This window comes from Martes martes (assembly GCF_963455335.1).
Source record: "Martes martes genome assembly, chromosome: 5".
Taxonomy (NCBI): domain Eukaryota; kingdom Metazoa; phylum Chordata; class Mammalia; order Carnivora; family Mustelidae; genus Martes; species Martes martes.
This window is the reverse complement of record NC_137892.1, coordinates 74,771,821-74,843,909: the sequence shown is the minus strand read 5'-3', so window position 1 is coordinate 74,843,909 and position 72,089 is coordinate 74,771,821.

Genomic DNA, 72,089 nt, shown 5'->3' with positions numbered 1-72,089 from the left:
ATTTCTTTGGTGTTGGTTGTGATCTCTCCTCTTTCATTCATGATTTTATTTATTTGCGTTCTTTCTCTTTTCCTTTTGATAAGTCTGGCCAGGGGCTTATCAATCTTATTAATTCTTTCAAAGAACCAGCTCCTAGTTTTGTTGATTTGTTCTATTGTTTTTTTAGTTTCTATTTCATTGATTTCTGCTCTGATCTTTATGATTTCTCTTCTCCTGCTGGGTTTAGGCTTTCTTTGTTGTTCTCTCTCCAGCTCCTTTAGGTGTAGGGTTAGGTTGTGTATTTGAGACCTTTCTTGTTTCTTGAGAAAGGCTTGCACCACTATATATTTTCCTCTCAGGACTGCCTTTGTTGTGTCCCACAGATTTTGAACCGTTGTGTTTTCATTATCATTTGTTTCCATGAATTTTTTCAATTCTTCTTTAATTTCCTGGTTGACCCATTCCTTTTTTAGAAGGATGCTGTTTAGTCTCCATGTATTTGCGTTCTTTCCAAATTTCCTCTTGTGATTGAGTTCTAGCTTCAGAGCATTGTGGTCTATAAACATGCAGGGAATGATCTCAGTCTTTTGGTACCGACTGAGACCTGATTTATGACCCAGGATGTGGTCTATTCTGGAGAATGTTCCATGTGCACTAGAGAAGAATGTATATTCAGTTGCTTTGGGATGGAATGTTCTGAATATATCTGTGATGTCCATCTGGTCCAGTGTGTCATTTAAGGCCTTTATTTCCTTGTTGATCTTTTGCTTAGATGATCTGTCCATTTCAGTGAGGGGAGTGTTAAAGTCCCCTGCTATTATTGTATTACTGTCGATGTATTTCTTTGATTTTGTTATTACTTGGTTTATATAGTTGGCTGCTCCCATGTTAGGGGCATAGATATTTAAGATTGTTAGGTCTTCTTGTTGGACAGACCCTTTGAGTATGATATAGTGTCCTTCCTCATCTCTTATTATAGTCTTTGGCTTAAAATCTAATTGATCTGATGTAAGGATTGCCACCCCAGCTTTCTTCTGATGTCCATTAGCATGGTACATTGTTTTTTACCCCCTCACTTTAAATCTGGAGGTGTCTTCGGGTCTAAAATGAGTTTCTTGTAGGCAGCATATTGATGGGTTTTGTTTTTTTATCCATTCTGATACCCTGTGTCTTTTGATTGGGGCATTGAGCCCATTCACATTCAGGGTAACTATGGAGAGATATGAATTTAGTGCCATTGTATTGCCTGTAAGGTGACTGTTACTGTATATTGTCTCTGTTTCTTTCTGATCTACTACTTTTAGGGTCTCTCTTTGCTTAGAGGACCCCTTTCAATATTTCCTGTAGAGCTGGTTTGGTGTTTGCAAATTCTTTCAGCTTTTGTTTGTCCTGGAAGCTCTTTATCTCTCCTATTTTCAATGATAGCCTAGCCGGATATAGTATTCTTGGCTGCATGTTCTTCTCGTTTAGTGCTCTGAATATATCATGCCAGTTCTTTCTGGCCTGCCAGGTCTCTGTGGATAGGTCCGCTGCCAATCTAATGTTTTTACCCTTGTACGTTACAGACTTCTTTTCCCGGGCTGCTTTCAGGATTTTCTCTTTGTCGCTAAGACTTGTAAATTTTACTATCAGGTGACGAAGTGTGGACCTATTTTTATTGATTTTGAGGGGTGTTCTTAGCATCTCCTGGATTTTGATGCTTGTTCCCTTTGCCATATTAGGGAAATTCTCTCCAATAATTGTCTCCAATATACCTTCTGCTCCCCTCTCTCTTTCTTCTTCTTCTGGAATCCCAATTATTCTAATGTTGTGTCGTCTTATGGTGTCGCTTATCTCTCGAATTCTCTCCTCGTGGTCCAGTATTTGTTTGTCTCTCTTTTGCTCAGCTTCTTTATTCTCTGTCATTTGGTCTTCTATGTCACTAATTCTTTCTTCTGCCTCATTTATCCTAGCAGTGAGAGCTTCCATTTTTGATTGCACCTCATGAATAGCTTTTTTGATTTCAACTTGGTTAGATTTTAGTTCTTTTATTTCTCCAGAAAGGGCTTTTATCTCTCTGGAGAGGGTTTCTCTAATATCTTCTATGCCTTTTTCGAGCCCGGCTAGAACCTTGAGAATTGTCATTCTGAACTCTAGATCTGTCATGTTACCAATGTCCGTATTGATTAGGTCTCCAGCCTTCGGTACGGCCTCTTGTTCTTTTTTTTGAGGTGAGTTTTTCCGCCTTGTCATTTTGTCCAGATAAGATTTGCTTTGTCCTGCTGTGGAATTCCGCAGTTCTTGGTGAGTGAAGTTGGTTTTGGATGGGTTTCTTGTTGATCTTCTGGGGGAGGGGCCTGTTGTAGTGATTCTCAAGTGTCTTTGCCGCAGGCGGAATTGCACCGCCCTTGCCAGGGGCCAGGCTAAGTAATCCGCTCGGGTTTGCTTTCGGGAGCTTTTGTTCCCTGAGCACTTTCCGTAGAGTTCCGGAGGACGGGAATGAAGATGGCGGCCTCCCAATCTCTCGGCCCGGAGGAGCCGAGAGCTTGGGGTTCTGCTCCTCAGTGCGCTCTCAGAGCAAAGCGCCCAACCGCCCCGTCTCCCTGGCCTGCGGTCGCGCCTTGAGGAAAGCAGTCAATTGCTGGAGCTGGAGAAAAGCGCCGGGTCGCTTCCGTCTCCGTGGCCTCCGGCCGCGCTCCGAGCCCACCCAGCCTGCGACCGGCACAAGGTAACTCCGGGCTTAGAGCTCACTCCTCGGCTTTGTCGCTGTAGCCGGCTTCCCCGCTCTAATACCTGCGAGCTCGGCGGCACTCAGACACCCCCAGTACTTCTGTGACCCCGCGGGACCTGGTGTTATGCTGACCCCACCTGGGTTTCCCCCCTGGTTTAGCCTCTGGAGCGATGTCTCCCAGTGGGGCAGACTTTTTAAAAGTTCTGATTTTGTGCTCTGCTGCTCTGCCGCTTGCCAGGAGCCGACCCCTTCCCCCAGGGTCTATCTTCCCGTCGCTTTAGATTCACTTCTCCGCAGGTCCTACCTTTGAGAAAGTGATCAATTTTCTGTTTCTAGAATTGTTGCTCTTCTCTTCGATTTCCCGTTGGATTTGTAGGTGTTCACAATGGTTAGATAAGGTATCTAGCTGATCTCCTGCTACCCGATGTCGGTGTCGTCTCAGCCTGCTACTTCTCCACCATCTTGACTCCTCCCAGTTTGTTCAGCTTTTTACTTGTTAGGGCAGAGTGACAACTTCTGAGCTCTTTATAAGCTGGACTGGAAACCAGAAGTCTTATGTTGCCCTTTCCATGTCAGCTTTATTCTTATGTATTTAATACTTTCTGTTGCTATTCTTTTCTACCATTACATATTCTAACTAGTGATGTTTTTTACATGAAAGCCATTGTTTGCTGTATATTATTTCTTTTCCAGACATCTTACTAAATTGTCTTACTGTTTATAGTAGTTTTTCACTAGATTCTATTGGTTTTCCAGGTATGCTGTCATGCCAGTTTGCTACACTGCACAACAAGACTACAGTAGTGGTGATAGGCCGTGGGGTAGTGAAACACAATGGTCCTGTGTGTTCGTGTCACCTGGAGGAGAGGTAATTCTCCTTCCCCTTCCCCTTTACAATTTTTATGCATCTCATTTGTTTGTCTTACCTAATTGTATTGGTTAGTTCTTCCAGAACAATGTAAAAATGACAGTGGAATTATTTGCTGTGTTTACCTTGTTCTTGACTTAATCGGGGACAGTGCCACTATTGTTTCCTTTTAAGCATAATCATGTTTAAGATATCTTGTGTTCTATTTATTTTAATTTTTAAAAACTCAGATGTAGGAGAGAATATTGAGTACATGTGATATTTGAGACCAGAGGTGGCACCATGATTACAAGAAAGGCAACTGAATATATAGAAAAAGAAAAGTAATTTCTGAGTTAAACCTCAGAAAACACCTGTAATTAAAAGTGGAGGGAGAAAGGAAGTGAAGAAGCAATGAGAGGAGAGTGCAGGCTGGGATAAAATTGCATGATGGTGTTTTGAAAACTTGTCAGAATTCTTTATAGAAAGAAATGCAAGCACTTATGCTTGAATGGAAGGCCCAGTGACCAGTAGAATAACAAAATCCGGATAGTGCTTCTTTGGTTTGGAAGAATAATGTGTATTGGTTTTGTAGAATTGCTATAGAAGTTATAAATGATGTATGAAATCAAAAAATATCTCTGTGTGCTGCAACATTGCATTCAGAGGCAATCAGATAGGTCTATTGAGCTCAGAGCCCAAGATGAAGTAAAATGAAGCCCTTTCCTCCATATTCAGAAACATTGAACTATTTCTGGTTTTCCTAATGTTTCACAAAATTGAAAATTGAATCTGTTACTCTAGAGAGACACCTCATATCAATTCTCTGTTAGCTGCATTAAAAAAAAAAAGTGATTCTTGGTTGTGCAAACTTTCCTTAAAAATATTCTGCATAATGCATATTTCAGTGATGCTCTTTGAAGAAATGGTCAGTTCATTAAATTGGAAAGTATAGATGGAGGCACTGGAATAATTGCATCACAAGTGAGATCTTGAATATGTTAGACATGCAGAAACACGTAAAATACAATATTAAGGAAAGAATCCAGGGAATCGCTTAGTTTACTTTGAGACTGTTCCTATGACTGGTTTTCTATTTTCCTTCTTTATCTAATATTTATCTACCTAGGGAGTTTATTAATTATCTGGAGATACATTTTTGACAGGTAACATAGGGCCTTACTGTATGAACTCATTCTTGTACCCAATTATGGAACTGTTGGTAGGTCCACAGAAGTTGAATTGCAAGAGTCTATTCTCATGAGGATTTTTGTTTTGGTGGAAGGAGAGAGGACAGACACAGAAAGACACAGAGCCAGTGGAAGAGAAGGAGCATGGAGTGCATGGAAGGGATTGTTCATATATATCAGCCCACCCCCAACAATTTCTACCTGAACTTTAGGAAGAAAGGCTGCCTGAATAAGCTCTTTGTATAAAACATTTTTTTGAGATTCTGGGACACAGACATCATGGATTTGCTGCCCAGAAGGGTGAGGAGATAGAGTGAGTGCTTTACCCTAGTTGCTAAGAGAGAGTTCTGGAGACATTTCCTTGAGTTCTAATCCCAGCTCCATAAATTTCTGGAAAATGTGACCTTAGACAAATTAGTTCACTAAGCCTCAGTTTCCCAGCTGTATTATTTTTCTGTGGCTGCCATAGCAAATTTTTATAAACCTGGCAAACAGAATTTTACTATCCCATAGTTCTGGAGGCCAGAATTCCAAAATAAAGGGGTAGGTGTGACTATGCTTCCTTAGGCTCTGGGGATAATTTGTTATTTGACTCTTTTAGCTTCTGGTGGTTACTGGAATTTTCTAGAATTTCTTGGTTTGTGGTTACATCATTCCAAGCTCTACTTGTCTTTACATTCCTTTCCTTTGTCTCTGTCTCTCTTGTGTGAAATCTCCCTCTGCCTCTCTCTTACAGTAAATACTTATGATTGGATTTAGAACACATGTAGATAATCTAGGATAATCTCCCCATGTCAAGAACCTTGACTTAATCACATCTGCAAAGAGTCTTTTCCTTTATAAGGTAACATTTGCAAGTTCCCGGAATTAGGACCTAAAATTTTTGAGTGGTCATTGTTCATTGTACTACAGCTCATTATAAAATGTAATGTAAATGTAATTTACAGTATAAAATGTAATATAAATGTAAATGCCTATCTCCTGGTCTTGTAACAATGAAGGAGCAAATACAGATAACATATTTAGCATAATTCCTGAAATACTATCAGTAAATGTTAGATATTCTTCTCACTAAACTCTAAGCTCTTTGGAAGCAGTTACCATGTCCATCTTCACAAACCATTGTAGCCCTAGTGACCAGCGCAGTGCTAATCAAAAATAAACATTTGTTGGAAAAAGCGGAATAAAAAGGAGCATTGTCCCCAAATTTGTTTGCTCAAAATGTGTCGTGGGTATACTGAGGAATCTGGAGAGTACAGCAGTACTTAGGAGAGTTGGTATTTGCAGCCTTGGGGTCATTGGGAGATAATACCTGTGGGAGGAATATGAGTGTTATCAAGTGGGACCACATGGCTGATAGTGGCAAGGAGGCTATCTCCAAGTGTCTGGGAATGAGAGAGAGCAGTGTTCATAGATACCCTGGGCAGTCTCAGACAAATTAGGGTGAATGGTCACCCTAGGTAGAGGTCCCAAGTTGCTCCTTTACAGAGATGTGGGTGTATTCCCTCTTATCTCAGGATATATCTGGCCATGGATGGGGAGACTAGAGCCCAGAATCAGACTTACCTACAAACTCAGGGAATTATCCTAGCTGAAGATGCAAATACAATAATCAGTTTAGGAAGCACATCTAGCATTCAGATGTGTAGCAACATTTCCCAGATAAGCAGACCATCTATGATGAGAGACCAAGATAGTGTTATTAAGCTGGAAAAGGCAAACAGAAAACAGAAATGGGGAATCCAGATAGTTGTCAATATATACAGACAGGTTATACACTCAAGAAAAAGGTGCATGTTATGATTTCAATCTTCTTAATTTACTGAAGCTTGTTTTATGGACTAAAATGTGATCTCTTCTGGAGAATGTTCTATGTGTACTTGAGAAGAACACGAACTGTCTTATTTTTTGATGGAATGTTTTGTATATATCTGTAAAGTCCATCTGGACTAAAGTGTTTTTCAAAGCCATTGTTTTCTTATTGATTTTCTGTCTGGGCGATCTATCCATTGATGTAAGTGGAGTGTTAAGATCCCCTACTATTATTTTATTACCATCGATTTCTCCATTCATATCCCCTAATATTTACTTTATGTATTAGGTGCTCCAGCATTGGGTATGTAGGTGCTTACAATTGTTTTATCCTCTTGTTGGATTGATCCATTTACACTATGTGATGCCCTCTTTTTTGTTTCTTGTTTACACTCTTTGTTTTAAAGTCTATTTTACCTGGTGTAAGTATTGCTACTCTGACTTTTTTTCACTTCCACTTGCATGATAAATGTTTTTCTATCCATCCACTTTCAGTCTGTGTGCATCTTTAGGTCTGAGGTCAATCTTTCATAGGCAGCATATAGATGGGTCTTATTCTTTTTATTCCTTCTGCCAATCTATGTCTTTTGATTGGCGCATTTAGACCATTTATATTTAAATGTAATAATTGATAGGTATATACTTATTGCCATTTAAAAAATTTGCTTTCTGGTTGTTTTTGTAGTTCTTCTTTGTTCCCTTTTTCTTTGCTTGCTCTCTTTCTTTATAATTGATGAGTAGCTATAATGGTTTTGTTTGTTTGTTTTTGCTTCCTTTATCTTTATTTTTTGTGTATCTATCATAGCTTTGGTGTTTGTGGTTAGCAGGAGGTTCATGTATAATATGCTAAGTAAATAGCAGTCTGTATTAATTTGATAGTCATTTCAGTTCAAATATATTAAAAAAAAACAGGAACAGAAAAAATCTTTCTTTTTCTTTTTACCTTTCTCTTCCCTTTTTGCTTCCTTCTCCACATCTTATGTATATGTTGTCATGTTTCACATTTTTTTATTCATATTTTTCTTATGTCTAATTATGGCCATTGCTTTTCCACTTAAAGAATCTCTTTAACATTTCTTGTAAGTCTGGTTTATTGGTTCATATAAGTTCCCTTATCTTTTGACTGTCTGGGAAACTCTTTATCTCTCCATCAAATCTGAATGATAACTTTGCTGGGTAGGGTATTCTTGGTTGTAGGTCTCTTCCTTTCAGCCCTGTGAATATATATCATGCCACTCCCATCTGGCTTGCAGAGTTTCTGCTGAAAAGTCAGCCTATAGTAGTATAGTGTTTTCCTTGTGGGGAACTTTTTGTTTCTTGCTGCTTTTAAGATTCTCTCTTGATCTTTAACCTTTGACATTTTAATTATTACGTGCTGTGGTGTGAACTTTATTGGGTTCATATTGTTTGGAACTCTTTTTGCTTCTTGGACTTAGGTGTCTATTTTCCTCCCTAGGTTAGGAAAGTTTTCAGTTACCATTTCTTCACAAGTTTTCTACACATTTCTCTCTGTCTTCTAGGAACTGCATAATGTGAATGTTTATTTGCCTGATGTTGTCCAAAAGATCTCTTAATCTGTCCTCATTAAAGGCAAAATTCTTCTCTTTTTGCTATTCAGCTTGTGTGCTTCCCATTACTCTGCCTTCCTGATCCCTGATATATTCTCATGTGTCCTCTAATCTACTGTTGATTTCCTCTAGCGTATTTTTTATTTCTGTTATTACATTCTTCAATTCTGATCCATTTTAATATTTCCTGTCTCTTTATTGAAAGTCTCACTAAATTTTCCTATTCTTCCATCCCTGTGAGTATCTTTATGATCATTACTTTAAAATTTTTATCAATTGTATTGCTTATCTCTGTTTCATTTAGTTTTTTTTCTGACATTTTTTCTTGTTCTTTCTTTTGGAGCATATTCCTCTGTCTCCCCATTTTGCTTGACTTTCTGTGTTTGTTTCTATGATTTAGAAGAAATCCCTACTTCTCCAAAAGTAGAATGAGTCGTCTTTTGTCTGACGTCCCCTATGTGGATTATGTATGCTTGGTGACTTTTGCTGGCTGGCTGGAGCTGTGGGTGTATATGCTCATCACTCTTTTAAAGGGGAGCATGTCTCCATCTGTTTTGCTCTTCTTTTGCCATTCTTTCCATCTTTGGTTGGTCAGTAGCCGATCAGTCAGCCCTCAGTTTTTCTTCAGGAGGGATTGTTCTATTAATAGGTGTAATTTGGTGTGTCTGTGGAGAAAGTGAGCTGAAAGTCTTCTTACATCACTGTTTTCAACTGGAACTCAGGAATGGAGAGGTTTTTATATAAAGCAGGTGGAGGCTGCAAACAAGTCTAGATGTGTATTGTGATTCTGATGTTCTCTCTTTCATAACTGAGGGCCTCTTGAATGTTTTCTCAGTGCTTATTTATTTGTAGGTGCTGCTTTGTATGTGCATGGATGATCTATCTCTGCATGTTTCTCTTTTAGGACCAATGACTCACTTTTCTTCTGTTTGAGTCTCTTTGTCCCTGTTGCTCTACTTAGCCCTTATCCCCTATTCTATTTTATCACCTCCTTCGTCTGTTTCTGTTATCTAAAAATAATACAAAATGGAAGTTTATTTTGTATTTTTTGCACTTATTGGATACCATTTAATGTTTCTTGTTAATTTGAAAAAGTCCAACAAGTAGAATGTTTGTTTTACTCTGTTTAATAAGAGAGCAACAAAAGAAGATGAATTGCATCACTTTTAAGTTATATGGCCTTCAATTGACTTTTTTCTTGCTCCTGTAGATTAGTGGTTCTTTACTAGAGGGGAAAAAAGATTTTTCTTCTTGATTTAAGTGTTTTATTTCTACATAAAACCTGATGTGCTTTATAGTTATAGTTGCTTTAGCCAATTACCATCTGCATAAAGTGAGGGAGGACAAATATTAACATTTCATTTTACTGAGAACAGATAAAGTAAGTAATGTGTTCCAGATCAAATGGGAACATTAACACCAACATTAGAATTTAGTGCTTTGAATTATGATTTCAAAGTGATTTTTTTAAAAAAAATGCTGAACAAATACCAAAGTACAAAAATTAGCATAACAAATATTCATGAAACTATCACCCATTATCTTTTCATCCTAACACTTCGCAAGTTTGGGCTCTATTTTTCTTTTTGTTTGGAAGAATAAATGTTGCAGATAACAGTTAAAATATATACTCCCCTATACTCCTTAATTTTCTCATATTTCTTCTTCTCTTCCCCAAGGTAACTATTTCTGAATTGAATTTTAATCATTCCCACGTATTCTTCCATACTCCTAATTCATATGTATTAGCTCTTATGCAGTATACAGCACTGTTCTGAAACTGCAAATACTTATGTAGATTGAATAGTAAGTACCATTTTGCAACTGCTTTTAATTGCTCTGATCATATTTTTGATATTTACCTATGTTCTTAATGTACTTTAAGTCCATTTATTATAATTGTACTGTAAAATTTTATATATTTTATGAATATACATGATTTATAAATTCATTTCAGCCTAGAAGTCTTTCCATTAGATTTCATAGCACAATATTTGCATGATTTTGTTATAAATTGTAAGGGGAAGCATTCAATCCATATTATTATACCGGTAAAACTTTCTCTAGTATTTACTTAAGTATTCAGTTATATCAGAGTTTCTGCTTCATTTTAGCAACAAGGACTATTTCATTAAGTGTATCTACCCTGGTATGGATTTTAGGAAGTAAAACTAAAGGTATAGAGTAGAGTTTCATTTGTTGTGACATCATCTAGGTCACATGGTAAAGACTATGAGTTAAAGAAAGGTGTCTATGCTTGAAAATTTTAGTGAAAAATAATGATATATTTAGGATTCTGGGTTATTTACTTTTGTTTTCTTTATTGACCCAAACAGAGGTAATGTTGTACAAGCTCATAACAAAATGGGGGAAAACATGGAGAACAGTTAAGTAAGTTGTGCTACATTTATCCATAAGATGGAATATGATGCAGGTAACAAATTGGCATTTAAAAGACATTTCAATTAACAGAAGGGACAAATGTTAAGGGTAAAAATACATAAGTGAAAATTAGAGACAATACTGTTTTCAAAAATCAAGTTGGAAAAGTCAGTATGGAAAGCATTATGAAATCTACTTTTGGGGCACCTGGGTGGCTCAGTGGTTTAAGCCTCTGCCTTCGGCTCAGGTCTTGATCTCAGGGTCCTGGGATCGAGCCCCGCATCAGGCTCTCTGCTCAACAGGGGACCTGCTTCCCCCTCACCCTCTGCCTGCTTCTCTGCTTTCTCTGCATCTCTGTCAAATAAATAAATAAAATCTTAAAAAAAAAACCCTACTTTCTATTTTTCTACATTTTTTTCTTATGTTCTTAATCTTGGCTGTACATCAAAATTACTTGTAAAAAAAGGATATGGTCACAAATCACCCCCATTTTAAAAATTAGAATCAGTAGAGTTAATGGCTTGGGCTCTATATTTTTGAGGAGCTCCACAGGTAGTTCTGATGTGCAAACATGTGAACTAACTGGTTAAAGTATACATTCACAGCTTGAATGAAAATATGAAATAAAAATAATAAAAACTAGGCAGGATCCCTTTTGGGGGAAAATGAAAGATGTACCATATTCAAGATGAGGGAAGTCAATATAGGAAAGATGCTCATCCTTCCCAAATTAATGTACATAATAAATTCAGTAAAATACCAGCTACATTTATTGGAACTTGGCAGAGTTATTCTGGAAGAATATGGAAGTTTATATGGAAAAATCATCAAGTCAGGCAAAGTAGCAAAGAGAAAAACCCCAAATTACTGTTATTTCATAAACATCAGTGTTTTATGTTGCTCAAGCAGAAATAACACACTTTGAAGTGACTAAGCGCATCTGCAAATTGGAAGGCAAGGGATGACCAACCAGAATGATATTTTGGAAGTTAAAAATACTAAGGTAAATTAGAAACACAAAATTGTGTTAAACAATGAGTTCAGATAAAAAAAAAAACTGAACTGAGATCAAGAGCTCACATGTTTAATACCACTACTGTCAAATTTGCATAGAAATGATTAAAAATAAACAAGGTAAAACTTTTTGTCAAAATTGAAAATTAGATGTATGGATTCTTATTTCATACCATAAACTGGAAGAACAGTACAAAAAAGTGATTAAGAGATACATGTCTTACCACATATTAATATATTATAAAGCAGTATCTCTAAATAATTTACTAGAGCTTAAGGAGAAAGTCAGATCAGAGGATTAGAATAGAAAATCGAGAGGCAGTTCTAAGTATATAAATGCTTATCTTATCATTTAGAAGCAGTGGGCAAAGGATGAATTATTCAATACATGTGTTGAGAACCATGACAAAAACATGTTTAAAAGAGAAACCCCCCCTGCTATCCAACCTCCTTCATTGAACAAAATGTATCCTAGGGGTATCAAGACAGAAAATCCAGGAGGAGATTTGATGCCTTTATGACATTGAATTGGGCCCCACAAAACAGCCTAGTGGTTTTCCTATATTCATCTAACCAGCTTCTTTCCCCCTCTCTCAGACGTTTCTTAACCCTTCCAGGGTCTAATGTCTGTGTCCATTACTCAAATGATGATCTGTCTCTCACAGAAAAAGAGAAGTCACCAGTTGGGTACAACTTACTTATTTATTTATTATTTTTAAAAATATTTATTTATTTATTGTAGGGAGAAAGAGAGAGAGAGCTTGAGCGGGGAGGGACAGACGGAGAGGGAGAGAATCTCAAGCAGAATCTGTGCTGGGCAGGGAGCCAGACTTGGGGCTCAGTCTCAGGCCTATGAGATCATGACCTGAGCTGAAACCAAGAGTCAGACCCTTCACTGACTGAGACACCCTGGCGCCCCCAGTTGGACTATTTAAACTGTTGGAAATAGCAAAAACAAAAACAACCCAAAGCAATAAAACAGAAAACACAGTAGACAAATTATCAGTTTACATATATATACTCCCTTGTTGTTTTTGTTTTTAAGATTTTTAAAAAAAATTATTTGACAGAGAGAGAGGAGAGACATCCCAAGTAGGCAGAGAGGCAGGCAGAGGGGCGGGGGAAGCAGGCTCCCCACTGAGCAGAGACTCCGATGCGGGGCTTGATCCCAGTACCTTGAGATCATGACAGGAGCTGAAGGCAGAGGCTCAACACACTGAGCCACCCAGGTGCCCCCACTCCCATGTTGTTTTACTCTTTTCTTTTGCTTCCATGGAACTGGTATCTCTCTTCACAGGCCAAAGTTTTTTCTACCCTTTGAGTCTCATCTCTTCTATGGTCTGAGGTATTAAATTGTGTTCAACCCTTCCCTCTCTACTCTATCTTCAATATCTTTTTCTCTGTTATTTTTTCCCATCAGCATAAGATGCTTTAGTCACTTCCCTCCTAAGCAAATTATATGTATATGTGTCTCCTGTTTCTCTTCCCATTTACACACTTCAGGGAAAGTATTTTCTCAATGTTTTCCTGTCTCTTTCATGCCTGTGCCCATTTGAATCTCCCCACCCTGCACTTCACCACAAAACTGCTCTCACCTAAAGGTAACTTCTCTTTTCCTAAATCGAATGAACACTTTGTTCTTACAAATTATCATTTTGTTTTCTTTTACTGTAGACTTGTTTTAAGTTTAAAAATGTAACATATGTGGTGTAAAGAGCACCCATTTTTGAGTCTACTGCTCAAAAAAGTTTCAGAAAGTGAATATACCAGAGTGACCACCATTCAGAAAAATTTATAGAACATTACTTGTTGTCTGGAATCCTGCTGTCCATTCCCATTTTCTAGTAGTAACCACTGTTATGTCTTCTCTCACCACATATTACTTTTGCCTATCTATAAAATATGAATCTTAATAATATGCGCTCCCCAGAATCTGGCTTCTTTCATTCAATGTGTGTAAGAGAGTCATCTGTATTATAGGTTTCATTTTTATTGATGAATAAAAATGATTGCATGAAAATCTCACAATTTATTTATCTGTTGTCATATCTGTGGGTTATTTCCAGTTCTTAGCTACTATAAATGAAGCTTCTGTAATGGAACTGAACCTTTGAGAACCCAAGATTAAGCTTTTGTGCCTTTCTCCCTAGGCTCCAGTAGCTCTTTGAATGTGTGTTTCAGTTTCTGCATTCCTAGAAGAAACAGTACAATTTTAAAGATGCAGTAGGTTTAATTCTGTGTTTCGTAAGACTGGTTTACAAAAGAATTTCTTTTCTGTTCAATTGTTCCCTTCCTTTCCTTTTCCAACTTTTTTGTTTCCTGCTGTTTTTCAAAGCATTTCCAACAGGAGTAGAACCCCGTTGTAAAAGAAAGAAAGAAAGAAAGAAAGAAAGAAAGAAAGGGAGAGAAAGAAAAAGAAAGAAAAAGAAGGGCTGTTGGGTAAGACTGGAATTATTAAATATTAAGTAAAAATTCTCCTCTACCATGGATTGCCCGTGATTGTCTCTAATATCAATGTTATAATGTTTTTTTTTGTATTTAATTGAAAATGGACTGAATGAAATTCTGCTAATTCTGTTGTATATGCTCTTCTTGCTTAGTCATGCCGGTTTCTAATACTTTGCCCTTGTACACTTTTGCCTTAGAATTTTTTTTTTTAAGGATTTTGTTTATTTATTTGACAGAGAGAGACACAGCAAGAGAGGGAACACAAGCAGAGGGAGTGGGAGTGGGAGTAGCAGGCTTCCCGCCTGATGTGGGGCTCGATCCTAGGCCCTTGGGATCATGACCTGAGCTGAAGGCAGATGCTTAATGACTGAGCCACCCAGGTGCCCAGGAATTTTTTTCCTATAGATGAGACATAAAATTTTATCAAAATTTTCATATATTCTGTAGAATATATAAAGCAAAAGGAATTATTTTTACTTTTATAACTCTCAAGAGGGAAGACAACCCTCAGAGGATCTGAGTCTAAGCTCTTGTCTTAGAGACTCTTATTAAAAAAACTTTTCTGTTTTACTGCCACATTAGGAGTTACCAAGCATCTGAGGACAATTCCTTACATAGGATTTTGGGGGATCTAAAGGTCTTTGAAAAGGGTCATTGGGGCTCATGTTAGGGGTTGTGGAGGAGGAAGACAGCCCAGCATAACAGAGAGACAGCTTTTTTGAGACTGGGAAGGAGATGGGTTTGGAGGATCCACCAGTGACAGAGATATAAGCCCTGTGTGCTGCAAGGACCCCCACTAGGCCAGTGGCTTAAGGATGGTTCCAGACCCAGTGGACTAGGCTACTGAAGACAAGATCTGAGGCTGAGCCTGTTTGAGTAGAGGGAGTCATGATGAAGGGCTTCTGTGGACAGCTAGGACAGTAGTGTCTGACGGACAGAGGGGAATGAATGCCAGCAGTGGTATCATAGTAGAAGGTGACAAAGACATCCATGTCCCAGTCCCAGAAACCTGTGACTATGATACTTTACATGGAAAAAGGGACTTTATGGATGTGATTGGTAAAAGATCTCCAGATGGGGAGTTAATGCTGGATTTATCTGGGTAGGTCCAGTGCATCACAAGGATCCTAATGAGGGAAAGAAGGAAGCAGGAGAGGCAGTGGCAGAGATGTAAGGATAGAAGTAAAGATAGGAGTGATGAGATTGCTGGCTTTGAAGGCAGAAGAGGGCCATGAGTCAGAGAGTATGGGCAGACTCTAGCAGCTGCAAAAGGCAAGGAAAGGCCTCCTAATGTAATGCAGCCCCATCAGCACCTTGATTTTGGCCCTGGGACCCATTCTGGCCTTCTGACTCCAAACCTGTAAGATAATAAATTTGTGTTGTTTTAATCCACTAAGTTTGTGGTCCTTTATTAGGTAGTAATAAAGTAAAGGTAGTAGGAAATTAATACACTGGTTACAGTGGCCCAAGGGTCAGACTTGTGCCTCATTTTTTGGGTTTCCCAGAGGTTCTTCCGAGTTTGAGTTTGTCCTAAGGAAATAGACCTCTCCCCCACCTCAAACAAAACAAAACGAAACAAAACAAAAACCAAAACAGTAACAACAAAAAATCACACACAACAATAACAGGAGAGATCAAAGATCTTATCATTTTAATGACTGGAGCTTAGAGTCAGATATAATTTTATTAAAGAAAATAAATCGATGTTTTGTGCTATGGTATTGTGGCTCATATATGCCTCTCAGTGTGCGTGATTCCTTTAATTATGACTCAAAACAAGCATCATATGAGTCTCAAAGGGTTAATCCTTGTTTCCTTAAAATTTCTCTATATTACAAGTTTAACTGGTATGTACTGGTAGGAAGTATTTGACTAATTTACAGTAATGAGATCTCTAACAGGTGTAGCCATAATCTTAGGGGCAGAAAGTTCTCTTGCTCTGCTGTATAATTGCTGCAAAGTATTTGCAGTGGGAAACAGAAGTGTAGTTTGCAACACTTATTTGGATTTCAGGGAGAAGAAAGGGGAACTCCTTTCAAGGAAACTTCTGGAAGCTAAAGAGATAACACATAGTTTTCACCATAGCAGAACAAATATTGTTCTTCTTCCTACCAGGAAGAAAGAATAATTCTTTTCCTCTTTGAGGAGTAAGCAGTCCTTGCCTAGTGCAGAGTGGGAAGGTATAGAAGCAGCAAGAGGCAGAGAAAAAGGACAGGAGGCACCAGTAACAAGAATGACAAGAACACATGTTCTGCAGTTTGTTGAGAGCCCTTTGAATTGACTAATTTCAGAGGAAGCCTAGGCCATGAAACAAGTGTGTAGCCAAGGTGCATATTGTGTCTGGAGAAAGTGGCTCAGAGAGAAAGTTTTAGAAGACATTGAGTCAGGAAAAATGAAGACTGTGCTTGGGGAGGCGAAAAAATGACAGTAAGACTTGGACAGAGGGTATATGCCTGATGATAATGACTAAGTGGAAAACCAGACCCATAAGGACAAATCCTAGGAATTTAATTCAGCAGGAAGGTGTCATTAAGCTTTGCAATTATGGGTGACTGCTTTTCCCCATTTTCAAATATTCTGAAAGTGGTCATAAAGTTTTTTTAAAATTAAAATGTTGATTAGGAAAACTATCTTTCAGAATACAGTGCCCTCTAGTCGTCTGCTTCTTTCTTCCCCATCTGCCAGTGGTGTCTTTGGAGCCAGTCTTCTGTCTCCTGAATCTCCCTTTTCCTCATTGTCATATTAGAGACGCTCATTGTAGTAGACTCAGTGCATAGTGTGAGAGCTACAGAAACCTCTCTGTAGACTTTATCAGGAGCTTATTGGGGTGTGTTGCTGAATCTGCCTAGGCATTTGTAGATATCCATGCTGGTCTTCCTGCTTGTAGATCTCTGGTGAAATGGTGGAGTGTTAGGAAGGATGCAGAAGTTGAACAGCAGTGAGGGCCCCTCTCTATGGTTGTTGCCTCCCACCATGCAGAGCAACAGCAGTTGGAGTCCTTCCCGATTGGATGATTTGGGGCTTACAGCTGAGTTTTAGAGGAAATGGTGCAACAGATAAGGTAAATGAACAGATTATTAACTGAGGGGGCTCCTGCTGCCTTTATGTTCCTTACCTTAGTGAATCCCGGCCTACCCCCTCATTTTCTGGAGGAACCCAGTGTCAGACAGGAATTCAAATAGATACTCTTAGGCTTTTTGTTCCCAGAATTCTAGACCGTCCAAGGAAGTAATGATGAAGATTTGGCTTGGTAATGTCTTTTCATCCATGTTCTTTTATTTGGATTCAGTGTCCACATAAAATGTCATTTAGGATTTTGTCCCTATGGATATGGTATGATGATTGGTCTGAGACTTTTGTTTCGTTTTGTTTTGTTTGGCATCCTGTTCAAGGGTGGTTATTATGCTATAGGAGAATAAGGTGAGCCTTCACATACTTACCCATGATGGGGAGGGGGTCCTTCGGCAAAAAAACACATCAAAATTGTGCTAGGCGAGGTCATTTATTTTAAGCAAAAGAGAGAGGTTCATATTTTCTGTAAGTGCCACTTCGAAATATCCAAGTATAGAGCCAGTAATAGAACTTGGAATGGTGATCTTGACCTTATTACAGAGGTAGTATCAGGACAAAGGCCCTGGAGCCAATCACTTGATGAGATGGATGGATTTGAGACTGGCTTAGAGTTGATTTTCTGGGAACTGAGAGGCAACTTGATGGGAAAAGTAGAGGCGGGTTCTTAATCTTTATCTTCTTACTTGCACCTTGTGTCTGCTTAGCTCCTAGCAAGATTCTGACCTTTTTGGTGTGGGGTTGAACCTAGACCCTCTTATGGATGTGTGGTGCTCTGGTAAGTGCTGCAACACTGAAAAACACTGAGCTCCACTCATGACCCTAAGGACAGAGGTCAAGGGGGGTGCTGTGAGACACTTCCCACTGCTCTGTTAGGACCCATGGAGTCTGCCTGTCCACCCCTGCCAAGTTCTGTTATCTTTCCCAAGACAACCCTCAGAGTCGTAGGGAACTGGACTGAGCACATTCTGGGAACCAAATATATGAGAATGACAGTGGATGTTTACTAAATTCCTGAGATGTCAAGGAGAAACTTACACTAATTTTTCTTTTTCTTATTGCTGCCCTTGTCTCAGAGTGTAAGCTTCCAACTTTGATTAAAATGTGCCCTTTCCAACCATCAGTTTATTTGTGCTTTAGTCAAGACAGACAAATCCCTTAGAAGATGTTATCAGGCTGGTGCAGTAAGAACTATTATGGATGTGTGACAGTTTCAAGACAGACGTATGACGCAGCTGATGCGTTGTTGCTCATCATTCAAGAGCATTGGTGCAAGTCTTGAAAAATGAACAGATTCTTCTTAACCTTATTACTTGCATCAGCATTTATAAGCACCCCTTTTTCTTTTTAAGATGGGGCATTCATCTCCACATTTATGTACAAAATGTTTTTCCAGGACTCCTATTACAATTTTGCCAGACATTCATGTGATAAGCCTAAGATATTTCTGAGTACAGTTTTTATTTACAAACGAACTGGTTCTAATCTGTGTAGAACTATGCAGCCTGCATAGGAAGAGCAAAGGACAATGAAAGAGATGACCGGACTCCATTCCCTTCATTTCCACTTATGGATTTGATATCCAACTCCTCACAGTGACCCATGTATTCTGGTATTTTGTTATCCATATTTGTAAATAGGCTAAATGATGCTTCCACTAACAGAGTGGAGTAAAAATGAGTTTTGTTGAAAGTGAGACATCTGGTAATTGCTTTTCATAGATAAACAGCAAAACCAATCCACCACTCATCAAGTTAGTCCTTGAAAGAACAAAGGCTGGTGTTTTAGAATTCCCCTGTTAAAATAGGCAGTGTTTAAAATCACAGATGCTCAGTTTTCAGTGGAATACTTGGGGGCCAATCCAAAGTTCTTTCAAAACATCAATTGAAAAGCGCCAACTTTAATTTTCAGTACTCTTATGAAGTAGTCATCTGGAGAATATATCCTATCAAAAATTACAAAAAATGCTTATTAAAATATATTTTAAAATGGCTAAGCTGATAATGAAGTAAGGAAAATTATAGTAACATAGAAACAATGAGAAAGCATGAGTCTAGGCAGGTTGTAAATATTGTGTCTGGCTTTTGCCTGGGGGCATTTGTCATGATGGGTCACACTTTAGAGGGTCACACTTATGTATGGGTGGATAAAGGCTGGCTCTAAGGAGGGCAGGGGTCAGATCAGAGGCTCTTGAATAAAGTTGATTCTCCCATGAATGTACTAGGAGGAAGCCCACATTACACAGACAGATGGTGGAAATAGCCATTTGTTTTTACCTTAGTTCTGGGTAGAGTTGGGAAAAAGCATCTTTCTAGAAATTGCTAATTTCATTCCCATAGTCATATGAATTTGGGAATAGAAATCATACTCCCTGTGGAACCTGTAGAGAATTTCATCTAGTGTGCTGCTGGATTGGCTGTGCCTCCAGACCCCTGGAAGAAGGAAACATATCTCTGGAGGAAAATATTTTAGACTGACTTCAAAGGATTCTTACAGATAAATTTCTGAAAAACATATGTGCAAAAAAAAAATCACAAAATATATGAAGAGTAAGTCACCATAAGCAAGAGTCCGATGGAAGAAAAAATAACAGAATCAAATTTCCAAGAATGGAATTTTGGAATATTCACATACCAAATACAAAATATATAAAATAATATGGTCTAAGGAAATAAACCACTGAAAGTATGGCAAAGGAACACATGTTTACTGAAAATAATTAGAAATCTTTGAAAAAGAAACAAGAGATAAATTTTTTATATATAAAAATATATATAACATATCAGAAATGTGGTACAAGCTAAACAGCATGTTAGGCATAATTAAAGAGAAATAAACCAGTTAGCAAACTGGAGGATATCCCTGAAGAATTTGCTCAGAATGCAGCATCAAGAAACAAAGAGATGGAACTATTATAGAAAGATTTCATACACGTTGGGATCATATGTTTAATGTAATATCTAGTTTATTGGGTTAAGAGTAAAAATAGAGCTAAATCACTGAACAACAATTTATGAGTCAGGAAGGGGGGTAATAGGAGTAAAAACATTCTGAGGTCCTTGTGTTTTGTTGCAAATATTGGCTTACTTTAGAATTTAGTAAATTAAATATTCACATTAAAATTTTAAGGTAGTCATAAAAGAATGAAAGATTTTGTATCTTCCATTCTAGGATTGAAAAAAAAATAGAATAAGAAATAAGAAATAAGCCTCACTAATTCCTCAGGAAAGCAATATAGAATCAAGAGAAGAAAACAAAGACATAGAAATATTGAGGGAAAGAGAAAACATAAAATAAGGTAGTAAAAATAAAATACTTCAGTTAAATTAAATGTAAGTGGCATAAATACCCTACTTAAGTTACAAATAGTTTCAAACTGGATTAAAAAAAAATCCCAGTTTGCTGTTTGCAAGAGACAGAGTGTCTTGTGCTGTTTATAAGGTCCTAGAAAGAGTAAAAGTAAAGGAATGGAAAAGATATACCAGGAAATATAAAGCAGAGAAGAAAGTTGGTATAACTATATTATAGAAAAAGGTACACTTCATTGTAGAAAGCATTACTAGAAATAAAGAAGTTTATTACATGTTGGTAAAAGTGTCACTTTTTCAGAAAGATATTAGTAATTTCTATTTTGGAAGTACTTGATAACATAGGTTCAAAATATGTAAATTGAATGAAATAGAAAAATCAAACTAAAATATGAGCAGAAACTGACAAGTTTTCATAATGGGAGAATTTGATTTCTCTCTCTCAGTAACTAATAAGTAAAGCAGACAGATATCAGTAAAGATATAGAAGATTTGAAAAACATAATCAACTGTCTTGATCTAATGGTTATCTTTTTTGCTTTTTAAAGTAGTTTTAGGTTCACAGAAAAAAATTATATAGAAGGTACAAAGATATTCCATACACCATTTTTCCCCACAGCTGCATAGCTTCCTCCATTATGAACATCCTTCCCTGTAGTGGTACAAGTGTTATAATTAATGAACCTATAGTGTTAAGTTTTTATTAGTTTTTCCTTTAGTTTTTATTAGTGTCTTTAGTTTTCATTAGCATTTAGTTTTCATTAGTGTTTAGTTTTCATTAGTGTTCCTTCTCAGTGTGTACATTCTCTGGGTTTAGACAACTGTATAATGTCATGTATCCAATTAGTTATTTTCTGAACACTGACTGCTCCCAACATTAGGAGAAGAATATATATATTCATAGATATTTAAAAATACAAATTCTTCCTAGCTCGTGAAGTATTTACAAAAAATGGGCATATTCTAAGCCATAAAATTTCCAAGACATTCCCTCATAGGCAACATTCTCTGACCTCATCTTAGAAGCACTTAGAAGAGGAACTCATGTACTGATGCTACAAAGTAGTCAGTCTTTTTATATCGTTCCCTCCATTTCTTTCTTTCTTCTTCTTCTTTTTTTTAAGACTTTATTTATTTATTTGACAGACAGAGGTCACAAGTAGGCAGAGAGGCAGGCAGAGAGAGAGCAAGGGAAGCAGGCTCCCTGCTGAGCAGGGAGCCCAATGTGGGGCTCGATCCCGGGACGCTGGGATCATGACCTGACCCAAAAGCAGAGGCTTTAACCCATTGAGCCACCCAGGTGCCCCTTTCCCTCCATTTCTTAATACCTGGTTCTATTTAGAAGAAAAGGCATACTCCATTTTTTAAAAAACAGTATGAAATATTAGATCAAAGGAAAGAATGTGTTTATGAGAAGGTGAGGAGAGAAACAGTGCTAGAAATCCTCTCTATGATCCAGGCACATTTATCAGTTTCTGAAGTTCCTAGTGCTACATAGATATTTTGACATTTTGCTGCCTTATGTTGTACAAAACCAAACATGCTAATGTTTTCAAGTTGTTTTTGAATTTTGTTCTTGTTTACATACATTTTGGTGTCTTCCATTGTGAGGAACTTAAAGGGGAGAAGGCACTCGGGTATGAGACAAAATATCTGAATCACCCAAACAGAATAGCCAAAAAGAATGGTTAATGAATTTCTATTATGAGACTTGAAAAGAATTATATTGTTTGAATATATCTTAGAGCAATTCTTAAATGAAGAGTTGTTCAAGATTTTTTTTTTTTTTAACATTCTGCAAGTAACATTCTGCCTTTGCATTGCTCTGCTGATTGATGTAGTCTCCTGAATCTCAAAGCCTTTGGAATTGCATTTTCTATAAGCACTACATATTATGAATCCAATAGATATATTTTTTAACTTCTTAATGTTTTACAGAGATTTCTGATTGTTCAAAAAAATTTCAAAACCTTAAATATAGAAGGTAAAGACAAAATTAGTTATCTTAAAGTTAAATAATTCTCAGTTCTTCAGCTAGAAACAAAAATTGTCTTGCTTTTGTGACATAAACTGTCCAATTGATGTGACATACCTTTAAAATTTTTCACTGTAAAGATTTGAAAAGCTAATTAATTATTATTTTAGTAGAAATCAGTTAACAGGGAATAAAATGACTTCGGTAGAATCTTAGATCTAAAGTAACTTGAACCAATAGAGAATGGAAGAAAATATTCCAAATACAGATTCAGAAAAATATTAAATAAAATCTTATAGTTCTGCATCCAGCATCATTTTAGCTTCTATGAGCCTTATTTAGAAACTAACACATGGTCCTTATGTTATATAAGGAATAACCCAGTATTAAATGGGGTTCATGAGAACAGCAAGACTCAGAGTAAGAGAAGTTAACATGGGTTGGAGAAGTTAGGAAGTTACTCAAAAGAAATAGGGGCCCTTGAAGGACAGTGAGGCCTGTGGGAAAGAGGAGACCAGGGGAAGAAGAACGAAGTCTGGGAAACAGAATGAGTATGATGTATTTTATGTGGAACAGTCAGTAATTTTCTTCAAATTCATTCATTCTCAGAGAGCATCTGATAAAAATTATTTCCTTCTAAAGGAAAGTTACTTCCAAATACATTTGAATTTATATGCAAGGTATATTAGTTTGATATGACAGGTGAGCCATCATAGTTGCAAAGTATCATAAGGATTTTTATGTTGGTCATTGCTTTTTTGATTTTGGAGGTGGGGCACCCAGGTTGAAGATGTCTCATTTGTCTGGTAGTACTTGGATAGTCTTTACTTTTATTAGATATTCCTTGGTAGGTAAATAAAATAAAAAGGTAGTGGCTGCTGGATTTTTTCTTTTCCCAGCTTGGTTTAGAAGATGTAGTAACTGGAGGGCAATTCAAAGATAAAAGCAGCCTTGATGTATGAAATGTCACCCTATTGATCAGCAAGCACTGCTGTTCCTCTTGAGGGTCTAATTTTCATCTGAGCAAGAGCTGATTCATCATAGGAGATATGTTTTTGTCTGAGAGCCAGCAGAGAAAAAAAAAAACTTCATTTTTGTTCTTTTGTTTTTGTTTGTTTGTTTGGTTGGTTGGTTTATCTGAAAAATTTATAAAGGTGAACTATGTGCTTCTGTGTTGTGCTGAGTCCAGGGGTATAAGGCTTCTCAATTCTGCTCCCTAGCTGGATTGCCCTTTTGCTCCTATGTGTTTTACATTTCTAGGATAGTTAATGAGAATTTATTAGTATCCTAGAATTTGATTAATTTTTGTAAATATTTTCTGAATATTCAAAAGTATGTCTGCAGATACTAAGTTTGACATATGCCCCTTTTTAATTCTACGATTATATTTCTCGGTTAAGAACTAACATGGTATATAAGATCTTCTACTTTAATTGGGGCTATTGAATTTATAATTTATCATTGTTTTTCTGATAATTTGGTTTCATATATACCTGTCCTATTATATTCAGCCTTCTGATTTTTTAATGTTTTCTTTTTTCCCTTTTATTTTCCTCTTGTTTAGATTTTGTTTGAAATTTTCTATTTTTACTTGACATTTCTTTTCTTCTAGTGGTTATATTAACTCATACCCCTCTCTCCATATTAAAAATTTGGCATTTTTTTTAGCAACTTGAGTGCCTGCTATGTTCCAGGTAACAAGCTGAGTGCTTTACATATGTTATTTAATATTTGCAGCAGCCCTGTAGATATTAGTATCTCCACTTTTTGATGAGAAAAAGATTCCTTGACATTAACTCTCTTGCTTTAGAGAACAAAGTTTGTAATTGGCTGCATCAGAATTTGAACCCAGGCCTGTTGGCTTCTTCTAGGCACTAACCTCAGTCATCTTCCCACTTTAAAATGTTTTTTCTCTCTGTCTCTTTCTCCATCTTAACTTGTTTCAACTAACATGAGCTATTAGATCTAGATTTTTGTTACTAGCTCCTTTCCTAGGTATGCATTTTTATTTTAGGGTTCATTTACAATTCCATTAAATTTCATAAGAATGTTGGTGGTCCAAATACCTAAACAGAACCTGACATTTTACTGATGACTTTGCATTTCTTTCTGTGTAGTTTTTTTGGGGGGGGGGTGTCCTTGAGAGACACTTTTCTACTTAAAATTTAAAACTTTATTCAAGATCTGTAGAGATATAGTTAATTTTTTTAAAATAATTAAATGTATAAGGGCGCTGAATGCACCCTTTCAGCCTGAAACCTAATGTCTTCCTTTCTTTTTTCTTTCGTATCAGGAATATATTTTTCCATTATTTACTTGCTTCTTACTTCTCATCCAACCCTTCTCTCCTCCTCCAGTACTGTATACCCTGAACAATTTGCATGTTGCTAGTGTTTTTTTCATTTTATTTATCTCTGTAATTTCCCTCTGCATTCTGGGAGAGTTGTCAAACATGTCCTCTAGTTCATTAGCCTGTTTTATTATCACCTAATTAATTTCACTTAACTACTTCCAGTAAAATTTATCTCCTTTGATTTTCATCTGAAAAAATCTTTCCTAAATTATATCACTTATTTTTCATGCATGCAAATATAATAAAAAATATGGGTAAATTACTTTTTGCAAACTTTACAGTATTTGTCACAGTACATTGCAGTTATTTGTTATGATTCCCCAAATTGTTCACTTTCTTTTAAACTACAAAAATGTTTCTATTATCTAGTAATTTTTGTCATTTGTCATCTTCACAGATGCATGTCCTTTATGTCTGGTATTTAAAGTTGAGCTGTGTTCTGTCAGAAATTGTTCCTTTCACTCCTTTCCAGATAAAGGGGAAAGTAGAGGTATATATTTTCTGATGTTTTGATTTTGTCTGTTTTGGAAAAAGGCACAGAAGCACTTCTGTGTCTACACACTTCATTATTCTAGCAGAAAACTTACCTGTTCAACATATATTTATTAAGGGCAGCTCTGTGTTTGACCCTGCTGAATACTGAGGATATGATAATGAATATAATGATGGTCCTTGCTTTTATACCCTTTTCAAGCTCCTGGAGAAGTCTTGTATCAAATAATTACACAAAATCTTAATTACCAGTAATGGTAACAGTTACAAAAACTTACTGGGTTCCTGGTCAATTGGATTGACAGAATGTTGTGAGCATACAGAAGAGTCTAGAGATATAGGAGGAACCTGATCATGCAGGACCATGAGGCCACACTGGGGACACTAAGAATAATCCAAAGCACTGGAAACCCATTGATGAATATGAGGTAGATGAACAATGTATTTAAATTTGTGTTTTAAAGGCCCACTGTAGCTTTCATTGTGGAGGACAGATTGCAGGGGCCAAGTGGACATAGGGAGACTCCTTTAGAATTCTCTTGCATCCATCCAGACAAGATATGATGGTGGCTTGGATCAGGCTTGTAATGGAGATGGAACTAAGAGAACATATTCAGGAAATACTTAGGTGGGATAGTACCATGAAGAGGAATGGATAACTGATACAGTCTCATGTGAAAAAAGGATTTCATTTTCTTATTTGTCACAGTAGCCTAGAGTTATCTGGTAGGACCCTTCTCTGTCTGACATAGTGCCTGCTTAGGAGCTATGACCTCTTTGCATACCATTTACTCCAGGGGGAAATGAGACTAAAGATGGGTTCCTCTACTCACCCTGCTCTTTATGCTGGCATTCTACTTAATGAAGTTCATGGTAGATTCTAAATGTTCTGCCAACTGCTGCTTCTAGGACTCCTGAGGTAATATGGGATTGAGAATACAGATTCTAAGGTCAGATTCTAGGTTCAGTTTTGATTCTGCCACTTACTGTCAGAGTGGTTTGGGGCAAATGGCCCAATTGTTTTTGGCTCACTTTTCTCTACCCGTAAAACAAGGATAATTCTAGTACCTACCTTATTAAAGTGTTGCCAAACTTGAGTTACAATTTACAAAGTACTTAAAAATCACCTGGCACATTATAAATGCTCTAATATTAGTTGCAATTATTAATCTGATTTTGTGGTGACTGGGGATATGCCAGGCATTGTATCTACTCACTTTCTTGGCAATCGTTTGCTTCCATTTTCAATAAATCTTTTTCTAGTATGGTTGTGTATATGCCACAGATTATGTAATTAAATTTTTTTTCTGGCTTATGAGTATTACTCATAAAAAAATTATGTTTTATTCCACTAAAAAAGTATTTGCTCACTTAATTGGGAAATTGGCCTATGACTTCTTATTTCCTACCCCCCCCCCTTAAAACATTTTATTATCCTCTATTACAAAAATTCTTTGCTCACTTAATGAAGAAATTGGGCTAGGACCACTGCCCTTAAACAGAAATTCTCCACTAACTCTTAATGGTTACCAGGTTGTGCCTTTCTGGTATATTCATTCTGGTATACTCCTGATGTAGTGTATCTAAGAAGGTGTACTGTGGACATGAGCAGGAGGCAGATTTGTGACATAATGAATGGTTATAAAGGAAAATGTATCAGTTACGATTCAAACAGAGAAACAGAGCCAGCAGGAGATATGTATCAGAAGATTTATTACATGACATTGTGACTGGCTGATGTGATTGTGAGGGCTGGCTGGGCAAATCTGAAATCCACAAGACAGGACAGCAGGAAAGGTTGCTGGGACTCTCAGCAACCCAAGCAAGGCTGCAGTCCACAAGCAGTATTTCCTCTTCACGAAAACATCAGTTCTAATCTTAAAGTCTATCAGCTGATTGAGTTGGGACTACTCAGATTAATTAAAAATAATTTTCTTTGTTTAAAGTCAACTGATTATTGACTTTTTATCATATCTACAAAATATCTTCTGGAACACTTAGATTGCTGTTTGATTGAATAAAGGGAACATAACCTAGCTAAGCTGATACATAAAACTGAGCATCACAGAAAACAATACGTAAAAGCTCTTCGAAACTAGTTTGTTTCTTTTTTGGAGTTGGGGGAAGAGGTTATGTGGTCTAGGAATACAGTCTTTGAGAAATCAATTTCAAGTGGCTGGAAAAACCTTTTCTAACACTTGAACTTACCATTTGAATTTAAAAAATAACTGATGAGTTCTGCTATTTCAGATGTATGTATGCTGTATTAATTTCTTATCCTCTTCCTCCCACTCTTCCCTTACCCCACACAATTTACTGCCTTCTGAATCAGGTTGACAGAGGCACCCATGAATTTTTGGTTGTGCAAGCTTCTGTATAACTTTGTTTTCCAACTCATTATTTAAAAATGCATAAGCCTATTTACTCTATTCTTTTGTTAACTCTTCTCAAAAACAAACAGCTACAATGCCTTCTCTCTTTTTTGTAATCTTAGATCCCCAAATGGGCTTCTATGTAGTGCTGTCCCACCTCATTCATTACCACCTCATGCAGAGGCTGGTCCGGATTTACTGTTCTTCAGGTATCTCCAGCCAGCAGGAAAGCCAGTCAAGTAAATAATGCTTTAATACTATCTGGGTGGGCTTTGTTGATTCTACAAAAATAAGATGGGGCACATTCTGAGTGAGCCTATCCCTTTTATGTTACTTTAGTTTTTAAATTTTAATTTAGAGTGTTGACTTTCAGTTAGCCTGATCTTCATTAAGTTGAAATCAGCTGGGGGTAAAACCAAAACAACAGAAAAAATCTAGGGGAGTCAGCGACTCACTGATGCCAGTCAGAACAGCATGCCCGGAATGGAGAGGCGTTCCAGGAATAGAGGAAAAAGAGGGCTAAAACAAGTATCAATCAATTGAATGACAGTGGTGTAAGATAAAGGGAAATTTCAGGGAGATGGCAAAAGCCACAAAAGCTAAACAAATGGGGAGCAGACTGTAAAACAAATGATGCGATGTCTGGAAAAATATGACAAAAGGACTTTGAGAAAGGAAAGTTTATTGTCTTCAACTGTGATGTACTGACTTCATTAATGTTATGTTTGGTCAAAAGCTCCTAAGAATTATTTCATCAGGATTATTATTATTATTTTTTAACTTGCCATCATTCTGTTTACCCTCCAGTAACTCAAGTATTTTCCCATTGGTTTCTTTCATTTTTCCGGATATACTTTCAGATAAACTTCAGATATACAAGCCAGAGGTTCTCAAAGTATGGCTCTTGAACTTCTATGTTAGTATCATCTTGTAGAACTTATAGAAATGGAAATTCTCAGGCTGAGTCTCAGAACTATTGGACTAGGAACAGTGGGAGTGGGGCTCAGCAATCTATTTTATCAAGGCCCCCAGAAAACTCTTATGTAAGCTCAAGGTTTTTTTTTTTTTTAAGATTTTATTTATTTTATTTTTTTAAAGATTTTATTTATTTATTTTAGAGATGGAGCATGTGCACATAATCTCAAGGTGGGGAGGGGCAGAGGGAGAGAGAGTCTGAAGTGGACTCTGAGCTCAGCCACACTCAGGGCTCCATCCCACCACTGTGAGATCAGGACCTGAGCCAAAACCAAGAGTCAAATGCTTAACTGACTAAGCCACCTAGGTGCCCCAAGGATTTTATTTATTTTAGAGAGAGGGGGAAAGGAGGGGCAGAGGGAAATGAGGAAAGTCTCAAGTGGAGCCTGACTCAGGGCTTGACCTCATGACACTGAGGTCACGGCCTGAGCCGTGAGAGTCTGACACTAAACCAACTGAGGTACCAGGTGCCCCAATGTAAGCTCAAGCTTAAGGACTACTAGTTAGAATATAAAAGCTGTCTTCAAGGATGCCAACTTTCAGTGTTCCATACCAAACTTTTCATTTCTTGAGTTCCTGTTAGAGAATGCTGAGCCCAGTGCCTAGTCCATTGCTTCTTGTAGGTCTGTTTATTTGCAGTGTCATCTAGACCCACTTGTGGTACATGAATTTCTTTCCTATTCCTGAAGAAATAAACAGAATTTTTATCCTTGTCTTCTAAGCGGAAGTACAAAAAGTTTTCCAAGCGTTTCTAGTTCTTTGTACCTTTGTGCTATCCTTAAAATAAATTCAATTTCTTTCCTGGTCTGAAGCACACATAAAATTCATATATTTAGGGATTTGATATATTGCAAATGGCCCTTGGGTTCATTTCAATTGAATTTATAATCAGGTTCCCTAATACACATATGCTGGAAGTGACTCTCTAAACCTTTTGAAGTGATACACAGCAAATCTTCCTCAAAGGGATCCTCTTACAGAAGTCATGTATATTTGATCATTCTTGTTCACACTGTCCTCTGGTTTTCATGAAACATAAAATAGACTCACCAGTGGTATTGACTTCCTTTCAGTATCCCCTTCCTTCCCTCTGGACAGTTTTAGCTCAGTCTTGTCTTTTTTTTTTTTTCCTTCTGATATCCTGTTTGTAAAACATGTCAGATACACTTCCCGTGTGTATTACAGATTTCTTTCTGTATCCAGTAATGAGGAGAGGATGGGGTAAATTCAGTAGGAAGATAAATTTTTTAGTTGAAAGCTAAGGGATTTCTGATGGCCTTAATTTTCCTTGGGGAAATGAGGTCCTCTGTTGGAGATTGGGATGGGGTGGTGGAGTGACTGGATTAGAGATGTGGAGAAATATGGCCATACAGGTGGTTAAAATATGGACATATTCCTAGCCGTGCTGAGTCCCCATTTGTTCTATTTCTGTGTCCTACCTTTAAGCAGGACCTCCAGACCTTCCCAGGATCCAGGATCTAGAGGATAGCTCTGTCTTGCCCCAGTGTTCCCTGTGACCTCTCTTCTGAGCAGTGGAGAGCCATTTTGTACTGGTAACTAAATATTTTGAAGATTACCGTGATCAAAGATTTTATGAGTTATGAGAGAGGAAAATATTTGACATAGATGATATTTAGAGTGGGACAGTGAAATGACCACAGAAAGGCAGTAGAATTTCTGAAGGTCACATCACTCGTTCAGTGGCTTGTGATCGTTATGAATTTATAGTCTTTATCATTATGGGATTTTCTCAGGTGAAGGCAAGGAGAAAGCAGATAGTTGAGTCCATGAGGAGCTGCGGTTTTAGAAGAAAAGTCCAATAAAAAGATAAAGAGGCAGAAAATAATTCTTATCTCTATTATATCAAGGATATTTGTAAAAAAATAAAATGAACAAAAAGTAGGGTGTTTTTCAATGGAAGCTTAAAGATGTCTAGAGTGCTCTTCCAGGGTTTTTCTCAATCCATGAATTTGTATCTTTCCTTGTCTTTGAGCTACTTCACAACTCTGTAAGTTGTAGAAAACTGATGGTAATGAATATTATCTTTTCCATAAAGAGGCAAACTAATTTTGTTCAGTGGAGTTGTAATTGGTGCTTGTCATGCAGATGTTTATTAGTTTTACATCTTTTAGCTAATTCATTTCAGCATTCTTGATTGCCTACATATATGTTTGTTCTTCAGATTCCCCTTTGAATTGATTTTGTATATCTTACTGGATTCTTCACGAATTATTGAGTTAAATAAAATCTCTGATACACGTTCATTTTATGTTTGCATATGAGTCATGAATATATGTATTATGTAAAATATATCTATGAAATCTATATAGAAAAATTATATAAAATATAGTCATATATATAAGTAGAATAACAAACAGTTTAGGCTTCTTGTGCTACTGGTCAGGCTGACGTTATCTGTCAACAGTTTCGTTCATTCATTCATTCATTGACTTGCTCATTTAGAAGATATTTTCAGAACGCTTAGGTGCTGGGTCCTGAGTTTGGTTTAATGTCTTTATGGACAGCTCATGCCCTGGCCTCTTAAACCCATTCACTGTGCTGGTATCTTCTTAGCATCCATCTCTTGCTAGTGTAGGTTATTTGGTACATTTTACCGTGTGGGTTGTGATGACCATGTACTGTTTTCCTTAATTTTTTTTACAAGAAAGCACTTTTTTTGAGAAATAGCCCAGGAACCATAACCTACGCCTGTTCCCTGAGGGCTGAGTGCCTTTGCCATTCTTCCCTAGAGTGCCCCATCCTGGAATGGGCCATGCCATACATTTATCTATTTACTTTGCCTTCTTAAAAGGGAGAGTGGAGCTGTAGTGGTCAGGGAAGTTTACATGAATAAAATAAGAGTTCTTCCAAGTTTACCAAGACCATGACAGAAAGTGCAGTGAAGTAAGAACAGCTGAGCAGAGAGATTTTTGGGTACTTTCTCAACATTTGCTTTTTTGCCATTTTTCCTCGGAGACCTATTTGCTTCTCCTTGCAGTCTGGCTCCATCCATTTATATTCATTTGAATGTTTGTTTCTCTTTTTCCTTGTTCATTTTCTCTGTAGCCTTTCAGTCATTTCTGACAAGGTGATTTTAGCCTCATTTTCTATTGGTTCTTATTTCATTTTCTTTCAAGAGATGAAAAATTCTACTTTAATGGGAAAGAAAAGTAGAAGTACTTCCCAAAACTTTCAGTCTTGCAGATCGAAGAAAAGATTTGTGGTTCTATATTATGAAAGATGGAAAGACTCTTAAATACAGAATAAAGAGATTTCACTTACATTAAGAGAAAGAAAAAAAAAGACAGAAATGTGCTCTAATGAGAATCATTGTCACCAAAAAAATCTGGATATATTATCTTCAAATTAAAATACTCCAGAAATCTTAAAGTAGGTGTCCCTTGTCCATCTTGTAGTAATAACATTTATCTGATTTGTTCAAACAAATAAAAATGAAATCCTCCTGGGTGTTTCTAATGAAAGCACTGAAAATAAATTGCACTTGAAAATTGTGTTCTTTTACAAATAGAGAAACATATTCTTCAAAGATGTACAACATGCTTTGACTATTTCACCCAAGTGTAAATTGTTTTTTGGAAAAAAATATTAGCTACCCAGAAATGAATTTAAGAAGTGAGTTTCACTGAGAATTTAAAGAATTATTCAGTCAGACCTGTTATGATTTTCCTTTGGTGGCAATTTCATATATATTTATAAGATATATTGAAATTTAAACTCAAGATAATAGGGAATGTATTTAATAAGAAGACTAGCCAGTTTAAAGAGTTTATGGAAAACATGTTTTGAGGAAAACATGTCTTATGTTGTAAAACTTAGAAATTACTTGGGAAGAGTGAGTATTTTTTTTTAAAAGATTTTATTTATTTATTTGACAGAGAGGTCACAAGTAGGCAGAGAGAGAGGGGCTCGATCATAGAGATCATGAGCTGAGCCGAAGGCAGAGGCTCAACCCACTGAGCCACACAGGTGCCCTGGGAAGAATGAGTATTAAAAGAAAAGTCAGTGGCCACTGTCAAACATACCCAAGGACCCCCAGATTGATTTTTCAAGCGCTCAACTGAGATGGGTGGGCCATTACAAATGGCACTGATAAGGCTTCAGCTGAGGGAGTCAATCAATCACACCTTTGTAGTTTTCCTTTTCCTGAAACAGCTTACCTCCTTCCCTATGTGCTCCCTGCAATCTCTGATGATTAGACACATGCCTAGCAAGAATCTCACAGCCATGGATCCCGAGTCAGATTAATTCTGCCTACTTTAAAATGAATGCAGCAATCCTTTCAAGAGAACTAGTTCCCAAGAACTCAAACCCAGCCATTCTGAGCAATCCCTGTTGTCACTGAATTAGCCATTACCCTCTTCCACCTGCTAGTTTAATTGGAAAAAAAATGATTTACTCATGTATCCTTTTCCTTTGGTGACAAATTTTAGATATAAGTAAAGGCTGATTTAAGTATTTAAATAGACAGAGAGTGGTGGGGGTAAGCGGAATTAAGTGTGACAGACACTAAGGAGGAGGATCAATGAAAATTGGTAACAGAAATTTATTTCTCACAGTTCTGGAGGCTGAGAAATCAAAAATCAAGGGACCCATAGATTTGACATCTGGTGAGGGCCTCCTTCTTGACTCTTTTTCCACTATGTCTGCGTGTGGGAGAGGTGCCAAGGAGCTCTCTGGGACCTCTTTTTATAAGAGCACTAATTCCATTCATGAGGCTTCTACCCTCATGACCTCATCACCTTCCAAAGACACCCATCTCCAAATTGTATCCGTTGGGGATTAGTTTTCAACATGAATGTTGGTAGGACACAAACTTTCAGGCTATAGCAGGAGTCTAGTAAGGTTTTGTCCTGATATTGAAGACCAGAACATAATTGCAGAGAGTGGTAAGAAGTTGATGGAAGGGGTGGGAAGGAGAGAATATTAAAGAAGAAACGGTCATGAGAGAAGGAGAGAGAAACAAAGGTAGTCTGGAAGGTAAGGAGGGACAGAATGTCCCCTGCAGTAGGGGGGAAGAAGGGTAAGGTGCCTGGTGTTCTGAATGCTTCATATTTATCTTTTCACTTAATCCTCTCATCGTATATAAAATGCTCAGATCACTGTTGCTATATTGTAATTGGGGAAACTGAGGTTTAGAGATTGTAAATCACATAGCCAATAAATTCTGAGACAGAGTTTAAAGGTTTCTTTGGTTCCAGAGTATGTGCTTATCATCATAGCATTACCATAAAACTGCCAGCATTTAACCATTTTTGACTTATAAAAATATCAGTTTCCTATGATCCAATATAATAGAATTAGTTGAAGTCTGTAAGAAATAAGGTAGGAAGACCTTTGCTTGATGGCCTTTTTACTGCCCAAAAGTCATAGTAACTATCAACAGAGTGTACTCTAGCTACTCCAGGAGGAGAAATTATGTAATAAATTACATTATTTGGCTTATAGCATTCCTAGGGGGACACAGAGCAAAGCCATGAAGCCACACTGCCAGGAGCAAGGCTTTCCCACACTCTGAGGGCTGTTCCAGAAATCTCAAACTCAAGATGACAGAAACTGATCATTTCTTACCCTCAAAGTTCCCCTCTCTGATTTTTCTTAATGGCGTCAAGGGTTACCACTGATGGGGTCCGTGATCAAAGGAGCGAGACTGATACAAAGTGAAGGTCAAGCAAAGCTTTATTTCGCGCCAGCACCGAGAATCAAACCGACCGGCCTGGGCCGTCTCTTACAGAGAGAGCGACCACCCCCAGCTTCACAGACTAGCTTTTATAGAGCAAAGGCCATGTGGTTGAGCCTGGCCAATGAGATTGTCTCCACCTGGCCTGACTCGTCCTTGCATTCTGGGCTTTGTTATCTCCACCTGACCTGACCCGTCCTTGTATTTGGGCTCTGTTATCAGGGACTGGTCGACCATATTTTACTGGTTTCCCAGACTTGCTTTTAAGTAAGTTCCTCTGTGGCGGGGGGAGAGCAGGGTCAGTTTAAGTTTTACTGCACAAACAACAAAATGGTTAATTCACTCACCTGCCCCTCTACCCCGTCTCCAAGTCTTTTAGTTTAATACAAATACCATTTGTTTTCTCATGATTCTGCCAGACCCTTTCCACCCCACAATCCTGCTCATGTAATACTTGTCTCTTTTTCTAGTTTCTTTTCAAATACTCTGTCTTTCAGATGGTCTTTCATAACCTCCACAGGCAGACTCTTCCACCCTGCTTGTGTCCTCTCCTAACACTGCTCTTCAGGATGGTGTGGATCTCATGTGATCTTACTTTAAGGTGTTGGTGTGACCACTTTCTCTCTCCTCCTTTTCTTCCAAAGGTCAGGGCCAGGCTCACTCCCATGGTTTGTGTTTCCTGTGGCGCCCAAAACTGTCATGTATGGCAGGTGTTCAGTACTTGTTTTAAAAGTTCAGCAAACTTTTTGCTCCACAGGCCAAAAGAGTGGTTAGTGACAGTGATTGGTTTGCTACTTAGTCAAAGAAATAATGGCTGAAACAAACAAACAAACAAAAAACAACAAAAAACAAACAAACAAACAAAAACCCAGAAATAATGGTGGGTTTAAGAGTTATAGGAGGAGAGAGGAGTCAAGATGGTGGAGAAGTAGCAGGCTGAGACGACATTGGGTAGCAGGAGATCAGCTAGATAGCTTATCTAACCATTGTGAACACCTTCAAATCCAACGGGAAATCGAAGAAGAGAAGAGCAACAATTCTAGAAACAGAAAATTGATCACTTTCTGAAAGGTAGGACCTGTGGAGAAGTGAATCCAAAGCGACAGGAAGATAGACCCGGGGGGGGGAGGGGCCAGCTCCCGGCAAGCGGCAGAGCAATGGAGCACAAAATTGGGACTTTTAAAAGTCTGCTCCACTGGGAGACATCGCTCCAGAGGCTAAACCGGGGGGAAACCCAGGTGGGGTCAGCATAACACCAGGTCCCGTGGGGTCACAGAAGTACTGGGGGTGTCTGAGTGCCACAGAGCTCGCAGGTATTAGAGCAGGGAAGCTGGCTACAGCGACAAAGCCGAGGAGTGAGCTCTAAGCCTGGGGTTACCTTGTGCTGGTCATAGGCTGGGTGGGCTCGGAGTGAGGCCCGAGGCCACGGAGACGGAAGCGACCCGGCGCTTTTCTCCAGCTCCAGCAATTGACTGCTTTCCTCAAGGCACGAGCGCAGGCCAGGGAGACGGGGCGGTTGGGCGCTTTGATCTGAGAGCGCACTGAGGAGCGGAACCCCAAGCTCTCGGCTCCTCCGGGCCAAGAGATTGGGAGGCCGCCATCTTCATTCCCATCCTCCGGAACTCTATGGAAAGTGCCTAGGGAACAAAAGCTTCCGAAAGCAAACCCGAGCGGATTACTTAGCCCGGCCCCTGGCAAGGGCGGTGCAATTCCACCTGTGGCAAAGACACTTGAGAATCACTACAACAGGCCCCTCCCCCAGAAGATCAACAAGAAACCCATCCAAAACCAACTTCAGTCACCAAGAACAGCAGAATTCCACAGCAGGAGAAAGCAAATCTTATCTGGACAAAATGACAAGGTGGAAAAACTCACCTCAAAAAAAAGAACAAGAGGCTGTACCGAAGGCTGGAGACCTAATCAATACGGACATTGGTAACATGACAGATCAAGAGTTCAGAGTGACAATTCTCAAGGTTCTAGCCGGGCTCGAAAAAGGCATAGAAGATATTAGAGAAACCCTCTCCGGAGAGATAAAAGCCCTTTCTGGAGAAATAAAAGAACTAAAATCTAACCAAGTTGAAATCAAAAAAGCTATTCATGAGGTGCAATCAAAAATGGAAGCTCTCACTGCTAGGATAAATGAGGCAGAAGAAAGAATTAGTGACATAGAAGACCAAATGACAGAGAATAAAGAAGCTGAGCAAAAGAGAGACAAACAAATACTGGACCACGAGGAGAGAATTCGAGAGATAAGCGACACCATAAGACGACACAACATTAGAATAATTGGGATTCCAGAAGAAGAAGAAAGAGAGAGGGGAGCAGAAGGTATATTGGAGACAATTATTGGAGAGAATTTCCCTAATATGGCAAAGGGAACAAACATCAAAATCCAGGAGATGCTAAGAACGCCCCTCAAAATCAATAAAAATAGGTCCACACCTCGTCACCTAATAGTAAAATTTACAAGTCTTAGTGACAAAGAGAAAATCCTGAAAGCAGCCCGGGAAAAGAAGTCTGTGACATACAAGGGTAAAAACATTAGATTGGCAGCGGACCTATCCACAGAGACCTGGCAGGCCAGAAAGAACTGGCATGATATATTCAGAGCACTAAACGAGAAGAAAATGCAGCCAAGAATACTATATCTGGCTAGGCTATCATTGAAAATAGAAGGAGAGATAAAGAGCTTCCAGGACAAACAAAAGCTGAAAGAATTTGCAAACACCAAACCAGCTCTACAGGAAATATTGAAAGGGGTCCTCTAAGCAAAGAGAGACCCTAAAAGTAGTAGATCAGAAAGAAACAGAGACAATATACAGTAACAGTCACCTTACAGGCAATACAATGGCACTAAATTCATATCTCTCCATAGTTACCCTGAATGTGAATGGGCTCAATGCCCCAATCAAAAGACACAGGGTATCAGAATGGATAAAAAAACAAAACCCATCAATATGCTGCCTACAAGAAACTCATTTTAGACCCGAAGACACCTCCAGATTTAAAGTGAGGGGGTAAAAAACAATATACCATGCTAATGGACATCAGAAGAAAGCTGGGGTGGCAATCCTTACATCAGATCAATTAGATTTTAAGCCAAAGACTATAATAAGAGATGAGGAAGGACACTATATCATACTCAAAGGGTCTGTCCAACAAGAAGACCTAACAATCTTAAATATCTATGCCCCTAACATGGGAGCAGCCAACTATATAAACCAATTAATAACAAAATCAAAGAAATACATCGACAGTAATACAATAATAGCAGGAGACTTTAACACTCCCCTCACTGAAATGGACAGATCATCTAAGCAAAAGATCAACAAGGAAATAAAGGCCTTAAATGACACACTGGACCAGATGGACATCACAGATATATTCAGAACATTCCATCCCAAAGCAACTGAATATACATTCTTCTCTAGTGCACATGGAACATTCTCCAGAATAGACCACATCCTGGGTCATAAATCAGGTCTCAATCGGTACCAAAGGATTGAGATCATCCCCTGCATATTTTCAGACCACAATGCTCTGAAGCTAGAACTCAATCACAAGAGGAAATTTGGAAAGAACGCAAATACATGGAGACTAAACAGCATCCTTCTAAAAAAGGAATGGGTCAACCAGGAAATTAAAGAAGAATTGAAAAAATTCATGGAAACAAATGATAATGAAAACATAACGGTTCAAAATCTGTGGGACACAACAAAGGCAGTCCTGAGAGGAAAATATATAGTGGTGCAAGCCTTTCTCAAGAAACAAGAAAGGTCTCAAATACACAACCTAACCCTACACCTAAAGGAGCTGGAGAGAGAACAACAAAGAAAGCCTAAACCCAGCAGGAGAAGAGAAATCATAAAGATCAGAGCAGAAATCAATGAAATAGAAACTAAAAAAACAATAGAACAAATCAACAAAACTAGGAGCTGGTTCTTTGAAAGAATTAATAAGATTGATAAGCCCCTGGCCAGACTTATCAAAAGGAAAAGAGAAAGAACGCAAATAAATAAAATCATGAATGAAAGAGGAGAGATCACAACCAACACCAAAGAAATACAATTATAAGAACATACTATGAGCAACTCTACGCCAACAAATTCGACAATCTGGAAGAAATGGATACATTTCTAGAGACATATAAACTACCACAACTGAACCAGGAAGAAATAGAAAGCCTGAACAGACCCATAACCAGTAAGGAGATTGAAACAGTCATCAAAAATCTCCAAACAAACAAAAGTCCAGAACCAGACGGCTTCCCAGGGGAATTCTACCAAACATTTAAAGAAGAATTAATTCCTATTCTCCTGAAACTGTTCCAAAAAACAGAAATGGAAGGAAAACTTCCAAACTCATTCTATGAGGCCAGCATCACCTTGATCCCAAAACCAGACAAGGATCCCACCAAAAAAGAGAATTACAGACCAATATCTTTGATGAACACAGATGCGAAAATTCTCACCAAAATACTGGCCAATAGGATCCAACAGTACATTAAAAGGATTATTCACCACGACCAAGTGGGATTTATTCCAGGGCTGCAAGTTTGGTTCAACATCCACAAATCCATCAATGTGATACAATACATTAATAAAAGAAAGAGTAAGAACCATATGATACTCTCAATAGATGCTGAAAGAACATTTGACAAAGTGCAGCATCCCTTCCTGATTAAAACTCTTCAAAGTGTAGGGATAGAAGGCACATACCTCAATATTATCAAAGCCATCTATGAAAAACCCACCGCAAATACCATTCTCAATGGAGAAAAACTGAAATCTTTTCCGCTAAGGTCAGGAACACGGCAGGGATGTCCGTTATCACCCCTGCTGTTCAACATAGTACTAGAAGTCCTAGCCTCAGCAATCAGACAACAAAAAGAAATTAAAGGCATCCAAATTGGCAAAGAAGAAGTCAAACTATCACTCTTTGCAGATGATATGATACTATATGTGGAAAACCCAAAAGGCTCCACTCCAAAACTGCTAGAACTTATACAGGAATTCAGTAAAGTGTCAGGATATAAAGTCAATGCACAGAAATCAGTCGCATTTCTTTACACTAAGAACAAGACAGAAGAAAGAGAAATTGAGGAGTCAGTCCCATTTACAATCGCACCCAAAACCATAAGATACCTAGGAATAAATCTAACCAAAGAGGCAAAGAATCTATACTCAGAAAACTATAAAGTACTCACGAAAGAAATTGAAGAAGACACAAAGAAATGGAAAAATATTCCCTGCTCATGGATTGGAAGAACAAATATTGTGAAAATGTCTATTCTACCTAAAGCAATCTACACATTTAATGCAATCCCTATCAAAATCCCATCCATTTCTTTTTAAAGAAATAGAACAAATAATCCTAAAATTTATATGGAACCAGAAAAGACCTTGAATAGCCAAAGGAATATTGAAAAAGAAAGCCAAAGTCGGTGGCATCTCAATTCCAGACTTCAAGCTCTATTACAAAGCTGTCATCATCAAGACAGTATGGTACTGGCACAAAAACAGACATATAGGCCAATGGAACAGAATAGAGAGCCCAGAAATAGACCCTCAACTCTATGGTCAACTAATCTTCGACAACAGGAAAGAATATCCAATGGAAAAAAGACAGCCTCTTCAACAAATGGTGCTGGGAAAATTGGACAGCCACTTGCAGAAAAATGAAATTGGACCATTTCCTTACACCACACACGAAAATAGACTCAAAATGGATGAAGGACCTCAATGTGCGAAAGGAATCTATCAAAATCCTTGAGGAGAATGCAGGCAGCAACCTCTTTGACCTCAACCGCAGCAACTTCTTCCTAGGAACATCGCCAAAGGCAACAGAAGCAAGGGCAAAAATGAACTATTGGGATTTCATCAAGATCAAAAGCTTTTGCACAGCAAAGGAAACAGTTAACAAAACCAAAAGACAACTGACAGAATGGGAGAAGATATTTGCAAACGACATATCAGATAAAGGGCTAGTATCCAAAATCTATAAAGAGCTTATCAAACTCAATACCCAAAGAACAAATAATCCAGTCAAGAAATGGGTAGAGGACATGAACAGACATTTCTGCAAAGAAGACATCCAGATGGCCAACAGACACATGAAAAAATGCTCCACATCACTCGGCATCAGGGAAATACAAATCAAAACCACAATGAGATACCACCTCACACCAGTCAGAATGGCTAAATTTAACAAGTCAAGAAATGACAGATGCTGGCGAGGATGCGGAGAGAGGGGAACCCTCCTACACTGTTGGTGGGAATGCAAGCTGGTGCAACCACTCTGGAAAACAGTGTGGAGGTTCCTCAAAAAACTGAAAATAGAGCTACCCTACGACCCAGCAATTGCACTCCTGGGTATATATCCTAAAGATACAAACGTGGTGCTCCGAAGGGGCACGTGCACCCGAATGTTTATAGCGGCAATGTCCACAATAGCCAAACTGTGGAAAGAGCCTGGATGTCCATCAACAGATGAATGGATAAAGAAGATGTGGTATATATACACAATGGAATACTATGCAGCCATCAAAAGACATGAAATCTTGCCATTTGCGACGACGTGGATGGAACTAGAGGGTATCATGCTTAGCGAAATAAGTCAATCGGAGAAAGACAACTATCATATGATCTCTTTGATATGAGGAAGTGGAGATACAAGGCAGGGGGGTTTGGGGGGAGGTAGGAAAAGAAAAAACGAAAAGATGGGATTGGGAGGGAGACAAACCATAAAAGACTCAATCTCAAGAAACGGACTGAGGGTTGCGGGGGGTAGGGGGGATGGGAGATGGTGGTGGGGAAATGGACATTGGGGAGGGTATGGGCTATGATGAGTGCTGTGAAATGTTTAGACCTGGCAATTCACAGACCTGTACCCCTGGGGATAAAAATACATTATATGTTTATTAAAAAAAATTTAAAATTAAAAAAAAAAGAGTCATAGGAAAAGTTGGTGGAAGGCAAATGGAGGGAAAGCAAGGAAACAGAAAGCCAGTTAAACTATTTAACAACTACTTATTGAGTGTCTGCAGTGTCCACGGCAGTATTCCAGGCCCTCGGTGTACAGCACTGAACAATTAGAGAAGGTTTCTGCTCTTAAGTACTCTGTGTTTTAATGGGGAGATGGGGAGGCAGGTTGTGGCAAATGCTATGAGAAAAGTATATCAGGGTGGGAACCTAGTAGATTGTGGGAATGAGAGGCACAACAGTGTGTAGTCAAGGAGGGTATCTTTTGAGCAGATATATGAGGGGAGTAAAGATTTTCTAGACAAATGAGATTTTACCAGAGGATAAGAGCTGAAGCTTATGCTGGAATGTTTGAGACATGCTTGGCACATTGGAGGAACAGCGAGTAGACCAGTGTGACTGGAGCAGAGCGAGGGGCAAAGAGAATGGTAGGAGACAGGGTCAAAGAGACAATTGACCTAAGAGAGCCACAAAGAACTGCCTTGCACTGTTAGACATACACACTGCTGTGTTATTCCTATAAGAGCAGGCTTTTTGACATCAGTATGATACTTACTCCCCCACATACCCTGTTTCCATAGAGTGGAGTGCTGCCTCCCAGGAGCAGTGTGGAAGTGATACTGTAGCATGGCAGTGGGGACCGTGACAGTCCCTGTGCAATTCCTGGGTAGATAGGGTAGGTCCGGCTTGCTCTGAGCAAGTTTGGATTTGGCCTCAGTACCTCGTGGCATTCTTCAAACCAACTTTATAGAAATCTGATTTCTAAGAAGATTGTACTTGATCTGCCTCGGTCATTTTGGCTATATGTAAGACTTCCAGGGGAACCAGGAAGTAGGGAGAGGCTTACCAGATTCCCTGTAGAGGCATTACCCCAGCAGTCAGTTTTTTGTGTCAGCCTTCCTGTTTCCCATCTCCTTCTCACCTCTCATTGCTGGGTTTTCCAACCTCGGCATTACTGATATTTGTTGTTAGATACTTCTTTGTTGTGAAGGGTGGTCTGCACACTGGGGGGTGTTTAGCAGTATCCCCAGTCTCCAAGGGCAACCCCAGCCCCCAGACATTTGCCAAATGCCTCCTAGGGATCAAAATTGCTAACAGTAGAAACTAGTGCGTTAATGAGCATAGAGACTTTGGGGAATGGAAGAGTCCAGAGAGTAAGCAATGACTTACTTTGTGCTCCATAGTGACACACATAATTACCTTCATTTCTGGGAAATCAGAAATTTTCTGTAGCATACTATTATTTCCCTCCCAAAACTATAGACAGGCCCTTTATTTTTTTATTTTTAAAGTTCCTTTTTTGATTGTTTACAACCTTGTGTCTCAGAAGAATCAATACATTTGAAAATTTCTTCCCCCAAGTGAGAATAAAAAGTCCACACACACACCAAAAAATAAAATAAAATAAATAAAATAAAAAATACAAGACTTGGCTTTTTCCCTTTTACGACCAGGCAGTTTTTCTGTAGTCATGATGGTAAATGACTCGTGCACAGGATGATTTTAACCATCGGGTGTTGATGCATCCGGTCAAATAGCTACCTTTGAGGTATATTCATCCTTCCTCTGTAGGCATTTCAGAGTGCAGAATAGCTTCCCTTTTTATCTTCTTTGCATCTTCAACAGAACATTCTGAATCACCACACGGATGGCCTCCTTCAGGCTTTCCCCAGGTGGAAAGGACAAAACTTTTGGGAAGTGATCTTTGATTTTCAGTGGGTAAAGTATTTGTCCTCCCCATGTCACCCACTTATTGAGAGGGAAAGACATAGACACCCAAGGACCTTGTCACAGCCCAGGCAAACCGAACACATGGAATAGGACCTTCGGGGTGAATGTGTCTTTATACTCACCAGATGTGAGAAGTATACCAGACTCATTTCCCATAAAGCTTATTTTTATGCCACCCCCACCTCATATTATCAATTTATATTTGATAGTATGTCTAACAAATTTCTGAAATGCCAAAATAATAATGAAAACCCCAATAGAAAACCAAGTCTCTTTTGGCATTTAAAAATTTTTTCTGTATTACTAGTTTTCTTCTTCTTTATTTTGCCTATTGGGCTTCATGTAAGTCAGTCAGCAAATAGTGACTTAGTTGCATATTTGCACTGTTAGCACTTACCCTTCTCTTCAATTTTGGAAACGTCTATGTTCTGTAAAACCACTGATGATTTTAGAAGGCAGCTCTCTGTTGAGGAAGGACTTGGGACTCATTATAAAATGTTCTCTAAGAATATTCATTCACTATACTGCTGAGGCCAGACGAAATATTGGGCATCTTCATGGGAGATACTGAGAACAAGATTTATCTTTCTTGCTTCTACAAGTTGTGATACATCCATAGAGGAAATATGGAAATATGTTGTCACTTAACAACGGAGAAGATATTAGAGGTAGAAGAAGCCAGAAAAAAGGCATCTGAAGGGAATGTATATGTCTGGTGTATGTGGTGTGTGTGTGTGTGTGTGTGTGTGTGTGTGTGTGTGTGTTTGCATGCACATACACGACACCCTATGTACGAAGCGTAGGTGTGGGGAAGAGGAGGTTGGGGAACTGGGGAGAGAGTAGTCGATCCTCTGTGAAGGGTATTCCAAATATTAGACCTGCATTTGGGAAACCAATGACAGGGCAGACACCTGATTGACATCACTAAAATCACAAACAACCTAGGTAAGAGAGAGAAGGGCCTATCCAGAAATTACAATTTCCATGTCTAGACATTGATAAGTAGAATGAAATTGTCATGTTTTTCAACCACCAGCTTCTACATTTCTTCAATCCTTCCCTTGAATCACCACTGAAGAGAAAAGTCTGGAAAAGTTCTCTTAGAAAACACAATGCTCTTGGCCTCCAGACTGAATGGTCCTTAAATTTCTGGCTGGGTTGAAAGATAAATGGAAGCCTTCTTGAGTCATTAGCTTTATTGCTGACATCTATAAATAATAATAGTTATTAGTATTAATATAGCAGTTACTGGGCCACATACCCTAATTTAGTACCTGTGGCAACCACATAGGTTAGGTACTCCTCTTGCTCCCATCTTACAAATAGGGACTCTTAGGTACAAAGAGGTCTCCTTGCTCAGTGTCACAGGTTAGTGAATGAAAGAGCTGGCATTTGAATCCAAGGACTGTGGTTTCCACTCTGCAATCTTAACCACCTATAAACTAGTTACTTCCTATCAGAAGAGTTGCAGTGATTCCCATGAAGCAGCAATTTAACCAGAAGGCAATGTGCAAACTGGCCAGGGGTGATCATGACTAAAGGAAGAAGTAATCTAACAACAATTGGATAACATGGAATGGGGATCATCACAAGTATCATTTATGGCTCCAAATATTTAGGAGGATAGAGTCACAAATGTGATGATGGTAGGTGCTCTAAGCTGAGTGTTCATATGTGATTTTATCTGGAAAACTTCATGGGATTTTTACAAATTTGGCATCAACATGAATGGGACTGGAGGAAATTATGCTGAGTGAAATAAGTCAAGCAGAGAGAGTCAATTATCACATGGTTTCACTTCCTTGTGGAGCATAAGGAATAACATGGAGGACCTTAGGAGGAGGAAGAGAAAAATGAAGGGGGTGGAAATCGGAGAGGGAGATGAACCATGAGAGACTATGGACTCTGGGAAACAAACTGAGGTTTTACAGGGGAGAGAGTGGGGGGATGGGTTGGCCTGGTGATGGGTATTAAGGAGGGCATGGATTGCGCGGAGCACTGGGCATGATACGTAAACAATGAATCTTGGAACACTGCATTCAAAAACTAATGACATACTGTATGGTGACTAACATAACATAATAAAAAATAATAAAAAAAATTAAAAAAGAGAAAACTTTATGGCATTTTTACTTTTTCCCCCTAGTGCTCTTTTCAGAAGTTGTGTTTATAAAACCTTTCAGACTCTTAGCTTAAAAGTGCATATACTCTGACAAATAACATTCCTTTTTGAAGTGACAGTTTTAAAGGAGTTTAAAGTGAATGTTTGAGCTGAAGTGTGTCTTGAAAATACCATGACAGACCAGAGGCAGAAATGCTACTAGGTTGGGCGCCTGGGTGGCTCAGTGGATTAAGCCTCTGCCTCAGCTCAGGTCATGGTCTTGGGTCTTGGGATCCAGGCTTGCATTGGGCTCTCTGCTCAGCAGGGAGCCTGCTTCCCTGTCTCTCTCTGCCTGCCTCTCTGCCTACTTGTTATTTCTCTCTTTGTCAAATAAATAAATAAATAAATAGAAAGAAAGAAAAATGCTACTAGGTCAAAACAAGGCTATGGGGATGCTTTAGAGAGAATAGCAGGCACTGAATTTTTAGAGATGAGGGGCATTGTGTTGGCAAGAGAATTTTTCTCGATTTCTCATACTTTCCCTTCCCCAGGTGATTTGAAAGGAAACTGTGAAATATAGGAGCTGACAGTTGAAAATAATGACAGATAATTGAGTCTCAGTGATCAAAACACCCCTGGCCAACTCCGAATGGAGTTTTTCTCTTCAAAGTCTATGTCTAGATAAAAATATGATGTGTTGGTTTAGCCCAATTATTTTCAATCACTTTCATATCGATTCTTGGCATCCTTTCTTCCAATAAACATGGTATGTGTAATACAAAAAACCTAGCTGTTCAAGCTAATGATGAGGTGGCAGTGGAAAGTTCTGGTGGAGTTGCTTCGAGTCCCTTAATTCAGAGACAGTCTATCCCTCCTAAAGGCAACTGAGACATTTCATGTGGAATTGAAAGCTCATTTAATAAACTTCTGCTTTAGCTTGTTGTGAACTTTGGCTAAATGCTGAAATAATAAGGCAAAAGAGACATTATTTACACCCAGCCTCCCAGTTTGAAAAATACACATTTTTAGGTTTTGTCATGCCAGTACCTTTTGAGTACTGTTTTTATTCAAAGTAGGTTAAACTCATGTTCCCTAAAATGTATTGGCAAAGAAATCCATATTGATTTTTCTTGATTCAGTTCCATTTAGCATTTAATGTCTTTCTGTTGTATTCTTTACGGCACCAATAGTTACAGAATTTACAAAGCTTTCCAGATGGCAAAGAACAAATATGCTGCAGTTACTTTGAACTTGAATCTATCCAATAGTTTTTTTTCCACTTGAAGAGATTGAACATATGGTGTTATTTGTAGTAAAACCTAGCATTTTTAGAAAGAATGCCAGTCCTAAGGACCAAATAGGTCAAATGATCTATTGTCTTTATTTATTTATTTTTTTCTTAAATCATTTTTCTCTTTAAGTGCTTTCTCATCTATTGGTCTCTGGGGAAAATTATGAATTCTCTAGTCCACCTTTTGAGTTCTGAAATGAAGGTGTTCTGATATAGATTATTTTATCATTTGACTGACATATGTTTACAACACCTGCTTCTTACTCGGCATTATCTCTGCTCTCATACTGTAATGATGAGCAAACCAGGATAGGTTAAATGTTCTTGCCCTCATGGAGTTTACACTAGATAGGGAGACAAACATATTTATACATTTGCATGATATTAAATTATAAATTTTGACAAATGTTATGAGGGAACATATAGAAAAGAATAAAATTGTGTACTAGAGATAGCTAGTTTTGTTCCCAGAGAAGGTAAAGCCTCTCTGTGGAAATGAGGTTGGCTCCCATAATTTAAAATTGGAGTGTCAGGAGCTGAGAGAATTGAAAGTTAAGTCAAGAAATTTCTCACATGGAACGAAACCTCAAGAACAGAGAAGGTCTTTAGGAGCGACCAGGAATCTGAAAGTCCCCCTGATGTACTTTTCTAATCTCTGGAAGAAGTAATAGAAGTTACTTTTTGAGACAGTGAGGAGTCTAAATGGGTTGTGAATATTTTCTTCCAGCATATAAGAATCATAATGTCACAATAAACCCGTTGATAGGAAATTCCACACAAATGAACTTAGTATTGACATATGCTAGACTCCAGACTGCACACTGATGAAGGTGAAACTGTAGTATCTTTTCTTTTTTCTTTTTTTTTTCCTATACCTTTTGTTCTACCACCTTCACACAGATGACGCTGTGTTTATTTAGATATGGCCTATGGCTCTAAATTCCAATGTGGTCTAGATTCTAATCTGTGATTTTTTTTGAGAAATGATTTTGTTTGAGAAATGACATGTTGGTTGATTCTTGAATTGTAAATTTCTTCCACATTTACCTATGGGCTAGTTCTAAGGATTTGCTTGGATTTGTTAAATTCTGTGAGAGTGGAGCCAAGGCTATGATAAATTTATGTTTTCTATGGACTCCTTTCAAATTGAGCAAATGGATCACAGAAGAGTTAGCATTAGAAAAATCACGAGTGGAAGAGCTGAAGGAACATATTTTTGGCAGAAAACATGAAATATGAAATAAATAAATAAATATGAAATAAAGCAGCCTTTATCTGCTGAAGGTAAAACCTAGACTTTAACTAGTCAAGGTTAAATGCTTTGATGGAACCAAGCAGAGTAAGAAGTGCAAAGAACTAAGGGAAAATATATGTTTTCATATGTATTTTAGGATTTTCATTTTCTGTTGGTCAATAGAAGAGGAATTTAATTTAGAAAAAAAATTAACTTGATAATGTGAATTTTTTTATTATTAAAATTTCAGGCATTTGGACAAATGTAATGATATTAAGGCATTTATATTCTTGAGGTTATATTTTCTGAGTTGTCTTCATACTCTTTTTACATCATTTAACCCTTTAAGTATGCTTAGGATAGGGGGTGAAAACATGTCTCAGGCTGTTGGTAGCATGGGCTTCAGTCCTGACTCATCTAACAGACTTCTACAAAACATGTTTTTAAACCAAGAGTGTTTCTACCTAGTTGTTTTATTGGTTCCAACAGATAGATGGAGTCAGTTTCAGGATTTGAAAAATTAAGCATAACTTTTTTGACTGACTGAGGTTTATAAGAAAAAGTACAAAATGAGATATAATTGGCCTTAGGGCCTCCTTTCATCCCTTTATCAAAGATGGGTCACAATTACAGACAAGGACATTTATTGAACCAAAGTGTTACAGGTTTTTGGTGGAGTGCTGACTTGGGCTTCTGCCTGGCTTGTCATAAAGATATCTGACAGCTTAGTTCAGGATCCATATCCTCTTCCTTTAGCAACAAGGATTCTCCTCTCCCAGAGGTAATTACTCTTCCTTCATTCCTTGTGATCCGGGTAAAACAATCACTCAAGATGCACAAGCGTGCTGTCCACTGTTGAGCTGTGACTCAAGCTAGACCAGTGGAATCCCTCCTGGGAATTTGAGTTTAGGCCAGTGCTCCTTTTCCTGCATCATGAAGACCCCTGTGATTGCAGGTGACTGTGGGCCCTCTCATTAGGAAATGTCATTAACTAGATTTTAAAATCAGCTCAGAAAAGAATGATTGCAGGATGGAAAAGTGTTAGAGTAGCGTCATTTTAAATGTTAGAAATGGAAAGAGACCCTCTCCGAGATGCGACTCCCCAGATCCTCAGGGCTGTCCTAGTTCTTTTCCTTCCTAAGGATTTTATGCAGTTCTTCATTTCCCTCCTGTTGTGATTATGTTAGGTGGACCAACCAGAGTTGGTCTGGTTCTCCTGATGAGAGCCCTAACTAACTAGTATACTTTTGTTATTTCCATTAAGATTGACTTTCTCCGGATGGACCCCTTTGGCTTGCTCTTCTTATGTCTCTGGAGTATATGCCCTCCTGGAAGAGGGTTACGGCAAGGGGCAGACTTGACTTGGATTTAGTATAGTCTTTGGCCAGAAGCACCAAAGGAGTCTCTGGGCCTCCACATAATCCAGGTCTATTCATCCCGACTAGAAGTTCTTTATCAGGACTTGAGGTAAATCCACTTAGCAACAAAAAATGAGCCTTGCTCTTCCTGTCCTCTTTGCATGCATCTTGCTCCTGAAACTGTAGTGGTGCTAGGTAGCAAGTCGAGGTGGAAGAATTCTAACCAAATGTGGTTGAAGATGTCACAAAATAGAACCATGATCTTAAATGATTTTACAAAACTTGATGAGATCAGGAGGGTCTATATTTTCACTTTACATATGCATAAACTACTGCTCAGAGTCTCTGGTATGGATGGGGTCGGGGCAGAACTGAGGCCCCTTTGTCCAGTGCTCTGTCTCCTACATTACTGAGTCCACATCATATATTTTGATTCACTGTGGATTAAGGTTCCGTTTTAGAGATTTTAAAATTAGACTGGCTTCTGGGAAGAAATTGTGTGTTGAGTGTGCTCAGTCTCTGCCCTTACATACTGTGAATAATCCATTTATATTGTTCTAAGTACTTGCTTGCAAATGTTAGCTTGAGCCGTATAAAATGCTGTTTGGAAGGTGAAAAACTGCAGAGTATTTCATATGATTCAGGTCATACTGTTGAGAGACTCATCTCCTCCCTTGCTGCTGTCCCCTAAGCCACACCGGCCTTCTCACTGTCTCATCACATATCATTCCTGCCTCAGGGCCTTTGAACTTTCTCTTGTCTCTGGCTTTATTGTTCTTTCACATCATGACTCCTGTCCTCGCTTTCTCCAGAAATTTTCTGCAAATATTACTTTCTCAACGACGCCTTCATTCACTATGCTGTCTAAAATTTCAGTCCCCTGTCCTAACCAAGTACACATTTTCTAACCCTTTCTCTGCCTTGCCTTTTCTCTTTAAAGCCCAGCACTATGTTATAGACTATGTGTAGCTGTTACTTGTGTGTATTGTGTATCTCTATCTTATAACATAAGTTCCAACTGTGTAGGGGTTTTAGCTTATTTTGGTCATTGCTGTATCTCCAGCATCTAAAATAGTGCCTGACACACAGTGAATGTTCAACAATATATGCTGAATAAATGAGTGTGAAGTAACAGGGAGCTGATGGTATCCATGCGCCCAGATCTTTGAAGACACCACGCTGAGAATTTTCACTCTGTTTTGTGCCGAAAAAGGCATTGTGGAGATCTCTATAGCTATGGCACAGAGAATGAGAGGCCAAGGAGATGAAGTTGTTACCTACTTCTTTCCTGTTCAAACAGGACAACTCAGCTTTTGTCTCTCTTATATGTTAGGTTTCTGGTAAGATTTCATCAGGAAAAATGTTTGTGCAAATCATAACAATTTGAAGCCACTGATTAGGGATAATAGGAAAAAAAAAATGTTTACAGATCATCATGTAGTTGGGAGCCTAAAATACTATGATTATCAGTGTTTCTTCACCACCCTGAAAGGAGAGTGTGGTAAGGGGGCTGTTGTTGGGAGTCAGCAGCAAAAGTCCCAAAGTCAGTGAGCTTCATCTTTCAGATTAAAAAAAAAAAAATGTTCTTAAAATATGAAAGTTTTTTTTATTCTAAGAAATTGTTCAAAAGCCTCTCTCCCTCATTCCCAGGTTTATTAGTTTATATTAACCAGGTGTTGAAAATACTTAGGGGAAAAGGGGCAACAATTAATGTAGTTACTTTTTGCTTGGAAATTGACCTAAGTGCTCCACTAGGCTGGAGTAAGAGAAGTAGGTGAGGAGTAACAGGTCTTAGTCTGCATTCTCCCAAATTCATGTATTTTCAACACATTTCTAAACATATAATGACATGAAAATTGTTAAGGTCACAATATAAAGATTTTAGAAGAATCTATGTGAAGCAAAATGGTGAATCATGCAGAGAAAATAATCAAGAGAGATGTCTGTCTCTATTTATCTTCCCCGTAACCTTCCGCTGGCCCTGGCCCGGCACGCGGCCACCTGAGTCACTTGACAGGCTGTTTTTCCATCTGAGGGAATACTGGCCACAGATGTGCAATCCAGGGTCACACAGCTGAATGCTCGGCAAGGTCAGGATTAGAACACAGATCCCCAAGGGCTGCCTTAATCCCCTGTCTCTCCATCATGCACTGCTTCCCTCCTAAAAGTCCTCCAGAACGATGATGCACATTATATGTCAACATCTGACTGGGCTTCCCTAAAAATGCAAACCTATAAAGCAAACATTAGAAACACTCAGTATTTACAAATTCAAAGGAAATGTGCTAGCCACAATGAACATTAGTTAAATCATTAACTCATAATTCTTAGGAGAATAATTGAGTAATACTTAACTAATATTAACTAATATAATTTAAGTAATACTTAACTAATCCTAAATAATTCTTAAGATAGAAGAAATACCATTTATCATGGAACTGTGAACATGTAAGACTACGGGAGAAAAATTGTTGGGGACAGAAAAAAGACAAGTCTGCATGACAGTGAAGCAGGGTGAACAAAATTCTGATGAGTGACAATGAGAGCCTCCAGGTCAGAAAGAAAGATGGGAAGAGAAGGGCCCAGTGCTTTCATAACATGGAAAATGCAGCTGTTGTAGTGAAATGAGCTTCTCTGAGTATTGCTTTTTTTGCCCTTACATTATTTCTGTTAAACAAATACAGTGGTTTTTAATCCGTTTTGATCAAGCAGGCTTTTGGAAATCTGGCTAAAATTATAGACTATCTTCCCAGAAAAATGTCCAAGGCGCTTTGTTCTTAAAGGCAACACACAAATGGTGTGCAGAAATAGAACTTTCCTCATTTACCTACAATTGCATTTCATCTCCATCTCAAGCCTGCATTCTGCCTGATAGCAGGAGCCTAACCCAGCTCCTGGCAATATGCCATCCCTTCGGTCACTTCTTCATGATTTGGGGTTTAAAATAACAACCACCACAAAATCATCTGCCCCCTTTCTTCCTTCTGGGGTTTAATTCTAACGTCTGGGGCTCTGCTCCTTGTTTTTGATCTGCCTTGAGCAGGTAGCCCCGAGAAACATCCAGCCCGCATTTCGGGGCTCCTGGTCTTCCGTTCCTTCAGCGCTCCCTTTCCTTGCGGAGGAAACTGTGTCCTCTTTCCGCTCCTGTGGCACAGTCCTTGCTGCTGTTCACTGCCATGTCTTTGTGTCCGATCTGATTCTCTCTCTCAGGGTGTGGGAAGGTAGGCCTGCTTTCCTGCTTCTCTGAACTGAGGAGCCTGGGGGCTTGTCCAGGCTCTCTGTGCCTCTCACCGCTGATCACGGCACAGACGTGCAGTTTGTGGCTCTCCCGCTCTGTGGATAATCCTCAAGACGTATTTTCTGTTCCAGTCCCTGGGATGTGGGCAGGTGCAGGACTTTGGACGGTCCCACCCTTCTTCCAATTCCCTTTCCCCATGGCAGTATGGAGGCTCAGGATGGGACAGGAGAAATAACTTGCTCATCAAGTATTCTTTGGGGAATTTAAGAATATGTATATGTATTACCTTATTTAAAGATATAGCAACAGTAAATGAAAAAGTAACAACATTAATTACAATAGGGGATAAGTGGACATGGAGTAAAAGGGATGGGGAGGTGAATGAGACATCCAAGTGTACATTTTTAATAATTTGGGCTTTTAAACTCTATTACCAATTTGTGTATTCAAAAATAAAAGAAAATGAAAAGGGGTTTAAAAAGTCAAACCCTAAAATTGTTTATAACAGAAACAAATATTCCTAACTGTATATCAGATTGATAACATAAACAACAGAAAGGATATTTAATTGGGTATATTTGAACACGTATTTGTTTAGTGGCATATAATCTCAGATAACAGAAGAACTGCAGGGAAATCTTAAGCTATATTTAAATAATCTGCTCTGGCTCATGGTGTTGTTATTATAATTCTAAAACTGTTCTGTGTGTCCTTTACGATAGAATATATGAATCTCTGAATTGATATTGTTGGCAGCCAAGATTTTCCCTAGGAGAAGGGAGTTAGATGTGTAGGTTGAGGGACAATAAAGAAGAACTCTGTGGTATTAAATGTGGATTGGAGATATTAAGATAAATTCATGGTGTTCAAATATCTGTATATAGATATAAGTCTATGTTATATAAATACTAGAGAACTCATGTTCATATTTGAGATAACTAGCAAACCACATGCGTCACTTTTTCAGGACAGACTTAAAAGTCCTGATACCCTAGTGACAGTAAGTATTCCTAGCATCCAGATTTTGGTTGTAAATAAAACTGGAATTTCTTAAAGAAACTGCGGATGTGGGTGAGATTACAAAGTGAGTCTTGAACTTCCTGTGCCAGGAAATAGTGAAGCGTTCAAACCTCAACTGGTTTTTTTTTTTGTCAAGAATACACAATGAATAGTAATGGTAATACATATTAAAAAGTCCATGTTGGGTTGCCTGGATAGTTCAATTAGTTGAGTGTCTGACTCTTGATTTCGGCTCAGGTCATGATCTCAGAGTCCTGGGAATGAGCCCTGCATCAGGCTCTGTGCTCAGTGGGGAGTCTGCTCGAGGATTCTCTCCTTGTGCCCCTCCCTACCGAATAAATAAATAAATCTTGATAATAAAAAGAAAAGTCCTCCTTTCAGAGTAATACCCAGCAATAGAGGGGAAGGAGATGGGGAGAGAAAGGTTGAGAGAGAATAATTTTCTCCTTTTAAATAGGATAAATGCAGAATGAATGCTAAAATCCAATCACCACTTTGTGATTTCCAGCATGATAACATTGACTTAGGCAAGCATCACCAAGAGATGCTGTGGTGTATGGTAGCTGAATTACAGCCACCAAAGATGTTCAGTGTAATCCCAGGAAAGTGTTATCTTAGGTGATAAGAGGATCTTTGCAGATGGGAGTAAGTTTAAGGACCTTGAGGTGGAGAGATTATCCTGGGTTATTGGCTGGGCCCAATATAATCAGCAGGAACCTTGTGAGTGGAAGAGGAAGGCCGGAGACAGAACTAGAGGGATGACAAAGCGAGAGGGACTCCGTCCACAGTTAACTGGCTCTGGAGACAGAGGCAGTGGACCATGAGCCACAGGAAGCAGGCAGAAAGGGGAGTGGTTGGGAGGAGTGAAGCCAGATGCTCATACCTGGTGGCCCTTGGTGAGAGACATGCATGTTCATTGTAGTTTTCTACAGGTCTGACAGTGTTCAAGGTAAATAAAAAAATTTAAAAAGAAAAAAGAAAACCTACCTCCCAAATTAATATAGACCTCGATTTTTGTCATTTTGTGCATAAGAAAGGTGAAAAATAGGAACGTAGACACACACAACAGAGAGTAGCAGGGATGGCGCGAAATGGTGTTCCAGCTGCACATCTGTTGTATGTCTCACTAGGTCAGTGTTTAACCTGTGCTGGGCCCCTGTAGCTTCAGCATCTACTGTAGAAAGTGTGGTCTGCAAGAGTGGCTTTGAGCATCTAGCTTTGCTGGCAGATTGAACATTGCCTCACAAATATTGTTACTTTGCAATGCCAAGTCAGCAGTTTTTATTTTTAAGATATTTAAAAATAAAAGTATTCTTTTTCTATTAAACATGTACATGGAGGGTTTTTAAAAAGGGAAGAGCCACAAACTTAGAATCTTTTTTCTTTTTCTTCTTCTTTTTTTTTTTTCCTGGTAATTCTATGGCACCACTGCTTGTTCTCCCCCATCACACAGGACAATATTGATCCCACGTCTTGTTTCACTAGAAGAACTTCTCCGAGGGTAGAAAATTTGATCTGTTTTCTTCTGTGCTCTATTTTTAGAGTCCAGAGCAGTACATTTTATCTACCATGTGTCAAAGAAGTACTGATTTGTGTTAGGAAAAAAAAAAATCTGTTCTTTCTTCCTGTGTCTCCTTCATTTCTCCACAGAGCACTTCACTTCGGACACCAGATATGTGGACTTTTTCACCACCAAGCACTTCTCTGTGACGCCCGGTGGGTGTCCCTACAATTTAACTCAATGCTGGCACTACCTCCTCAGAAATAGTGTCAAATCCTGCAGGTTAAGGCCTCAGTCCCACAAGACTGCTCCTCCCTTTAGACGCCAATCGCAGTTAGTAGGTCCCTGGGCTATCTGCAACTGCCGTTTGACTCAGCTAGCTGAAGTTGGAAGCTCCCCAAACTTCCTCCCATTTTGGATTCTGTTAACTGCTAGAGCAGGTCACAGAATTCAGGGACGCATTCACTAACATTTATCATTTTGTTAAAGGACTTAGTAAGGGATACAGATAAGAGATACTTAGGGCAGGTCTGGGAGAGTCCCAGGTACAGGAGCCTCTGTCCCCATGGGATCAGAATGCATCATCCTCACAGGTACGTAGATGTGTTCACCTGTCTGGAAGCTCCCCGAGCCCCATGCTCTTGGAAAATTTATGGAGGCTTCAACAGGTTAACATGATCCTTCATTCTATTTCCAGCCCTTCTGCCTTTTTAAAAGAACGGCGAGAGGGAGCGAGGGCTGATAGTTCCAAGCTTCCAATCATGGTGTGGTCTTTCTGGGGACCAACCCCATCCAGGAGCCCTCTAGAGGCTGCCCAGAGTCACCTCTTTAGAACAACAGAAACAAAAACAAAAAACCCTAACACCCAAGACATAATAAGGGTTTTAGGAGCTCTGTGCCAGGACCTGGAGGGAAGAGACCAATATAGATTTTCTCTTACCTCACAGTTTGAACAAAGGCATGGGTCAGAACTGCAACTAAGGAACCATATTAGCTGAAGTGTGGTGTATTATCCATCCACACACACACGTAACACTCTATGTTTTAGAGCCACAGCACGTCTCCCTGAAGTCCATCCTTCAACTGTAAATTAAAACCTTCTCTCTACAGTTCTTCTTTCCCTCTCAGTAATTTTTTAATTGATCTTCTGGTCTTTATTTCTCCATTACTCAACTGTCACTTCTAAATAAGATCCACTAACTTAGCTAAGCGCCTTGTTTTGCTTGCTTGCTTTTTGGGAACACATTTTAAGCTCATAAGGACAGAAACTACTTCTTAGGTATTTCTCGCTACTCCCTTTTCAAACCTGGGACCTGACACAGGGCTCTTTTTTGGCTCTTCCAGTTAATCCATTCCTTCTCCTTTGGGACTGGCAGCCCACTTTCTGGAAAATTATCTCACCTCCATTGTATCAAGAACCGTGGGTGAAACAATGAAGTTGTCCTGCCCTCTCCTAGCCACACTGGAGAGAGGGAATCTGTGAGGGGAAAAAACAAAAAGTTAGCAGCTGGACTGCGGTCTTCCTCAGTATTCCTCAGCATTTCATTAATTGAAAAAAGATAGACCATTGTCAGGCTTCTTATAATATCAAGAAATCTCCTCATTGCTAGTAAATAAGAATCTTTCTAGAGCGGCTGTGAATGGATTGACGATCCACAAATATTCTTGCACACTGTACTTGATTGTCAGGATAATTTATTATATAACCTGTAATTTTTGATTTGCAGCTGCGCAAAAGAAAGGCAGCTGGGTGGCCTCTCTGTCAGTCCCTCAAAGACAGTCAACTGGCAAGACATCTCAGCCGAGGGGCCTTAGACCCCGCAGTTTTTTTTTGTGCTTATGGGATTCACACTCATGTCAGTGCTCATGTCATGACTCGTGTCAGATTATATCCCATGTAGTGGCTAGAGCATCAGAAGATGTGTGTGAGGTGTCCAGTGCTTCCATGAAATGATGTCACTGCTGTATCCTTTCTTAGAGTGATGCTAACTTAGTGTGGGGTCAGCCGGTTGTATCCTATGCATTTGGTTGGCAGTTCTGCAGCATGAGGCCCGGGTACAGTCAGTGACACTTGCTCCTGAGACCCGGAACGTTGCGTTGGTGGCACATGTTCTAAACGGATTTTTAAAGAAAAATTTAGTGCCAGCAGAGCAAAACAAGAGAATAGTCCCTGTTCTCTAGACTTCAGCACTACTTCTGTTCCTATTTCTAAGCTTTCCCATTGATTTTGTTAGTGCATTCTTTCCAGGGACTTACTCTTTACTGAAATTAACCAGAGATGGTTTCTGTTGGTGGCAATCAAAGGATTCTGACTGATAGAGCTATGCCCAAGGTAAGTCCTTGATACATTTTAATTAAATGGTTAGTGTCTCCATTAATTACTGCTGTGTAGTAAGCCACCTCTAAACCTAGAGCTTGAAGCAGCAACCATCTATTTAGCTCACAGTTGTACAGTTCTGCAGATCAGACTGGGTTCAGTTGGATGGTTCTTTTGGTCTCACCTGGATTTTCTCATGTTTTTGTGATGAGGAGCAGGTCATTGGGGCAGCTTTACTTCTGGGTTGGCTGACCATCTATAAAGTTGGCTTGCGCTTGTCAGATGGTGGCAGTGGGGTCTCAGAATGAGATAAATAATGGGTTGAATTATGTTTTCTCCAAACTCCTGTGTTGAGGTCCTAACTCCCAGTACTTCAGATTGTGACTCTGTTTAGAGACAGGATCTTTAAGGAAGCTGATAGGGTGGGCACTAATCTCATCTGACTGATGTTCTTATCAGAAGAGGAAATTTGGACACAGAGACACTCTGGGTGCACATATGCACACACACAGAGGAAAGACCATGTAAAGACACAGCAAGAGGACGGCTCTCTGTGAACCAAGGAGACAGGTCTCAGAAGAAAGCAAACCTGCAAACACCTCAATCCTGGACTCCTAGCCTCTGGAGCTGGGAGAGAATAAATTTCTGTTGGTTAAGCCAACAGAAACCACTGTCTGTGGTTTGGCAGCCCTAGCAAACTAATATAGGCCACATATAAGGTCTTTTGTGGCTTAAACTCAAAACTGGTACATCCCTTCACATGCATTATATTAGTTACTCTAAGGCACAAGTCCAGCCCAGCTGGGTAATTATATTACAAATGGGTATAAATATAGGGAAGAGATTAATTGTGGCCATATTTGCAAATAATTTGTCACATTACTTTGAATGGTAAGGAAGCATACAGAACAGAAATAGATATTAATGTGGAAAACATTATTAGGTTCTTTAATATTGAAGTTTTTTATATAAGGCATACTTCTATTTCTTTGAGTGGAATAGGCTAGCTCACATTTATTCCATAGCCTGCACAAGGAAAATATGCCCACTTGCTTCAGGGAGGCCCTGTTTGTAGAATGAACCAGAAGGTCTTGGTGAATGACCAGAAGGGTAGGAGGAATGGTAGTCTTTCCTTTACAAACCAGGTTATATCATTAGGTCTTAAAAGTTAAATCTTCCCTTCCCTTCCCTTCCTTTCCTTTCCCTTACCTCCCCTCCCCTCCCTTTCCTTCCCCTCCCCTCTTCTCCCCTTCCGCTCCCCTCTCCTGTCCTTTCCTTCCCTTCCTTACCCTTTCCTCCTGTCCCTTTCCCTCCCCTTCCCTTCCCTTTCTTTTCCTTCCTCTCTTTCTCTCGTCCTTCCTTCCTTACTCCTTCCTTCCTTCCTTTTGTTTTTTCATTCTCTTTTTCTATTTTACTTTCTCCCAAATAAAACTTCACTTCAGTGAAGACCATGAGGGGCACTGAAGTATTCCCAAGGCCACACAGAGACGCGGTGGGTGGTTGCCCTGCGCGGTGCTGGCTCCCTCCTTCCTTGCACACCAAGCTCAGTGAGTGAGCCCTGTCTGGTCTTCCCATCCTCACAGCTACCAGGTTTCTTCCCTCTCTCTGCTTTGCCTTCTGTGCTCTGTCTTCTTGTCCTTGCCTCACATTTTCTAGATGTCTTCCTGGAATTTTTAATCTCTCTTTACCTTTCTTGGGCAGAACAATTTAGTTACGGAACAGCTCTAACTTCAAACTCTGATACTCCCACTCACTAGTTTAAACTGCCTGCAGTAACATCAGAGACCATTATACGAAGGGCAAAAGTTTTCTTCTGTTTAACAAATAGAAGTTCTTCTAAATACCAGAATTCACTTTCCTCGGAAGGCAAAGGGAAATAAAACATTTACTGTGAGCAAATTTCTTTAGTAAAATACAAAATAAGCAATTTCTTACATGGTTGGCATCATAATGGGGGCCTGTTTACATTTTTCCATTTCATAAAGAGGTGTTTTGATGAGTCAATTCGAGTTAAAATGATTCTGTATGCTACATGATATTGTAGCATCCTTCTAGAGTGGAGTTGTGGAGGTATTGAACTTGTCCAACCTTCAACACACCCTCAGTTATTGTGGTAATGGAATTAACCATATCTGTAAAAAGATCATTGGCAGCATTAATTGGGATATGAAAGGTTTAGGCTACTTCTGCCCATGTCATTGGAGCACTTAGGCCTGTCACATTGGCTACCGTAAGTTATTCTGGTGCCAGAGAGCTATGGCTTGAAAACACTCCCAGCTTTGTACTAAAATGGTCATCAGTTGCTATAGGAATAATAGTTTGGGACCTAACATTACTTTAAGATAATTTTGTTTTGCTCACATTTGGAGGAATTAAAAAGGATATTATCAACACAATTTTTCATTTAAAAAATACCTCTCAAAAAGGCATCCTTTGGGAAACTTAAGAACTACATTGCTCTCTACCTTGTATCTCCACACAGAAAGCATCAGGCCATCTTGGAAATGGAAAGAAATGACTTAGACAAACACATACACATGCCCACATGCATGAATGGATAGTGTAGGATGGTGACAAGGAAGGGGATTTGAAGGGTATGTTTTAAAACTAGCACTACATAGAATATTAATCTGCTTGCCCATCTCACTCTGAATTGGAACTTTAATTACTTCATGATTTTCAGGGAGAACTCTGAAAATTCACAAGACCAAGTGACTTTTAGGTACCTCATCATAGTCTTTTGTCCTTGACTGATCTTTTGCCCTTCGCTTCTGTGGAACCAGCTCTGTGCAGATTCACCCTGACCACACTTTACCTCAGGCCTCTAGCTTTCTGCCCTGCCAGGCCTGCCCTACTGATGGTACATTGTGTGGGGGGGTGGGGGGGTTGGGGGGGCAGAATGGGGTACGGGGTAAGGGAGACATTGCAGGAACTCAGAGGTGGAAGGAGTTCAGGGTCTGACAGGGTAAAATAAGAAACCATATGTTGAATGACCGCTTCCTCCCTTATCCCCTCCTCCCCTCAGATGGTTCTGAAATGCGTTTCCTGTGACCCCCTCACGGTCCTGTGAATGGAACAGCCAGTATCTCCTACCACCCAGTAGCCACCACCATCATGCATCTTTCTGTTGCTTCTCCCAGCTTTCCACTTCATTTCACTGCCCCTCATACCTCCTCCCCAGATCAGATCCCCTGAGAACTTGGTTTTTGTTTCCCACTGTATATTCTAGGGAGCCCAAGCTAAGATACACATCAAAAAAGAGGAAAAGGTTGGGAAAATAAAACTTTAAACTCAAACTTTGCTTACTTGGGAGTGTTTTATGTACCTGGGGTAAAGACCTATTCCCCTTCTAGGCAGCATGCTTTGAAATATTAGAAAAGACTTGGTATTTCTATCTTTTCTTCAAAGACCTTCTAAATCCGTAAGTGCACTAGAAAATAAGAAAAATTTGCAGATCTCCCTCGAGTGGGAGGTTCTTCTAATTTCCTGATCTTTTCACCCCTTCTACTCCCCTCCCATCACCCTTTAACCCATTTTTTTTTCTGTTACTTCCTTGCACTTATCAAATCTGTTACAGTGTGGATTTTTGTTTGCCTCCAAGCTCTTGAATGTTCCTCACATTAGAAGCTCAGCACCATGAGGGCGGGGACCTGGTGGCTTGTCTTTATTGCCTTACCTGGGGCTTGCAGCACAGTTAATGATAAAGAATGACACTTTCCTTTGGGCTCTTCTTTTGGCCAACAGTCTCTTTGCCAACCATGGAGCTAGATACTGGGAATCAAGAGGAATATGGTAGGATCCTGCCTTGGAGCAGCTTGGTGTGGAGAAGAGCATGTACTTCTGATTTTCTGATTCATAGTTTGGTCATTTGCACCACATGTTTTATTTTTACTACTAGACTTTAGCACTCTGAGTGCAGGATGTCAATCATCTTTGTATTCTCTGTGGAGGTGAGCGTGTACCAGGAAATTAAAATAATATTTTTGGAAGCACTTAAAAAGTTTTAAGGGAGGTTTATAAACATTTTAAGACAAATTATTATTAATTGTCCAGTAACTTTTTAATAATTGCTCATTAACTATTCATTGTCAGTGACTGGGAGAAGAAGGAGAGTATCTGTATGAGAGTGAGAGGGAGACAGTGATGTTGGTGAAAAGGTAGAGTCAGTGTGGGTGACAGGCAAAGGAAGCAAGAGAAAGATTGGATTGGAAAGCCAAATCCCGTATTGCTATGAGGATACTCTACCTCTGCCTATTTTCTTTTCTGGGACTTTAGAATAATTTAGTAATAATTATTTCTTTACATGTCTACAGGAAGCTAAAAAATGAGTTTGATGCAGTTTTAAAACCATAAGAACAGAAAGCTTACAAATCATAGCATGTTCCTCTACTTGAAAATTTGCCTCATGATTTTCCAGCTTTAGCATGAGAAGGTCAAACAAATTAATTAAAAACATACATTCAGCAGCATTCAATTAATTGTGATCTTTTGGGAGAAAGCAGTTGTGTACTGGTTTCATTGATGTGAGCTGGGTAGCCTGAAAATCTGATATACCTGTAATTTTATTAATTATTAATGAAGACCAGGATAAATAATGCATTTTCTGTTGTGTTTACTAAGCCATAGGGGCTCAGTATAGGCTTAGATAATATCACTGCCTAAGACAAAGAAAACTCTAGCAGCTTGTTACTGGATAGTTTGCCAAAATGGGATCTGGATACTATAATTGAATTTACAAAAATGCTGTCTCTTTTTTGACTCTTAATAAATACAATTGCATGATGGTGGAGTGGGTTATTGGGATGAAAGTCTTTGTAAGGTGAGACCTGGTGCCTCTTCAGATTGGGTATGTCCCCCAGATGTCATATACGCTTTAGAAAGAAAATTAAAGGAAACTTCACTGTGTGTGTGGTCCCATGTAAATCCTCACCAAATCAACTTCAGGCGAGGAGAGTTTTGATAATCAAATGGCTAGGACGACCCATTCTGTAGATATCAATCAGCTTCTTTTCCCAGCCAACCCAGTTATCGCCCAGAAGACACATGAAGAAAGTGGCCATGATGGCAGGGAATGGAGGTTATGCATGGGCTCAGCAACATAGAATTCCATTCACCAATGCTGACTTTGCTGTGCTCACCACTGAGTGCCCAGTCTGCCAGCAGCTGAGACCAGTTCTGAGCCCCTTATATGGTACCATTCATTGGAATGATCAGCCAGCTACCTCTGGCAAGTTGATTCCATTGGAGCACCTTCATCTGGAAGTGGTGGTGTTTTGTTCTTACTGCAATAGATACTTACTCTGCATACAGATTTACATACAGTATTGCTTCCGATAAAGAAACTCATCTCAAAGCAAAATAAATGTAGCGATGGGGACACATTAATGGAATTAACTGGTCTTACATGTTCCCCACTATTCTAAAGCACCTGGCTTGATAGATTGGTAGAATGCCTTTTTGAAGATTCAGTTATAGAGCCAGATAGGTGTCAGTTCCTTGCAAGGCTGAGGAAGAGTTCTCCAGAAGGCTCTATATGCTCTGAGTCGGCATACAATATACGCTTCTGTTTTTGTCATAGGTAAGATTCACAGTTCCAGGAATTAAGGGTGAAAATGGGAGTAGTACCACGCACTATGACCTGTAGTAACCCACTAGTGAAATTTTTGCTAATTGTTCCTGTGACTCTCTGCTGTGTTGGCCTAGAGGTTTTAGTTCCAGAGAGAGGAATACTTCCTGTGGGGGACATGAGAGGGATTCCATTGAACAGAACTTTAAGACCTGGCTGTTTTGGACTCCTCATGCCTCTGATTCAGTAGGCAAAGAAAGAGTTATAGTACTAGCTGGGATTATTGGTCCTGTTTATCAAGAAATTGGACTGCTACTCTACAAGGGATATAAGGAAGAGTGTGGAATGCAAGAAGTCCCTTAGGGGATCCCTTAGTGGTACTGTGTCCTGTGAATAAGGTCCATGGAAAACCACAACAGCCCAGCTAATGGCCTGGACCCTTCAGGAATGAAGGTTTGGGTCAGTCTGCCACGTAAAAAATCATGACCAGCTGAGGTACTTGCTGAAGGCAAAGGAAATATAGAATGGGTGGTGGAAGAAAGTAGTTATAAACTGTAAGCACATGACCGATTGTGGAAATGAGGACTCTAATTGTCATGAGTACTTCCTCCTTATTTTTATGAATGTGTTTGTGTATATATATCTATATATTAAGTAAATGTCTTTTTTTTCTCCTCCCTTAATCCCTTATCATGTAAGGTAAGATGCATTGACTTGATACCGGCATTTATGTATTATTGATTCTACATCATAGTATTTAAGTTACAGCATATCAGTAGAAGAATAAACATCACTCAAGGACTTTGTCCCCTCTTCTGAGGGAGGTATTGGTACATTTTTGATTATACATTTTGGTTATATCATGTTAGGCGGAATTATAACCTTGCTGCTGTCTTTATCTGGAGATTAAGTATGGCTTAAAGAGATGCGTATGGATGCAGGTTGAAAAGGGCAGAGTTGTGATGGTTAATTTTGTGTCAACTTGATTGGGCTAAAGGGATGGTCAGTTGCCTGGTAAAACATGATTTCTGGGTGTGTCTGTGAGGATGCTTTTGAATTATTAGACTGAGTTGAGAAGATTCCACTCCCCAGTGTGGGTGCGCTTGAATAGAATAGAGGCAGAGGTAGGGGGTTCTCTCCTTCTGCTTGAGTTGAGACATCTATCTTCTGCCCTTGAATATTGGTACTCTTGGTTCTTCAGCTTTTGGACTAGGAACTAGGACTTAGACCATTAGTCCCTGGGTTCTCAGACCTTCAGATTCATATTGAATTATACCACCAGATTTCCTGAGTCTCCATGTTGCAGACAGCTGATAGTGGAACGTCAGAGGCTTTATAAGCCAATTCTTATAATGAATCTTCATACACACACACACACACACACACACACACAGATTTATTTTATATATATATGTGAGTGTGTGTGTGTGTATGTGTGTGTGTGGCATATTGGTTCTGTTTCTCTGGAGAACTGTTCCTGATACTGTGTGTGTGTGTGTGTGTGTGTGTGTGTGTGTGTGTATGTGTTTATGGAGCTAATGTTTGATATAAGAAAAAACCCACTGAAGAGTACAGAAACAAAATGTAAATAAAGAATAAAAAGTAATCCTAGGGAATAATAAAAACTTACTATCTAGGCCAGAATTCATATCTGGAAGAATAGTAAATGGTCAATTGAATCAAAAGAACCTGAATACAACCTAAAAATTAAAAATGTGGGGGAAAAGACCATTCTTTCTGTACCCTTCCCAGGTGATTTCATTCACTTCCAGCATTTCAGCCCAGAAGTCAGCAATTCATGTTGACTAGAAGAGAAATTTTTGGCAAAAATTTACCAGATAATGTTCTACCAGCGACCCCCTCACCTGAGCCCCATAAACTCAGCTGCCTCTAGATAGTCCCCGTGGTACTCTAGCCCCTTACATTCAGCATACTCCAAAGGGGACCCATCACTTCCCTTCGAAATCTGTTCCTCACTGCCATCACTATCCAACCGAATCTCCCAGGAGAAGCCCCAGAATCATCTTCTTTTCCTTCCATTTCATTGACTCCACATGTTTGGTTGTTCATGGAATCTTGTTGCTTCTCCCTCAGAACAGTCTTTTGGATGCAAGGGTCTCTCCTCTCTACAACTCTTCCCACTGCCTTAGTTCAGATGATCATAGGTAGGTCTACCTTAATCCAGTCCTTCCGAATTTCTCTTTATCTTCCATTATGCTTCCAGAGCAGTCCCCCACTCTGCAGGCCTCAGGTGGTGCTCAAACTCCTCATCACGCCATACAAGGTCCCTCATATCCAGATCCCAACATACTGCCCCCACTTCTTAAAGTCCAGCTCCTTGGGACTCACTTGTTGCCTCACGCAGCTGGCCCCTTTGTACTTCCACTTATTTGTGCGTGCAGGTGCCTCTGCCTTCAAGTCTTCTATCCCTCATCCTGCTCGTCCTTGCAGCTGGCTCTGAATGGGTGACAGTCTTGGGTATGAGTTATGGGCATGGACTGTGGAGACAGTCTGGGTTGGAATCTTCCATTAACTTACAGTTAATGAAGTTAATCTTGGTCAAGTCACTTAACTTCTCCCGTTTTGGCTTCTGTGTCCATAAAATGGGAAGATGAATGTTGATTGTTATGAGAGTTAAATGGTGAAATATGTGTGAAGCTCCTTAGGCCCTACAGTGCCCTTCACAATCAGGCCTCCCCATCCCTTCTCAGCACACAATCAATATACTATAAAAGCTAGCTACTATGACTAACATTTGTTAAGACAAAGTTAATTCCTTCTACTACTGAGGTCTCTAAAGATGGGGGCTCCAGTGTCTAGAAAATTTGCTTATTTAGAGGGATGAGTGATGTCCTACATTTCTTGGAAATTACTAGGGAAGCTTTCATAGTTAAGACAAGAGAAGTCATTTATTTTTTTCTTCAGTGTCTTAGGCACTGGAGATGCAAAATGACTAGTTTCCTCAGCGAACCTGGTGCACCTAAATTGCAAAATTCTATTTTTGCTTCCTCTGGTCTTTAAACTTTCTCAGCCACAGGCTAAAAATCCATTAAGTCCCATGGATGTGATGTTCAATCTTGAGTAATAGACATTCTTTCTGCCGCCTAAGTCATAAACTGAGTCTAAATTCAGCAGAATTTCCAGTCTAACACATAACTAAAGCCCTAAACTTGAGTTAGTGTTAAATCTTTTCCTCCTGCCTGCTTCAGACTAGAAGCCTACAGTGGGAGAGTGAGTGTGGTGCTGGACAATGAGGAACAGAATGTAGCTCTACTTGTCAAGGACCTCACTGGCTTTTAGAGGAATAGACATATTGGACTGCAGTGTGATCTATGTTGTGATAAAAGTATGGTTAGGGGCTTATCAAAGCAGAAGAAGGGTGCAGAGATAACGCTGTAAAACGGGGAAGGCTTCCTGTAAGAGATGAAACACAACTAAAGCTGAGTCTTGGAAGACTGGCAGGACAGTTTCTGATGGAGGAACTGTGCAAGGCAGGGAAAGGATCATGAACCTAAGTATCACATGTCAAAGGGATCAGCTTTGCTGTACATCCCAAGGGAATCACTTTTACCAGTTATGCTAGAAATCATGTCTATCCACATAATGTAGGAAAGGGGTATGCTTTAGGTATGGATTCGATTAGATACGAAGAAGATCGTGGTTTGATATTTGGGGTTCTCCCATTTACTAGCTGCATGATCTTGGGCAAGTTGCCGAACCTCTTTGAACCCGAGTTTTTTCATCGAAAATGGAGAGATTATTACTCACCTCAAAGAGTATAAATTTAAATGAGAAAATACATCTGTAAAGTCCTTTGTACTGAGCCTGACACTTAGTTTGAGTTTAATAATTACTAGTTTATTTACTGAAACTCTCTCACTCACTGCTTTTACTTTATAATGAGAGTAAATTAGAGGAGCAAAAGCTATAAGGCAGAATCAGGAACATCATTTTTAGGTATGAGACAGCAGGAGCCTGAATTAGCATATTGGTGGAAATGGGAGGAAAACCACATACAGGTGGAAAACGCTGTTTTAGAAAAGTCAGAGAAAGACAAATACCATACGATTTCACTCATATGTGGAATTTAAACAAAACAAACAAGGAAAGGGAAAGAAAGAGAGAGAGAGAGAGACAAACCAAGAAACAGATTCTTCGCTATAGAGAACAAGCTGGTGTTTGCCAGACGGGAGGTGGGTGGAGGGATGGGTCAACTAGGGTGACGGGGATTAAGGAGGGCACCTGTGATGAGCACCAGGTGATGTATGGAAGTGTTGAATCACTAAATTGTACACCTGAAACTGACATTACATTGTATTTTAACTAACTGAAGTTTATAGAAAAACTTTAAAAAGTAAAAGAAACAGACTAGCTGCGTCTGTTGTCAGTATTAATTTTTCCATCACATTTTGCCTACTCCCTGATTGTGTTTGTTTGGGCTGGCTTCACGGTCCATGATCATTTTCATAGTATTTTAAATGTAGCTTTGTACACCGTTTGAGATCTCCAAATAGGTATTTTTTTCCTGTAAAAAAGTGATTTCCACGTTAAAATGAGCTGCCACCTGGGATCTGGTAACATAGGGGCATTGTTACTTTCTTAGTTGAGCCAGTAATTGTTGGGGCAAGATTATCTCACATAAATAGATGGTATGTTCTCCTTAATTGCTTTTGATTTCTAATACAGGTGTTTTTTGTTTTTTGGTTTTTGTTTTAACTGAGTTGGTTGTCCATTTATTTGGAGTACTCTGCATAGGAAGGTAGGGGCTGTGAATTCATTGCAAATATAGGAAAATCATCAGATGAAATGTAGGGAAAGTGGCACCAGAGGAGTAAGAAATCCTCAGCTTGTTTTTGGCTCTGTCACTGACCAGCTGGGTAACTGGGAGGTAGCTTTGTTTCTCTGATAAGTAAATATGTGCCCCCCTCTGGTGAAGCAATTGCTAGTGTGTTTTCTTCCCTCCCATCTCTTATCCCTTTGTCAACCCCATTGCCTTTTACCTGTTCAAACTACTAAGTCTCACCTGCTGCAGAAGTTTAAGTATACGTAAAAGGATTTCGTGGTTTTTTTTTTTTTAACTTAATGTAACTTTTCCTTTTTTTCAGTGCTCCAAAATTCATTGTTTACGCACCACACCCAGTAAGTGTTAGAGGGCTCTGCCACCAGGAGCATGTGGACCCCGTTGTATTATTGATCCTTTCTTCTTGTGACCTGATGCTAATGCAAAAGCAGAATTTCTTTTAGTGACTTTGATCTAGAAACTATTATTATTCTTAATGAAAAGTCTTTCACACAGATTATATCATTTTAAAAATCATGAATATTTATCAGTATTGTTCATATTTACTAATGACACTGTCGGGGATTTTGATGACAGAGTAGCTTGAAGCAGGACAATGTTTTGGAATAATTGTGTGTTACCTGTTGCTGTATTTGTTTAGCAAATAGGACCATTTTGGGTACGCAGGAGAAAGTCAGTAAGTGGTATGAATTGGATGTGAAAACAAGCAAGTGTTCATTTCCTAGTTGATTGCTCTAGTTGTGATTTAATTTCTTTATATCAAGGTAAGTGAGCATGTAGTATCCATAGGAAATTTAATATACTGACTGTGCAGTAAAAACTGTAGTGGGAAACTGAAGTATTTTGAAAAAAATCCTATATGAAATCATACCAAAAATGTCTTCACGGAATGTCAAGAAATAGGGTCCTGTTACAAGATTTAGTATCCAAAGAGCTGTCCCAACCCAAATACGTGCTTTCAACATATGTTTTCATGATATGAGCCTTACAAGAAGGAGAAGGAAAGCTTTCCTAGTTAATAGTAGCAACTGAGAAATTTGTGGCATTTGAAACAGTCATCAATGCCCCACTCACGAATAACTCCTCTTTGTTTACTCTCACCAAATACCATAGGAGGTTGGGACATGACACTGAGTCAAGGGTGCAGGACTTCGCAAAATAACATTGATTTGAAGACAGGTTGACATTTCCAGTAATACTGTGGGTCAGAAAGTTAAGCTAATTTGGGCTCATGTAAATCTGGAAAGTAGCTTTGTGTTTTACTCAGCGGGAGGAAGAAAACCATCCCTAGAGTCACGTTGCAGCACAGCACTGGAAAGGCCCTACAGGCCGTCTCGTTCACGCTGCAGCTCTGCTGGTCCGATCAGTTGGATCTAGAACTCCAAGGAGTGCTTGACCTGGAGGGTCTAGGCGAGTTACAGAATCAGGGGACCAACTGAAGCATTTTGAGCCAAACAGTCCCAGGTGAATCTGTTCAGTGTGCAACTTCCTATCTTCAAGGTGCCCATGTGTATACTTACCTGTGTGCGTGTGCCCAAGTGAACACACGCACACACATAACACACACACAGTGGCATGCAGTAAAAGACTAGAGAATAAGAAAGCCTGTGTTTTTGTGTCTTATCTATTACCTAATAGCTCTGTGCTCTAGGGCAGAGCACCTCAATTGCAAGATAACTGCCTGTTGCCCTCCGGATGCCCGTCCCACCCCTTCTCTAACCCCTTCTGCCTCAGGAGGCTGAACTTTATGACTACATCAGAGGCTTCCTGGCTTTCTGGTTTCCTCTTGGGTTTGGTAAGGGCTGAGCCCCAGTTGGAGCTTGGAGGGAGAGTTATCCTAGAGGTCACTTTGGGCTGACTTTGTCTTTCAACTGACGGTCATAACTCCTGTCAAGTAGAGCCCCCTACGTGACTCCCTCTGCTGTTTCCCTTGCCCTGACCCCCATAGGCCCTCCCCATTTTTAAAAAATCTAAGTATAATCAACATGCAGTGTTATGGGAGCCTCAGACATACAATGAAATGATTCAGTAGTTCTGTGCATTTCTCAGTGCTCATCAGGATAAGTGTACCCTTAATCCCCTTTATCTCACCCATTGCCCCCACTCACCTCCCCTTTGGCAACAAGAGTTTTTTCTCTGCATATAAGAGTCTGCTATTTTGTTTGTCTTTTTAAAATTTTTTCATTTTTCTCCTTAAATTCCACATATGAGTAAAATCATATGGTATTTGTTTTCCTCTGATTAATTTATTTCATTTTGCATTATACCATTTAGTTCCATCTGTGTTGTTGCAAATGACAAAATTCATTCTTTTTTATGGCTGAGTAATATTCTGCTGCATATATACTTTTCGGGTGCCTCATGTGAGGTCTGTTCCTCTCCCTTTTCTGTGCCTATGGTGTTCCTCCCTGTTGTGGTTCAAGTCTTGCTGGGAACTTGGTTCCCTTCTGGCGCTCCACCCCTCCTGCCCTTTATGATGTGTAGGGACCCTTCATGATTAACTGTGGAAAGTTTGTTTTGCCAGCTTGGGGGTGGTTTTCTGAATTAGTTGCACCAATGTGGCTGTTATCCAGGTGTGTCCTTGGAAGGAGATGAACTTAGGATCCTCCTGCCCTGCCATCTTCCCCAGCCATCCGGTGCCTCCCCATTTTAAAAACGGAAGACTTTCTTTCGTTTGTCTCTTGATTAAATTCCCTTTTCAGAGGTGCTGGAGAGCTTTACAATTTTTTTTTTATTATTATCATTATCATTATGATTATTTTGTTCTCTCATCAAATGAGGTAAAGCTTTCTCTACTCTAGAGCCCTGCACACAAGTTTTGATTCACAAACCTGAAAATGTGTTAGAAATGGAGGATCTCGGGGCACCTGGGTGGCTCAGTGGGTTAAGGCCTCTGCCTTCAGCTCAGGTCATGATCTCAGGGTCCTGGGATCGAGCCCCACATCAGGCTCTCTGCTCAGCGGGGAACCTCCTTCCTCCTCTCTCTCTGCCTGCCTCTCTGTCTACTTGCGATCTCTATCTGTCAAATAAATAAATAAAATCTTTAAAAAAAAAAAAAAAAGAAATGGAGGATCTCACATTCTTCCCCAGAACTATAGAATCAGAATTTACACTTTAACAAAATTCCAGGGTGAGTTATATACTATTGAGAATTTCAGAAGCTATTCTATAACATTCCAATATTGTAATTCATGGGTGTTGGGAAACAGATCATGCTCTAGTGTTAAGAGGGAATGATGATACCCTCCCCTAAATACTGCTCCAGTTAAGATATGTGTTGGGTGCAAACAAGTCTGCAAAGGAAACCATATCAAAGAAAGGAAAAAAAATTGATGGTTTTCTTCCATCTGTCTTGGGCACAAGGTGTGAAGATTCAGGTCTATGCTGTATAAGAAAAGGCTCAAAGGATGGTGAGACACTTTTATGGCCCTGGTTGAGGGCACTGGTTATGTTGGTTCTGGTTCCTTTATCTTTCGAAAGGTAAACCGAATTCTGATAGAGAAATAGGAGAATGAATAGAAATAATAAAAGCAATCAGATTGTAACTAGTTCATTGAAAGTTTATCCTAGCAGGTTACAAACATGCAAGGGTGTTCTTTCTTTTTAACCAGTGCTTTTACTTTCATCAGAGTAATGTACTTTCTTCCTTTTCATGGAGGAAAGTAATGGCTCAGCTTAATTGGATTTTCCTGGGCATTACTGGCATCTTGGCCAGATCTCTTTCACATAAATTCTAGTTATTCGGTCCAGTCCAAAATAAAACTCTAATCACACCTATCCTCTTTTTGTAGTTCAGGATTTATCAGTGGCTCAGGATTGATCATTGGCCTGAGGGTACAGGCATGGGGGGGGGGTACTTTCTATTATATCGCACTTCCTACATTTCTTCTCCCTTTGTTGTGTTGGGCTGGGGAGGAGGGAGATGAAAAGAGAAGGGGAAGATAGAAATGGATGTTTGGACACATGTGGAATAAGGAATTTTCCTTAGGTGGCCCTGTGGGAGGGAGTCCCAGTTCATAGTTACCCTCACAGGTGATCTGTCTCTGATTCAAACTCTTCCTATTTTCCTATGGCCTTTTGAATAATCTCTGTGAGTAGAAAATGGAGGAAAGTAATGGCTCTAAAAGCCCAGACTGTCAGGAGAAAAAAGGAAAGATCTTTTTAGCAAGATGTGGAGAAGAAACATATATTTTTTGCATGCAAATATCTCTTTTCTCAAATAAGTTAAGATCTCTGATATTTCTTCCTTATTCAGCACAAGGAAGAACATTGTAATGTAGCAGTTTTGAATCCCAGGAAAGTAAAACACATTTCATTTATAGTTTTGAAAAGGATGGCCAATTTTCTGTGTGTTTTATTATCCATGGAAACTTTTTATTTCCCCAATATTATTTTCAATCAAATCAGTAGAAGTTGCCTAGAGGTTTCCAAGTCTCTGATGCTGGGTAGTTGCTTAGTGAAGTCTATCTTTTTTAAGATGGAATGCAGGGATCCTGACACTTGTGGTATTTGGTGAAGAAGGCAAGTTCATCTACATAGGGAATTGCCATTCTCCTGCTCTCCCCCTTCCTCAGAGATTAGAGTAAGCTTAATAGGTAAAAGAGCCATGGGTAGACTGTGCATTCCTTCCAAAATGTGCTTCAGGATGAGTCCATTTTCCCGAGTGCAGAAATTAAAAGGAGCACATTTTTAGTAATTTGCAAGTGTGGATATGATCACAGGTCAATCTTCCTATCATAATTTTAATTTGTGTCTT